Here is a 63,882-nt window from a genome sequence, read left to right on the forward strand (position 1 = left end):
GCCTATATTGAAACAGATGACTAGACACATAAGTTTCAGCTGCAAGTCAAATGGAAAAGCCTCATGAGTGTTATGGTCCATGGCAAAGCAGATGGTAAAGCCTCTTCATTATGATGTTCATTTTTGTTTCTGATGGTTGAACTTTTTGATGGTGCCAAGGACTTTGAGGGAGATAACTTCTCTTCCTGATGTTCAACAGCTATGATTGCTGAGAAGGAAGGGGCTATAGTACCTGAAGAAGCAGTCACCAGGTCACACACTCGAAAGGGCTACTTCCCAAGATCATGGCTACAGTTGGTAGTGGTAGTGGTGGTAGCCCGGTAGTCCTCTTCTCTACAGGAATCATTCCTCTCGGTGGCAGCTAGAATTCTAAGAGTGCTGATGGTCTTAGGGGCACAGCTATTGCCACAGCTCTTGAGTTCAGGGTCCCGGACTGTCTCCAGGCTCCAAGGGCAGGTGGTAGTCAAGATGGTGGAGGGGATTCGACTTGCCAGGCACATGCTGCCTCTTGTCTCTCCCTCAGGCTGACTTGCTGCTTCAGCTAGGCTGGCTTGCCTCTAGATGACAGTTGGTTGGCAGTTGGTGGGGACAGCTGACCTCTTCTCCACAGGAATTGTTTGCCATCATAATGGCTGTGGAGGTTGGGATGGAAACAAGGCTTGAAACAGTCTAGAGGTACTGCCAGTCCCAATGCTCCTGGGCTTACTTGTCTGACAGTAGCAGTTAATATTGGTGGTGATGAGAAAATGTGCTTCTTCTCCACAGTGATTGCTCTTCTCAATGAACCCGGAAGACGTGGGCTCAAGTCTTGCCGACTTCATATCCTGGCTGTGTGACCAGGTTGTGGTTTGTCCTTTGTTCTCAAAGAGCACCACGACATCAGGGAGATAATGACATACATGACTTGCAACTGACTTGGATTTGAGAGAGGGAGGGCCTCACTTTCTCTTTGAGAGCCATCCAGACTCCATTTATCATCACATTTTATACTAAAATCTAGGTGAACTATATCCAATCAGTCAATAAGCATTTATCAATTTACAAGTTTAATAACCTTATCAAAAGTGGCACAGAGGTTAAGAGCTCTGGGCCTGGAATCAGAAAGATCTAAATTCAAATACAGCTTCAGACACTTACAAGCTCTGTGACCTTGGGCAAGTCATCTAACTTCTGTTTGCCTTTCCTCAACTGTGAAATGGGGATAATAAGTCTCCACCTCCAAGGATTAAATGAGATAGTATTTGTAAAGCACTTAGCCTGGCACACAATAGACACTATATAAATGCTTGTTACTATTATTATTATTAAAAGGAAATTTAAATTAAAATTAAAAGTTAGCCTCCCATGATCTGCTGACTCTTGGTCACCTGCTTACGTGCACTCATGCCTGTGCAAGCATGCTGACCTGTTCACAATACATGCACAGGCAAAGACACACACTTATGACCTGGCACATCCTTGTCCCTCTCTGGGACTCACTTTCCTCCTCTGGGAGCCCTTCCAGCTCTCAGTTTTTTGAATCTTATGAGATCCTGTAGATAGGTAAGGACAGGGTAACGAATCAACAAACTTAGGCTGCAGGAATAATGGAAACCAGTGGGGAAAAACTCATAGCCAGCTCCATTACACATCCCGGGGCTTGAGAAGGGAGGGGCAGGAGAGGAATGTTGGGAGCGGGGGGCGTGGTCATGAGCGCTGGGGCGGAGCCTGGAGGGGCGGGTGTGGTCGGGTCTAGCTCTAGGTCACGCCCCAATGGGGGCGTGCCCCGGAGCTTCCGGAAGTCACCTCTGAGAAGAAAAAGGGGACTGGGCCAAACTGGAGTCAGGGACTAGGCTTCCCCGTGCACTATCATCGGATTGGCTCAGACTCCGGCGCTGGCGCAAGCGCAGCATCGCCTCTGGTTTCCACAGCAACGAGTTCAACAGCTGCGCTGAGGAAGGGGAAGAAAAGAGGAGCGGAGGTCCTGACCAGAAGCAAAGGAAACGAGGGAAACGGGGCGTCCTGCGGCCATGAGCTCGGCCGAGGTGGACGAACACGTGTCCCAGCGCTACCTCATCAAGCGGCGGCTCGGCAAGGGGGTGAGAGACCCGGTTCTGAGGGAGCTCCTGCTGTATGAGGAAAGACACAGCCGGACCTGCCCCCGAGGAGACTGCGGTCTGTGGGGGACCCAGGGTGGAGCCCCCTGTCTGAGGAGGAGACACACCCCCTCCTGTCCTTAAGGGACCCCGAGATGTGAAGGGTACCGGGACCCCGCCCTGGGGGGGCCCTGTCTGAGAAGATACCCCCTCTTGTCCTCAAGCCACACCCTGGGGAGCCCCTGTCTGAGGAGAAGACGCATCCGCTCCTGTCCTTAAGGGACCCCGAGATGTGAAGGGTACCGGGACCCCGCCCTGGGGGGGCCTGTCTGAGAAGATACCCCCTCTTGTCCTCAAACCTCACCCTGGGGATCCCCATGTCTGAGGAGGAGACATACCCCCTCTTTTACTTAAGGGGCCCCAATATCTGAGAGGAACTATGTGAGACGCAGCCCTGCCTGTCCTCAAGGAGCCTCATGATCTGAGAAGGACCCAGGGTCCCCCCTCCTCCCCTCCTTAAGAAAATTTCTGATATGAGAGGAAGATATACCCCCTCCTGTCCTCAAGGGGCCCCCTGATCTGAGAGAGACCCAAGACCCTGGCGTCAGGGAGCCCCCTGTCTGAGGAGACACACCCCCTCCTGTCCGCATGATCTGAGGAAGACTCAGAGCCCCAACTGTCATGAAAATCCCTGGTATGAATGGAAGAAACACCCCCTGCCTATCCTCAAGAGCCCCCCCCCATCTGAGGAATACCCCCTTACCTGTCCTCAGTGAGGCCCCTGTCTAAGAGGGAAACACAACCCTGCCTGGCTTCTCTAGGCCTCTGGTCTGTGGGGGACCCAGAGGCCTATTAAGGAGATGCTGGTATAATGGAAAGATACAGCCCTTCTGTATCTTAAGGAGACTCTGATCTGTGAGAGACCCAGGGGCCCCTTTCTTCAAGAAGCAAAGGGTCTGTAGAAAACTCAAGGACTTACACACAGAGAGCTTCTTACTTAAGGGGGTAACAGCCTTAAACTGTCCTGAAGGAGTCCTATGATCTAAAGGACTGTATGGGCTCTACCCTCAGGGAACCCCCAGCTTGAGGAGGATAAACAGCCTGCCTGTACTCAAGGGTCCTCTGATCTATGGAAGACTCAGGGTCTTGCCCTCAAAGAGCCCTCTGTCTGAAGTGGATAGATAGCTCTGCCTTTGGTCATTGAGGACCCAAGGCCCTGCCCTCAGGGAACCCCATGCCTGAGGAAGAAGCAGAGTACTGCTTATCTTCAAGAAGTCCTATGATCTGAAAGGACTCAGGACTCTCCCTTTAGGGAGCCCCTGGGCCTGGGCTGCAGGAAAACATCTGGTTTGTCTCCTGCCTGTCCTCAAAAAGCTTCCGGTTTATGGGACACTCAGGAATGTGCTCTTGGGGATTCACCTGTCTGAGAGGAAAACCTACACTTATTTGTCTTCATGGAGCTTCTGGTCTTTGAGGGCAGGGGAGCTGGGCCCCACTCTCAGGGAGGCCCGAGTCTGAGGGGGAGACCCAGTACAGTTCGGTTCAAAATAGGGGAGACAAAGCATTGAGACAAGAAAAAAAGGCACTGTAGTAGATTATATAGTGTCAAATGAGTATAACTATAGCTCCAAGGCATTTTGCTTCTTACAGTGGGAAAGAGTTATGTGATGTAATATCACAGGCCAATTTTGCCCCACTGGGTGTCTCTACATACCGAGGGTCATGTCTCTCTCAGACATTCCTTGGCTGTGGAGGTCCCTGGCTAAGCCTTGATGCTTACCTGGGCCTCTTGACCTAGGACAAACTAGAGTTGGGTGCTGAAGAACAGGTATGGTAGTGATTGTTAGAAAAGGGGTGAGGAATGGATTTTAAGAAAGCCCATCGCCAGCATCAGGATGTGGAGAGGACAGAGGTTAGGGATGAGACCATCCTAGCTGGGGGGGAGGGGGTTCCTCTGGCCACCCCTGCTTTCCAGATCCTATGGAAAGGAAAAGGTGTGGTTTCTGCTCTCCCAGGCCTATGGCATCGTTTGGAAAGCTGTAGATCAGAGGACAGGAGAAATTGTGGCCATCAAGAAGATCTTTGATGCCTTCAGAAACAAGACAGATGCACAGGTGAAGGGAGTAATGGAGAAATATAAATTTGGAGGGGAGGAAAAGGTGATGGTAGAAGGGATGTACATGTTGGGGAAATGCGATCAGTAACATCATACACCACTAGCAATGTCCTTTGTGTTTTGTTACAGAGAACATTCAGAGAAATCATGTTTCTCCAGGTGAGCAGCTATGATATGACATGACCTAGCCTCATGCTGACAGCACTCCTTAAACACATAAATACTACCCCAGATTCATGTTTACTTGAATGAACTTGTGATCTCATTGATACGGGTACTCTCTCCAATGGTTCAGACTTATCTGTAGCGAATCAAACTCAGCTCTATATTAAAGGCCTCTTAAGGGAAAATCTAGTGTAGCAAGGGAGACATCCCTGCTTCCATGAGAGGCTGGCCTTACAAAATCACAAAATTTCAGACTTAGAAGAGAACTTAGTGGCTATCTAATCCAACAAATGTCCCTCTATGATGTGTACAACTAGCAGTTTTCCAGATTTTACTTGACAACCACTGTGCTTTAGAAGAATCCATTTGGCAGCTGTGTGGAAGAAAATCTGGATATCAGTTCATACGAAGAAGACCTGGGGGGCTTAGTGGATTTCAAACTCACCAGTGAAGTGAAAACCAAATATGCCAGTGAGATCTTAGGTTGTATTAAAAGAATCAAAAATGAGGTGATAAGTCTACTGTACTTCCCCTGGCCAAACAATGTTCAGCACCACATTTTCTGAGGACATGGACAAATTGAAGTGCATCCAAAGAAAAGCAATTAGAGTGATGAAGAGAACAGAGAACCATGCTGTTTCAGGATTGGTTGAAGGAAATGAGAATTTTGCCTGGAAAAGAAAAAGCTGGTGCAAGATCTTTGTCTTTGAGTATTTGAGAGGTCGTCATATGAATGAGGGACTAGTGTCCTTTAACTTAGCTCCAGACAAAAGAGATAAGAGTTAGATAGAAGTCTTTGGAAAGCAGATAGCAGTTTTGTGTAAGGAAAAACACCCTATCTGTTAGAACTGTTCAAAAGTGAAATGAGGTGCCCCAGGAAGGATCCTTCCTCTTCATTCAGACTAGAGAAATGCTTATTGGAGATTTGGTAGAGCAGAAGCAACCAGCAAGCCGTATGTGGACCACAGCACTCCTGTGGCCCAAGCCAGATTAAAATGTAATTGGGAAATACTTAACAAAATAAAAATACAGTACAACGTAGTTATCATTACATTTCAAAACTCAGTGAATATGTAGCCCACAGGGCTCCTTATGTACAGAGTAGTAGTCCCTGCTTCTATTTAACACCCTTGTTGTAGAAGGAATTCTTCCTAGATGAGACTAGATGATGTTTCAGGTTCCCTCCCACTCTGAAATACTTTACATATGCAGTATATAGATTCTCTGCAAATTACGGTAGAGACTACTCTTCTTAAAGGAACCCTTCTACAAGGGACCTGGAGAATGACAAAAACTGGAACCAAGGGAGACTCCTAATTGACTTGTCACCTTGCCCCTGAGCAAGAAAGCCAGGTACACTCTGGACTACCAGGTCAGTGTCAGCCAAGCCTTTATGTAGTTCTTGCCAATTTGTGCTTCCTGACCTTTCACCCTCAGGAGTTTGAGAATCATCCCAACATCATCCGGCTTCTGAATGTCATCAGGGCAGAAAATGACAGGGACATTTACCTAGTATTTGAATCCATGGGTGAGTTCCCTTTACCTCATGCCCTGAATTGTATACATAAGTGAGTGAATCCTTACATTCTAACATTGTCTCATCCCATCCTCCAAACTCCCACTCCCCTGAGCCCGGTATTTCCCCTGCAGACACAGACCTGCATTCTGTCATCCGGAAAGGGAACCTGCTGAAGGATATTCATAAGTGTTACATCCTTTACCAGCTCCTACGTGCAACCAAATTCATTCACTCAGGGAACGTCATCCACAGAGACCAAAAGGTGAAAACCCCAGGTCCTATCCATTCCCTTCCACCCTCTCCCCACTCTTCTTACTGACACCTGCTTCATCAGGCCCCTACATCACTGATTCCCTCAGAATCCTCACTGACTCCCACCCTACCCTAGGGTCCTTACACCCAACAAAAAAAAGGAAGGGGTAAGGTTTCCTGTAACATAAAATTCTAGATTTTTCCTACCACCTCAAAAATAAAACACTCCTCCAAAAGTACACAAACACCCATCTATCTTATTGTTTCTCCTATCCAGTTCCTCACATCATCCTACTAGCCTCACTTTTTCCTAGAATCCTCATCTTTAATCTCAAAGTGCCCACGCTACACCCAGAAGGTGCTAGTTGTTATTCCTCATACCTCCCCCATAACATTACCACAGTTTTCTAAGCCTTCACATATGCACACTTAAACTTCCCACACCCTTAGCCCTCCAATGTTCTTCTGGATGCCGACTGTTGTGTAAAACTGTGTGACTTTGGACTTGCACGTTCCCTGAGTCAACTTCATGAGGAACCAGGGAACCCAGCTCTGACAGAGTATGTGGCCACACGCTGGTACCGAGCCCCGGAAATCCTGTTGTCTTCACACCGGTAATGGGAGACCTGGAGAGTGGTGAAACACCAGGAAAACAGGGATAGGGAGGTGGGCAGCTACTTTCATACTAGGCCCTAAAGATCCTTCTGTCTTCCTACTCTTCATACCTAGAATTTCCTCACCCCTACTTTTGTTCAAGACTTGTCCTCTCTCCCTGCCACCAATTCCAGGCATATTTTTACTTCACCTTCCTGTTGCAGCCTCATCCTTACCTCATCTTCCCTCATCCTAAGCATGTGTTTACCCCCTGACGCTGCAGGTACACACAGGGTGTGGACATGTGGAGCTTGGGCTGTATCCTGGGTGAGATGCTGCTAGGGAGACCTTTGTTCCCAGGAACTTCTACCCTCAACCAGCTTGAGCTAATCCTGGCAGCCATCCCAGCCCCAAGCAAAGAAGGTGAGCACTGACTGAGGAGGTATATTCATCCCAGCCCTGACTACTGGTCCAGCCATGTTACTGTGTAATCACTGAGTAACTCGATATTTGCCTGCCCTTTGCAGCCTAACCAGAGAGGGTGAGATTGAACAGTGACCTATCCATCCTATCCCCAGCTGGAGAGAATGAGGCTGATTGACATTGGGGGAGGGGGGAGTCACCCTGGTCCCTACAGAGTGGGTGAGAGTGACTGGAGGAATGATCATTCTGCTCCTGGCCAGAGGAGGCGATTTCCTCCAGGACCACTTTTGAACCCCTCTTCCTCCTCTGTTTGCCCCATCTGTCCACTTTCATTCCACTACCTTCTGCTCTTTGTATCCAGACCTCCTGGCCATTGGCTCAGATTTCAGTGCTTCTGTCCTCCACCGCATGGGCCCCCGGTAAGTGTGGGTCTGAAGGGAAAGGGTTTACGTAGGACTAATGCTTCTTCTATCTCCTCAATACGCTGGGATCAGTTACCCAGTGCTAGGTGTAGAAAGTAACTGTAAACATTGATCCCAGTGTTATCTGGGTCAAAAGCCAAAATGATCAATGAAATTAGGGCTGCTGGCAAGAGACTGATGTAACATGCATCTTCATGGCATTTCTCAAGCAAGAGGACCCCGGCTGGATTCCTGCCACCCCTTTGGGGTAACTTTTCACTACCCACAATGCAGAGTATCAAAAGAAGTATGATTGATCTCCAAAGACTCTTGACTTGGCCATCATAGCCTTTTTCTCCTCCTCCTGCTCCTCTCTTTTTCCTCTTCCACTCCATCCTCCTCCTTTTCCTATACCCCAGCCTCTTACCTGCCTCCTCTGGTGGCACTGTTTTCCCCTACCACCATTCACATCTGTATTTGACTATAATATTAGTGAATCTTGAAGTATAAATTATATATAGATAGAAATGTTTCAGATATAATTGCATGTTTTTTCAATGCCTCATATATGCAAGGAGCTATATAGACACTAGGGTTAAAAAGATAGGAAATTATTCTGTCCCCATTCTCTAGGAATTTCATCTATTAGAGGGATGACCCACATGTATTACATTTTACCTGTGTACAAGGTGTACTGGGAACTGTGGAGAGATTTAGACAAAATATTTTAAGAAAAATCTGAGGAAAGAGAACTCTTAAAAGCCTGGAGGAGGGTGGCCTTTAAATCAAACCTCAAAGGGAGAGAATTTTTTAACCAGTAGTGAAGAGAAGGGAGAACATTGTCTGTTGGAGAGCCTATGGTGATACACAGAGGCAGGAGACAAGAGGTCAAGATCAGTCTAGTTTGACTGGGATATAGAGTGTGCCAAAGAGAATAAACCAGTTCATTCAATGTTGTGCTTAGTGATTAAACCCATTAGAAACAACATTTATTACTTACGTCAAGCAGCTGCTTAGAAGATGGTTTCCTGATAAAGAAATCTCGCTATCCAACTAAATGTCCCAGTTTAGCACACTGGTCTTTAAACATCCTTCCAAAAGCTTCCAGAGAATTCTAGGTAATTATTTCAGAGTAGAAAGTTTATATTAAAGTTACAAATAAAAAACAGGTAGTTTCTCTAACACGAAGGAAGAACAAGTCAATGGTATATTTTGTGATGTAAGATTATGACTGTAACATACAACTTCATTAACTCTAGGATGAGATGTAGGTATTGTAAATACAAAGATTCAAGAAATAGCCAAGTATGAAAACAAACCTAATTGTATAATAAAAATTGTTAATATCATCTAAAACCTGACAGACAGCAGCAATTCCAAACCTTTTTTGTTCTAAGAACCCCTTCCAACAACAACAATAACAAAATGTGTTGTGAACCCCCAAGACCATTCGATATACTATGCAGAATATTCTGCAATTAATTAATGTTTAAGGCAATATTAAAGAATTTTAGTGCAAACCCCTTGGATGATCATTGCGACCCACTAAAGGATTCATGAACCACTAAATAAGACCCACTGCCTTATAATATCTGCTAGTATTGATATAGAAGCAATTTGTACTTTTAGAGGCCTTTCAAATAAGCATTAGGCTTTTCTTAATTTTTGTTTCATTTGTCCACACATTTGAGAGACCAGTTTCAATAAGTATATTTAGGAAAGGGAAATTATGTGAAATAAAGAGAGCAATATGAAAAAAAGCTCAAAAGATAGGTTGAAGGCAGATTGTAGAAAGCCTTAAAAGCTAGGCTAAAGAGTTTAGATTTTATCTTATCGGTAACAAAAAGCCACTGGAGGCCTTTGAGCAAAGGAGTGATATGGTCAAGACTGTGCCTTAGCAAGATTATTTTAGCATTTTTGTAAAGGATTGGGGTGGAGAAGGAATCTGAGGTAGGGAAACCAGTTAGGAAGCTTTTATGATGTTCTAGGCAAGAGGTCATGAGGAGCAGCACCAGGGTGCCAATTACCTTAGAATTGAGTTGGAAAAAATCCTAGAGATTCTTTACCTCCTAGGAGAATGTCATTGGGTTGATGGGCTTCTGTCAGTCTTTGGAGCATCTCAGCGGCTTTCTGCAAGGCCTTTGTTATAGATCACTGTTTCATGTTTTAAGTATTTATATATGTGTTGAATCTTTGAAGGGTTTGAGAAGAAAAGATATTTAAAAGGAGCATTGTGAGGAATGTGGTAAGGAATCTATAGGAGACAGTGAAAGGTGTTTGTTCAGATACAGCCAAGATGAATTTTTAATGGATATGGTCAGTGAGGTTCCTTGACACTCACTAACTATCAAGCAGAGAAAAGTTTAATGATCCATTTTCCTAGGGTTGGAGATTAGGGCAGTGATTTTGAGGGTAGCCCTGTGATCAAGCTCAGAGCCTCCCCTTGGCAGAGAGGTATGGAAGTTCAAGGAAACCCAGTGGGATGGGTGTGGATGGTGAAGTCACTGAGGCAGCCAGGAGAGTGTCCTAAAGATCTATAGACAATGACAAAAAAAAAAAAGCTAGGAGGACAGGCAGGAATTGTAGTAAAAGAATAGTGAAGAGATGGTAGGAGACAGCACATGATCTGAAGGTGGCTATAGGGGATATGTAGATATATAAAACATGCATATATATATGTATATGTACACATATATGTTAGGGCAGGACTGTCCAAAATGTGGCCCACGGTGCAAGTTATGTGGCCTGCCTACAAGCATAGAAATTTACATAAATGCTTTAGTAAATGAAGCCAAGCTACTGCAGAGCTCTCACTAAAATGGCAAATCAAAATATATTGTATGTTGTTTCAATAAAAACCTAAGGTTGGACAGTCCTGTGTTAGGGAATAGAAAGGTAGGAGAATTCTCACTGCTAGGCACAGCTCATGTACGGGTATGCAAGGTGTCTTTAGTTCTGGACATTCCCATTTGTTATTAGGAAGATAATCTGGCAGCAGTATGTATGCCAGGTGGGTTATAAACCATGAGAGATTCCCATTGATGGGATAGAATATAGGAATCTAATAAGATGAAATTAAAAGAGATATCACTACACTTGGATTCAAATTCAACGAGTATGTATTCTGCACCTACCATATGCATTGTGATAGGTGCTGGGGATACAATGACAAAAATAAAACCTGTCCTTGTGGAATTTTTATTCTATTGGAAGGAGGAAAAAGTCCCATTTACAAGTATAAGATGGGAAATATATGGGGAGACAGCACTTCACCTGAAAAAGATCTGGGAGATGTGGTAGCCTGGAAGCACAGATATGGAGGCTTTCTGAAGCTGCATCAATACAGACATAGTGTCGAAGACTAGGGAGGGGTTGGTTCTTTTGGACTCTGCCCTGGTCAGGCTGCATCTTGTGAGCACAGATTGTGCTCAATTCTGGGATATTGATAAGCTGAAAAAAGTCCAGAACAGGTGGCCAGAATGGTGAAGTCTTGGAACCTTGCCATATGAGGATCTATTGAAAGAACTGGAGGTATTTTGCTTTGCTTGAAAAAAAGAAAACAGGGACATGATAGATAGCTGTCTTCAGGTATTTTAAGACCTATGATGAGGAAGAAGGATTCAGTTTATTTAGTTTGACTCCAGAGAACAGAACTAGCAACAATTGGTGTAAGTTGCAAAGAGGCAAATTTAGGTTTAACACAAGGGAAAACTTCTAACAATGAAAGCTTTTCTTGGGAGGGAGTGGCTCCCCTCACTGGAGACTGTCTTCAGGCCAAGGTGGATAAACCTCATGGTAGGTGTGTTGTAGAGAGGATTTTCATTCAATTAGGGGTTGGACTAGATAGATCTAGCTTCTGAGATTCCTTTCAGTTCAGATTTTGTGATGTGATTCCTGATGCAGATCCTAAATTCACTTGACATCTGTCATATTTAGTACCCCACTAATTCTCCAGGGCTCTTTTCCCTCCCCGCTTCTTCTCTCCCTTTTACCTTCCTTCCTATTCTCCTTCTCTACCCATCTCTCCCTCCTGCCTTACTGCCTTCACCCCTCTCTTTCCCTCACCTCTTTCTCCCCTTTTCTCCTTGCCTTCTTTTTGCTTTTAACCTTACAAGTTCTTCTGCAGGTCATTGTGCCTGAGTTTTTACTTCCTTTTCCAGTCTTCCTTTTTCTCTTCCTACCTTTGCCCTAATGTAGATCTCTCTAGGGCCCAATCCTAACCAAGGACTATAGGCCCTCCTCCCTCGATATCTTTTAGGCCTTATTCTGTTGCATCAAGTAGATTAGACATATTCCATCAGTTGGGATTCCTGGGTTCAAGAGAACCCCAAGATTTATCAGTTAGGAGACTATGAGTCAAGGCCTTCCACCACTCTGAGCTTCAGTTTCTTCGTCTGTCCTTCCACTGCCTACCTCTTGGGTGGTTGTAAGGAAAGCACTTTGTAATTATCAGTGCACAGTAGAACCATAGGTTATTCACCATCCCTGGGGTTAGGCTGCCATTGCTAGAGCATTGGATCCCTCTGGGGTTAGAGGGCACAGTGAGGGACAGTGGAGCTCCCAGATATGGGACTACAACAGAGTGACCAGAGTATGGTGAGATCAGCACTTGCCTCCAGGCAGCTACTGACCCTGGACTCCCGCCTCCCACCAACCACTCCTCCTGAAGCCCTGGACCTGTTGCAACGACTCCTGGTGTTTGACCCTGAGAAGCGGCTGACAGCGGATGAGGCTCTGAGGCACCCTTACGTGAGGAGGTAGGGAGAGAGCAGGGATAGTTAAGGGAGGCCCCAGGGGAGGCTGATTGGAAGGGAAAGCCAGGAAGGAGTATGAGTCCCCAGGGCAGGCTAAGGATAGGGGAGAGTGAGAGAAGACAGAGATGGAGAGCAAGATTTACAAGTTCCCAGGTAAGGCTGATGACCAGAATGGAAGAGAGGCCAGGATTGGCTAGGGAGGGGGAGAGTAATCCAGGCAAGGCTGACAGTGGGCAATGAGGGGAATGGAGGCCAGGACTGGTTGAGGAAGGGGGAGAGATGTGGATCTCTTGGTGTGATGCTGATGATAAAGGAGTCTGGATTTAGAGGATTCCCAGGTGAGACCAGCAACAGCAGCAGATTTAGATGGAGAGATGACCAGATAACCCCTTACCCAATACTGGCCCACTTTGAGAAAGGGTTGAGGCCATAGAACTCCCTGGAAGGAAACTGTCCTAGCTGTACCCCTTCTATGTGTGAATGGAGAAGTGGGGGTATAGAAAGAGCTCCCCAAGTGAGCAATGGGCAACATCCACCTCTAAGTTTCCCTCCAACCTTTGACTCCAGATTCCACTGTCCAGCCAAGGAACCAGCCCTGGAGTATGAAGTGATCCTGCCCGTGGATGATGGTGTGCAACTCTCTGTGGTGGAGTATCGCAACCGGCTATACAAGGTGACCTCCAGGAGCCTCTGCCTTTGCCTCTTTCTGTGTCATATACACAAGCGTACACATGTACACACACACACACCAGAACCTGGATGGCAGCTACTTAGGATTCCCCTGGTCATCTCCTTGCCAAGTGTTCTCAGGAGCTCTCTCCTGAATACTCTTTAATCCAAATACTCCCTCCCCACCTCAGGCCCACAGAGTTTGACTTACCTGAGTGTCAGTCTCTTCCCAAGACATTCTTACTCCCTCCAGGAAATCCTTCATTGCATGTTTTACACACATATGAGTTACCCCCTCAGTCTAGATATTTCCCTCAACCCAGATAACCCCTTACCCAGTACTGGCCCACTTTGAATACTTGCCAGAGGGACTCTGAGATGTCCCTTTCCTATAGGTGATCCTAGAGCGAAGGGAAAACAATCAACTTCAAAGACTGCAGATTCGGAAAGAAGCCCTGGGGGACCTTCCCAGATCAAGCTCTGTGCCCCTACCCTCCCAGAAGGATCCCCTCCTGCAAAACTCCACCTCTGAGTCAGCCCAGGCCCCAGGGGAACCTCGAACCTCTGCCCTAAGGGAATGTCGTTCACAAATCCCAGGTTCCAGGCCACAGAGTGAACCCTCTCCTTGCCATGGTATGTGATCTCTGACCCTGTCTCCTGATATATGACTTCTGATCTTGTTATATGGTGTGACCCTGAATCCCCATCCCACCCCCAGTGGCATGTGACTCTTTGACCTTTTGATGCATGATGCCTGATCTGAATCCATGGTATGTTATCTGTTACTCACCGCCCCCCCACCAGTGTTATAACCCTTGACCTCACCATGGTATTTGATCCCCTGACCCAAACCCACATAGTTATAATTCTAGACCTCACAAAGGTGTATGACCCTGACCCTCACCATGATGTGCTCCTTCCCTTCCTCCCCAAACATAGACACCTCTGGTCCCCGGCAGGGGTCAGCACCCTCCATCTGCCTACAATATCGAGGTTTCTCGGGAAAGAGGGGACAGTCATTTTGGGGTGATGCTCGCACTCTCACTGGCCCCCCTGGGGTAAGTTTATTCATTTCTAATCAACTAACACCTGCTATGTACAGTATCTGGGGTTAGGGAAGCACAGGGGGGAATGAGTTCCCTGCCCTCTGGGACCTCACAGTGTAATCTGACCACACATGTCACTAGAATGGAAAAAAAGAATGTGGTCAGTGAGTGAAGTACAAATTGAGGACAGTGTGAGACCCAAGGGAGGAGAAATCACTTCTATCTGGGCTTAAGTGGTGGTGACAGGGAAGGCTTCATGGAGGAAATGGCAACAGGGCAAGGCCTCTCAGAACCAAGGGGCTGCAGCAGGCAGAGATTGGGGGTGAAATGTGTTCTATTCCAGGAATAGAGAATGTCTTAGGATATGCACAGATGTGGGAGGAGCCTAGTCAGGAATGGTCCGGGTTAGCTGGAATGGAAAGTCTGTACAAGGCAAGAGTGTGAGTGAAGGTGAGAAAGGTGGGTGGGGTCCAAACTGAGCAGGGCCTTCAGTGCAAGGCTGAGAAGGGTGTATTTTCTCCCATAGAGCAGCAGGGAGCCACTAAAGGCGTTTTGGTCAAGGAAGGGACGAGGTCAAACCTGGCATTAGGTCTGATGGAGCAGCTCTCTGAAGGGTGGATGGGAGGAGGAGAAACACTGTTAAGGTGGTCGCAATAGGAGAGGAAGAGATGGATGCAAAAGCTATGGTAGAGGTAGAATCGACAGGATTTGACAACTGATTGGATGTGTGGGGTGAGGGAGAAGGACAAGTAAGTCCAAGATGACTCTGAGAAGTTGGTCCTGAGGAGGAAGAGGAGGACGAGGAGGAGGAAGGAGAAGAAGAGAAGGAAGAGGAGGAGGATAGTGTCACCACAAAATCGGGGAAATTAAGAAGAGACTTTGGGGGGAAGATGATTTTGGTCTTCAACATGTCAAGTTGAAGGATTTCCATGGGGAGATGTCCAGCAGGTATTTGGAAATAGGGCTTGGGGGCTTAGGAGAGAGATTGAAGCTAGGGATGCAAGTCTGGAAGTCATCTGCATAAAAATGAATGGCACTAAAGGGAAAAAGAAGAAAGAACAATCAAGGACAGAACCTTGAGGCATCCGGGACACCGGAGAGTGAATCAACGTGTCCAGACTGTCTCCCTTCCCTTATCGGGCCGGTCAGCCCACCTCCTGGTCTTCCCTTAGCCCCTCTGCCTTTCATTCTCATCGCCATAGCCCTGGTGTGCCCCATCTTAGGATAGGATCCCTCACCCGAGGGCAGTAACCCTATCAGCACCAGTAAGGGATAACCCGTCTCTGTTTTCAGGAGAAGCCCGGCCTCAGGTGGGCTGTGCCCGCCCCCTCCCTCACTGCCCAGGCGGCAGCTGCAGTGACCAACCAGGCCCTAATGCGGAAGAACAGCTCCCTGATGGGTGTGATGACTTCCACAGGCACCAAGCTGGTGAGGGAGACCAGATGCAGACACTGACTCTCCCTCCACAGGCTTTAGCTGCATCTTCCTAGATATTAAGAAGTCAGAGAACCCCGGGTGTGAATCCCAGCTCTGCTATGCAATCTTGACCAAGTCACTCACTCATCCTTTCTGAGTTTTAGTTCCTTATAAAATGAGGTGATTAGACTCCTAAGGTCCCTTCTCCCTCTAAATCTGATTATCCTGATTGTCCTTCCCCCGATGCTGGTCATCTCTCCCTCTGGCACTGACGATCCCCCTTCCCTGACATCACTGTCATTTCCCCAACATTAACTCTCCACTCCTGATATTGATCCCCTCTTCCCCCATGAATTCTTGCGTCCTTCCAGATCCCTCGCCTGCCTGCTGGCCCCGCTCAGGACGCTCGGGCTCTCCTGCGACCTGCAAGGAGAATGTTCCAGTCCTCTGCCTCCCAGGGGAGTATGGGGGCAGCTAAGGCCTCCCTGGGAGGCTATTCCCAGGCCTATGGAACCATTTGCAGGTCAGCCCTGTATGGTCTGCCCCTCTCTTACTCCTCCCTCCATCCCCTCCCTCATGTACCTCCATCCTGAATCCCTTCTAAAGGCATCGTAACTTTTTCCCCAATGTACTTCTTCCAGCCCCTGACTAGTCCCTATTTGCCCCTCCAAGATATCCGCAGTCTGCCTCACCCCATGTACTTCCCTCACCTGATCCCCATAACCCCCGAACCCTCGCTGAGGCTCCCTTACCCATACATTCCCTATAGATAGGAAACTTCCTCTGAGCCATCCTCTCTGACTCACTCCATGGGGTCTCTGGCTTGAGGAATGTTTGGCTTTGGCCATGGGAGTCTGTCCCCTTTCCCCTTCCCATAAACAACAATAAAGTCTCTGATCCCTCCAGCATAGGGAGCTGAGCTCCCCCAAAGCCTGACTTTCCTCTTCTTGCCCTCTACCCAGGACTTGTATGTCTGAGTGAGTCTTTATCTGATCCTGTGTCTTTTGCCAGGACTGTGTGACTACGCGTACAAATGCATCTTTATGACGAGCTTTTTGTTGTTGTTGTCCATATGCAGCGATGTGTGTCTGAGAGCAGGCTCAAAAATTCTGACTCCATGGGGTTACTGAATCTCAGGACTGGGCCTCAGCTCTACAGTGTATCAGTGGGGCATTCATTGTGAGGGAGGGCGTAGTTCACCAGGCACCCAGAGGTCTGGAAACATATCAAAGACCACAATACTTCACTGAATCAGTGGGACATACAGACACCTGTATGATGATGTGAATAGTACAAAGTTGGAGTAAATGGAGGGAATCAGCTGTACCAAGACTGCGCTGTCTTTTCTCTGGTATTTTCACCAGAACTGGCTGACCTCCAGCCCTAGAAACAGCTTTTTCCAAAGCAGGGGCTTTTAGAATGCTTTCATGGCAGGGAGGTGATCAGGCAGCTTTTCAGGCCTGGTCTCAAAAGAAGCAACCTGTCCTCCTCTTCACAGCCTTGCAAAGCCAGCCCACACCTGAGGCTTCCTTATCTCATATTGGGCACATCATGTGTTTGGGCCCCTGGCCCTGTCTAAATGTGTGCTGAGTGGTAGAAGGGAGGGAGCAGTGTGTAAAGGAAGAGCCATAGGAAGGGGATAACTGGACCTCTCTGAAATGGAGTGATCCCCACCCCCTAATAGAAGGCAGAGAAAGGAAAGATGGTAGAGGAAGTCGGAACCTGTTTAAGTCCTGGGAGGGACTCTGTCAGGCTCACTCCCACTCCAACCCCTCCTTCTCTTAACCAAGGTCTCTTTTCTTCCTTGGTCCCCCAAGAAAAAGGCAGATTTCTAGGGTGCAGCCACTCCTTGGTCTTCTACTTCAAAGCAAAGAATTTACTTCTCCTGTTGCCTGCTAAAGAGGCAGCCTGGTCCAGGGAAGAAGCAATAGCCTAAGGGCCAGGAGACCTGGGTCCCAGCCTGGTCAGCGTGGGCAGGCATGGAGCCCACCGGGGGTTCTAAGGAAGGGTTCTTGGCAATTATAAAGAACTAGAGGAACAGGTGGGAAATAAGGTACGTGACCAGAAATCTCCTAAGGCCTGTCATTGTTCTTCTCTGGTTTGAGCTCCCTGGCTTCCTCACGACTCTCTTCTCCTTCGGTCAGGCCCTGCCCACATCCTGCACATACCTTGTAGGACAAGGCACAGGCCCACACAGGTGCTAACATTGGTCTTAGGTGTGATTCATCTCTATGTCATAGGAATCCCAGACTGACTCCATCTCAGTACTTCTGTTTCACACACTCCGCCTAAGAGACATTCCTGACAAGATGATTGTGTGGTTGTAAAGAATCTAAGACTCCAAAGCCAGGTTTAATAAATTCAAGTCTAATTTATTGATGCAGCAAATTAGTCTTCCCTCATCCCTCCCTCTGTCATTGCCTGAAGAGGGCCAAGGACACACAGGCACTGGGTCTGTGCTGTCCCCTCCCCAGGGGGAGCTCTCCCAGCATCTTATGTCCATCATCATGGGTGTCCCTCTTCCACACCCATAGAGGCACACATCCATCTAAGAATAGGAGAGATGCTAGCTCAGAGCCTCTGCCCCCACTTTTCTGGAGACCCAACCAGACCCATAACTCCCCAGGGTCCCTCCCCATCCACCCTGCAAATTAACCAGTTTTATTAAGTGCCCACTGGGTACAAGACACAGTACCTGGTGCTGGGAAGACCACCTTCCTTGTAAATGCTACAAGATAGGGTTCTCTCTGATCCTAAGACCTCTTCCTGCCCTCACATGTTCCCTCCTCCCTCCCCTAAGCAGGGAAGAACTCCCCTGGGAGAACACACACACACACACACACACACACACACACACACACACACACTCTCTCTCTCTCTCTCTCTCTCACACCCCGCAAAGATTTTCCACCCTCTCAGCTGGGAGAGGCAACTTGGTACAGTGGAAAAGAGTACTAGACGAGGAACCAGGACCCTGGTCTCTTGTTCTAGCTTGTTTCCTAGCTGTATAACCTGGAACAAATCACTTCTCCCAGCATCTTTCCTCCTCTGTAAAAATACGTCAGCCATTATGAGGATCCAATGAAACAGTGTGTGAATACTCTTCATAAACTGTAAAGCTCTGTTCAAATGAGGATTTCTTACTTCCAAATTCCTCAGGCTGATAGAGATGCACTAATAGGCTGAGGAGAGAGAGGGATAGACAGACAGTTAAGCAGACCAGTGGCAGAAGGGATAGGCAGATGGTTAAGCAGGCCAGTGTGTAGAGGTAGGGGAGTGGAGCATACACCTTTCCAATTGAAGGTGTATTGAAAGGCTTTGGAATAAAGGAGGATATAAAAATGAAAAGATGGACAGATGGACCAATATAATTGGATGGGCAGATGGGAAGAATCCCCCAAAAAGGTAAAGCCCACATTTCAAAGGCAGTAGCACATCATTGTGGGCACTAGGTCTGCCCAGGTGCAGTGGACTTGTGAGCACAGTGAGGGTGGGGGTGGTCCTCCACCCCGTGGCAATGATATCCCTCATAAGCCCAAGGGGACATTCCGCTCTTCAGGATATATGCACCCACTCCCCAGCATTGCTCAACCCACATTGTTTAGAGATTTGGCATCTGGCTTGGTCACTGGACCCACGATGGAGTTGAGCATGTTAGTGGTAATGTGAGTCAGTGATGGTGACACTCTGGGCAGGAAAGATTGCCAGGGTGCTGGGTCATTTCTTGGTCTTGAAGGTGCCTAAGATCTTGGGCATGAACTTGCCCACCTTGCGGTCCCTAGCATCAGCCTCACCTGCCCCAGCTTCACCTGCCCCAGCCTCACCTGCCCCAGCCTCGTCCTTCTTACAGAAGACCTCAAAGCGACTATAGACACGCTTTTCCTTCCGCATACTCTCCATCTTTCGTAGCAGGGTATCTCGTTCTTCTAGGCTAGCCGGGAGTGTACGGCTGAAGCGACTCTGGCCCCCAAAGCTGTCTGAGCGGAAGATGGCTGAGCACTTGTCCTTGTCAGACATCTCATGGGCCCGGCTGGCATCCAGGGCAGCAGCAGGTGAACGGTATAGCTCTGGGCTGCTGTGGGCTGCACCCCCTGCTCCAGCCCCAGATCCGGCCCCACCACGATGTTTCTGGCTGTGAGCACTGATCTGTTCCAGTATCACCTTGGTGTCATCTCGAAGGTTACTACTGTAGAGGGCATTAGCTGTGGCAGAGCCCAAGCGAGACCTGGAGCCCCGTTCCTCTGCCCCTACCTCTGGGCTATCCCCCCGTGATAGTCGGTGGGGACTCTCAGGTTGCCCATTCTCCTGGGGCCCTAAGGAGCCACCCTCCTCCTCTAGCCTTTTCTCCCCCTTGGGACTCAGCAGCTGTTTCAGGCGAAGTGAGCCCTTACGCAGAAACTCCATGGTACTGGGCTCTGGTCGGCCAGCATCTTCCTCCCCGGAGGGCCCTGTCTTCTGGGGGTCCCCAGCAAATGTGAGACTACTCTTCCGCTCAGGCACAGGGGGTATAGGACTACTCCTCCGCTCAGGCACAGGGGGTATAGGACTACTCTTCCGCTCAGGCACTGCAGGTAAGGGACTGTTCCGCTGGTCAGGATAGGCTGAGGTGGGGCTTCCCTTCCTCTCAGGATAGGCCAAGGTGGGGCTTCCCTTCCTCTCAGGATAGGCCAAGGTAGGACTTCCCTTCCTTTCAGAGACAGGTGGCACAGGGCTCCCCTTCCTTTCTGGAAATGCTGATGTGAGGCTCCCTCTCTTCTCAAGCACAGGACTCCCTTTCCTCTCTGGATAGGCTGGTGTGGGGCTTCCTTTCCTCTCAAGTGGAGGACTTGCCCTGCCCTGGGGCAGGGCAGCCCTACCATCAGAGGCAAGAAATCGAGAGGGCAATCTGTCAGTACCCCGACCCAGGGTGTCAAGCACCTGGGCAGCGCTCAGAGTGGCTGCACCTGGCTGTCTCTCAGCCTCTTCATGCAGCCGACTGGCAAAGGAGTCACGTAGATCTAACAGGCAGCTCTCGAGACTACGTCGCTCCCCCCCGGTCCCCCCACTACCCGTCCCGGTCTCTTCCCGCCATGACTGTGACACTGCTGCTTTGCTAACAGTGACCAAACCACCCGTCCTATCCTGGTCCCGATCCCGGTCTCTGTCCCGGGCCGGGCCCTTGTATTTCTCCAGCAGTTCTGCCACCTTGGAGGAAGAGGCTGTCCTCACTGTCTCACCACCCTCGCCCACTGTCTCACTGACTGTCTGCTCCTTCTGGAAGAGCTGTACTTTCTCACTTGTGGCCCCAGCACCAGCCCCAACTCCAGGTCCTTCCTTTTGGGATGAACTGAAAATAAGGGAAGAGCGAAGCCGGGAGCTTCTCTGGATCAGGGGGTTAAGGCGGGAGCGGAATGAGTCCTGCTTGACCAAAGCTGCCCCTTCAGCCACCTCTCGCTCTGGGCCATCCCCCCCACCTACAGCCTTTGGGGGAAAGGGCCCCCCAGTCCTGAAAGAGGAGGGGAGCAGGTCCCCAGTGGGTAAGGGATAGCGGCCAGGGGGATCACCCAGGACTTCGTCATAGGATTCTGCCTCCATGGGGCCAGGCAGACCCTCATCTCCACCATCAGAGTGGCAGCCACTGAGGTAGGAGGAGATACGCCAGTTGCGTAGCCCTGCCCGGCCCTCAGCCCCACCCTTCCGGCTGGGTTCCATTTCTGGTTCAGCCTCTGGTGGGAACCACCGTTGGTCCAAACTCTGCTTCTGTGTAGGTGATGACTGGCAAAGGAACCTTTGCCCAATGTTAGGACGCTGTGGGGCACCAGGATCCAGTCCACGGGGTTCAGGGTCAGAACCATGTCGGACTTCCCTTGAGGCACTGGATGGCACATAGTCTAGCCTCAGGTGTCCACCAGGGCCCTCAGGGTGAGAGCCAAAGCCTGGCTCTAACTCTGGAAAACGGGGGCTCCCCTCTATCCCATAATCTTCAGAGTCCCCAAAACCTGGACGTCCAGCGCGCAGCTTCTCAAACAAGCCCTGAGGCCGGGTAGCTGTGAACTGGGGTTCAAACTGGTAGTGTTGCTGGTAGAGCTGGTCACGGTGAAAGTGGCTAGTCTGAAAGCGGAAGTCATCACCATGGGTAACAAACATCTGACGGGACACCTGGCGGGATGCAGCAAAGTTCTCCATGGCTCCATCAGCAAAGGTATGTCTCTTGAAGGCATCCATCTCCAGATGTTTGGCTCGGAGAAAGCCACGGGAGCTGGGGTCCCCACTATTGCCAGCCTCCATCTCCAGATGTTTGGCACGGAGGAAGCCCCGATTACCAGAGTCTCCACCATGCCCAGCTTCCATCTCTAGATGCTTGGAACGGAGGAAGCCACGAGTGCTGGGATCCCCACCATGGCCAGCTTCTATCTCCATGCCAGGCCGACGTGAGAACATCCTCAGCCCATGCATGTCTCCTGCACCCCCTGAGTGCCGAAGTAGGTCATCCCTGCGGAAGGCTGACAGGAAGTGACGGTCAGGGTCCAAGAAGGAGGGGAAGCCCAGGCCTTCATCACGTGGTGGGAACAGCAAGTGGGCACGCTTGGGAAAGAAGGACCCTGGTCCTCCTACAGGAGCCCCCATCATGGGCCCTGGTCCCCCATATGGAGTCAGGGCATAAGTGTCCGCATGGGTCAAGGCCAGGGCCAAGGCCCCAGCTGCAGGGATCAATGGCTCAGACTGAGCAAAGAGGATGCGGAATTCCTCATCAAAGCTGGATACCAGCTCTCCCTGGAACACATGAGCGATGCTCCGATGAATCTTCTCAAAGGACCACATGAAGCTAAAAGGAGGGAGGCACAGAGGTCAGGGATGGGGAGGACACTGGAGGAATAACAGGGGAAGGAACCCATGATGAAACTCCTCAAAAGACTACAAGAAATTGGGAGTATAAGGAGGTAGGGGTTAATGGAGAGGACACAGAAGTAAATTTAAGGGGAAAGTGGGAAGGTAGGGGGAGTATTCTTTACCCCACAAAGTCTTTTTTCTTCATATCCACCCCTCTCCTGAAGCAGCTCACCTGTAGCTCCCACTCAGCACCACAGCACAATCCACCAACAGGAACTTCTCCTTCACATGGCCCTTGAAGGACTTTCCTGTGCGGCAGTAATAGGTGGGGCCGGAGACCGTGCGAACCCGAAGGAACTAGATGGGAAGGGGTATGAGTCAGGGGCATAAGAAGCAAGACAATCTCCATACAGATCCCCCCACAAATGAACCCACATGGTACAGATTGAACCACACCTGCTAAGATTACCCTTTGTTACCTCCTCATCTATCCCTCCACCAGTCTCTGATGTCCATGAGACACAGATGTCTGTGTCCCCTCCACTAACCTCCCGTAATTATCCCTGACTCCCTTCCCCAGTCACTCACATCCACATGATGCAGGTTGACCCGGCACTTTTCGGCCATGTCCAGAAAGTGCTGGGCATTCATTTCATCGAGGAGGATATAGACAGGGACACGTCGGGCAGCTGCCTCTAAGACCTCACTCAGCAGGTCTACATCTGTGAACATGTCCATCACAATGGCCACCACCTGGAAGATGCACAAGGGGCAGATGGGGGAGAGGTGTTGCTAATCAAACTAGTGCTACTTCTGGAGTAAGGAGACTTCTCTTCTCCCCATTCACATAGCCTTGAAAGCCTTCTCTCTCATCCGTCCCCATCAACAAAGTATCTCACACTCCTCAGAAGAGCTCAGTGTCATCTGCAAGGCTAGTCCCAGCACCAAACCCTAGGAAACCCACCCAACTGCTCACAAATTCTCCATCCAGAAAAGTACCCATTTATCCCTATCTTCTGTTTCCTATTTCTAAATTTTCCTGGCTCCAACAAATAGGCCTACCAAGGAAGATAACAAAAATAGTAGTGGCATTTACAAAGCAATCTAAAGTTTACTAAACACTATATACATATCATGTCACATGATCCTCAAAGGAACTCTATGAGATAGGTACTACCTGTAATATTATACCCATTTTACAGGTCATAAAACTAAGGCTCAGAACAATGAAGGAACAGTAACACAACAAATAAGTATCTGAGGCAGGATTCCTACACAAGTCCCCTGACTCCACATCAAACTCCTCTCCCATTACACCGTGCTGCCCACTCAACTGAGGTAACAGGAAGAATGCAAAGATGACACAGAAGTGGCATCAGGAACACTAACGGCCAGAAAGAAGCTGGTGATGAACATAAAGGACAACAAAAAAGACTGCCTTTTTGAATTATGACACAGATCAAGGCAGGAAGAGCACTACTTAGCAGGGCAGCTAGAATGACACAACCAATGACTGAACCTCTCCAGTGGTTTTCTCCACCATTTTCAGAAGTGGGAAGTGGGAGAAAAGGGATTGGTTAGCACAGGATCAAACCCCAAGATGGAAGCAAGATCACATCACATGGGTTGAATGCAAAAGCACAGCACTGAGCTTGATAAGATCTCAAAGGCCATCTAGGCCAACCCTCTTGTTTTAGAGAAGGGGAACTGACGCTCAGGGTGGTTTAGAAATTTGCCCAAGGTCACACAGTGAGTTAAGTGTTGTAGGCAGGATTTGAAACCACTTAGTTTAGTTTTCCCATTGTGTTTCCTTGTACATCTGGGGAAAGGCTGAGAGGACAATCTTAGTCTCTATCTAGGGTGGGATCCTCTTGGCTTCCTCATTATGTTCCTTTTGAAAAGAAACATTTCCCACCTGAGTTTGGCTCTGATGTTGGATCTTTGCATAACTGAAATCTCAACCAAACTTGAGATGATTTTATTTAAAGGATAATAGCCCATACTTGCCTACTCTTTTTGTCCTTTGTTTTGGCTAACCTTGTTGCTAGTTCTGTTTCCTTTAGGCTTAAGCACCCTGCACTTTCCGGTGACTGCCTAAGCACGTAGCATTCTTGGAATTCCTGCCAGCTCGTTAAAGAACTGTCCTCTGGAATGGGACTTTTTGGGGCAGGGACATCTCTACATCCAATTTCAGCAAGAAGAAGCTATGGAAAATGAGACCTTCACCCCTTACCCCAAGATTTTGAGCCCCAATCATTCAAGGGGGGTGGGAATGATGATAGTGTTCTGTGTACTTTTTTTGTGTTATCCTTGCTATGTTGTTTTATTGTTATGATATTATTGATCCTATGTAATGGATACAAGGATCTAGGGGTGGACATTTGAATTATTAATAATTATTTTGGGGATGATTGATTGAAGAGATTATCTTGCTGGGACCTGGGGTGGATCACATTTGAATCATAAACCAATATTCAGGAATGTCACCAAATGATATGTTTTGCTTTATTATGAATGATATGTTTTAGTTTCCTTTGTAATTGGATCACAATGTATGTTCTAGGATACATGGCTGATTAGATTATGTATCCTATAACAAGGGGTGGAGTGTGTTGGTAACCAAAACTGGGCTCCTTAGCACTTAGTCAACAAGTGCCCTTGACTAGTTTGGCTTTTTCCCCTGAACTGAATGCTGTTTGTATGTTGGGTTGGAGTAAGCTTGTCGGCCCCTTCACCTTGCTTCCCTTGCTTAAGCTGATGGAAAGAATCTGTGCTTTCCCGGTCAACCCCTTCACCTTGCTTAAGCAGATTGAAAGAACCTGTGCTTTCCCCAGCGTACCTTACACCTCCCCCCGCAGGATGGTTAAAAACAGCTTCCGTTGGAGCCAGAGGCTGCTACAGCCACAGCCACAGCCGAAGCTGAAGCAGGAGCTGCCGGTAGCAGAGCTGACCTACGAGAGGAAGCTGAACAAGGACTTGAGGCCAGTGGGTAATCTTTTTACCATAGAGGGGGAAGCATGATTTTGCTTTACACCATCATGCTTCTCTGTAGCCTCCTGGTTACTCTTGTAAGGCGTACTTATTGGGCCTGGAAGCTTTTGATCAATATGTCAAAATGGGGATGCTGGTTCATGGGTTGGTTACTGTGGAGCCTAAATATATGCTTTGATTCTTCTGCCTCTTATCTTGAGAATTTCTTATATCCAGTGGTTCTGAACCTTTCAGACATATATATGATCCTCTTTGAGATTATAAACTCTGCCCTCCTAATACAGTGTTGTAGGCAGGATTTGAAACCACACTATCCTCACACCAAGTCTAGAACCTTGACCACAACATTTCACTGTCTATTTTGTGGTAACAAAGAAATGAAAATAAAGTCAGTGCACATCAGTTGGGGAATGCCTAAGCAAATTGTGGTATATATGAATGTGATGCCACATTATTGTATCTTAAGAAACAATGAATATGAAAAATTCAGAGAAACTAAGGAAGTTTTTTTATGCACTGATTCAGAAGGAAGTAAGCAGACCTACCCGCAAATGACCACAATAATGTACAAAGAACACTGAAAGGCTATCAGAACTCAGATCAATGTAGTTACCAATCCTGACTTCAGAAGTCTCATGGGGAAGAACCCTTCCCCCTTTGCAGCAGAGATATGTGGCCTACAGCTGCAATATGAGACATTATCACACCTGCTCAATGTCCTCATTTCTTCTGCTTCATTTTGCTTCTTTGTTACAAGGAAGGGCTTGGTTTTTTGGTTTTTTGGTCAGGGAATGGGGAAGGAGTCATTGAAAAGTGATAGTAACATGGGAAAGAAAAAAGTATCAATAAACCATTTGTTTAAAAATAACTAAAGCATGGTATGTTCCTATATGTAAGAAGTGTCAGGAGTAGGCAAAAAAAGATGGCGGCTGGAAAGCAGGGACTAGCGTGAGCTCCCCACCGAGTCCCTCCAAAAACCTATAAAAAATGGCTCTGAACCAATTCTAGAACTGCAGAACCCAGAAAATAGCAGAGGGAAGCAGGGCTCCAGCCCAGGACAGCCTGGATGGTCTCTGGGTAAGGTCTATCCCACACGGAGCTGGGAGCGGAGCAGAGCGGAGTGGAGTAGAGCCTAGTGTGGGCAGCGCAGACCAACCAGACCAGGAGCCAGGCGGAGCAGGCCCTAGCGCCCTGAATCAGTGAGCTGCAGCAGTTACCAGACTTCTAAACCCACAAACACCAAAGACAACAGAGAAGGTTAGTGGGAAAAGCTTCTGTGGACAGAGTGTAAGAAGGAGTTCAGTGGTTCGGCCACCACCCTGGGGGCAGAGGAGGTGGGGCAGCTACAGAACTAGAGCTGCAGTTGCTTCCGGCCCCAGGCCCACCTGGTGGGAGGAATTAAGTGGCAGATCAGAGCAGGAGTGAACAGCCTGCTGAAGATCTAAGTCCAGTCCGGGTTGGGGGTTCTTGGGGAAGGAGGAGTGCTGGTGTGGAAGAGCTGGTGCATCCCCCCAGGCTTGGAACATAGTTCTCTGAACTCTACAAGCAGTCATACCCCGCTGAAAAACTCAAGGGTCAAGTTAGTTGGCTGGAAATATGGCCAGGCAGCGAAAATGCACCTAGATTCAATCTCAGACTCTGGAATCTTTCTTTGGTGACAAAGACCAAAACATACAGCCAGAAGTCAACAAAGTCAAAGAGCCTACAACAAAAGCCTCCAAGAAAAACATGAACTGGTCTCAGGCCATGGAAGAGCTCAAAAAGGGTTTGGAAAAGCAAGTTAGAGAAGTAGAGGAAAAATTGGGAAGAGAAATGAGGATGCGAGAAAACCATGAAAAATAAGTCAATGACTTGCTAAAGGAGACCCAAAAAAATACTGAAAAAAATATTGAAGAAAACAACACGTTAAAAAATAGACTCACTCAAATGGCAAAAGAGCTCCAAAAAGCCAATGAGGAGAAGAATGCCTTGAAAGCCAAATGTAAAAGGAGGTCCAAAAGACCACTGAAGAAAATACTACCTTAAAAATTAGACTGGAGCAAGTGGAAGCTAATGACTTTATGAGAAATCAAGATACTATAAAACAGAACCAAAGGAATGAAAAAATGGAAGACAATGTGAAATATCTCATTGGAAAAACCACTGACCTGGAAAATAGATCCAGGAGAGATAATTTAAAAATTATTGGACTACCTGAAAGCCATGATCAAAAACAGAGTGTAGACATCACCTTTCGAGAAATTATCAAGGAGAACTGCCCTGATATTCTAGAGCCACAGGGCAAAATAGAAATTGAAAGAATCCACTGATCACCTCCTCAAATAGATCCCAAAAAGAAATCTCCTAGGAATATTGTCGCCAATTTCCAGAGCTCCCCGATCAAGGAGAAAATACTACAAGCAGCCAGAAAGAAACAATTTGAGTATTGTGGAAACACAATCAGAATAACCCAAGATCTAGCAGCTTCTATGTTTAGAGATCGAAGGACTTCTGGAGGTCAATGGAGCTAGGATTAAAACCAAGAATCACCTACCCAGCAAAACTGAGTATCATGCTCCAAGGCAAAATATGGATTTTTAATAAAATAGAGGACTTTCAAGCTTTCTCAGTGAAAAGACCAGAGCTGAATAGAAAATTTGACTTTCAAACCCAAGAATCAAGAGAAGCATGAAAAGGTAATCAAGAAAAAGAACAAGAAAAAGAAATTGCAAGGGACTTACTAAAGTTGAACTGTTTTGTTTACATTCCTACATGGAAAGACGATGTGTATGATTCATGAGACCTCAGTATTAGGGTAGCTGAAGGGAATATGCATATATACATACATACATACATACATACATACATACATACATTATATATCTTTATGTATATATATGTATATGTGAGTGTATGTATGTATATATGTATGTGTATATATATATATATATAGAGAGAGAGAGAGAGAGAGAGAGAAAGAGAGAGAGAGAGAGAGCAGGCACAGGGTGAGTTGAAGATAAAGGGAAGATATCTAAAAGAAATAAAATCAAATTAAGGGATGAGAGAGGAATATATTGAGAGAGGGAGATAGGGAGAGATAGAATGGGGTAAATTATCTCGCATAAAAGTGGCAAGAAAAAGCAGTTCTGTAGGAAGAGAAGAGAAGGCAGGTGAGGGGGAATGAGTGAATCTTGCTCTCATCAAATTTGACCTGAGGAGGGAATACCATACATACTCATTTGGGTATCTTACCCCACAGGAAAAAAGGAGGAAGAAGATAAAAAAAGGGGGGATGATAGAAGGGAGGGTAGATGGGTGTGGAGGCAATCAAAAACAAACACTTTTGAAAGGGGACAGGGCCAAGGGAGAAAATTCAATAAAGGAGGATAGGTTAGGAAGGAGCAAAATATAGTTAGTCTTTCACAACATGAGTATTGTGGAAGGGTTATACATGATGATACACATGTGGCCTATGTTGAATTGCTTGACTTCTTAGGGAAGGGAAGAGGAGAGAGAATTTGGAACTCAAAGTTTTAAAAACAGATGTTCAAAAACAAAAAAAAAGTTTTTGCATGCAACTAGAAAATAAGATACACAGGCAATGGGGCGTAGAAATTTATCTTGCCCTGCAAGAAAGGAAGGGAAAAGGGGATGGGAGGGGAGTGGGGTGACAGAAAGAAGGGCTGACTGGGGAACAGGGCAACCAGAATATACGCCATCTTGGAGTGGGGGGAGGGTAGAAATGGGAAGAAAATTTGTAATTCAAATTCTTGTGAAAATCAATGCTGAAAGCTAAATAAAAAAAATGGTTACAATTAAAAAAAAAAGTGTCAGGAGTGCTAAAGCTCAGATGAGCTGAAGCTGATGAGGAAACCGAAGGACAACAAAAACAATTTTTTTAGCTATGTTGGAGGAAGAAGGAGGCCCAAAGACGGGATAGGACTATTGCTAGAGTGGATGAGATAATGATAACTAACAACAGAGAGAAGGCAAAACTGCCTGACTCATGTTTTGCTTATCTTCTCCACCAAGGAAAATGCTCTTTGGACTGGAAAGAACAAAATAAAAATTGTTAATAGTGAGCTAATGCCCAAGAGAGTGATTTGACTTGATAAGAGTACATGACATATTATTCTCTATTTGAATAACACAAGACTACTCTACGCCCACTTGAAACTGCAGGAGAGAACAGAACAACGTGTTCCTTGGAACAAAAGAACTCAAGATACAACACAAGTGACCAAACTTGCAAGTCTGAGCCTAACAATTCATGAGAAAAGATGGATGTTCAATAAAAAGAGGCATTTGAAACTTTTCTGGAAAGAAAATCAGACCTGAAGAAATTATTTGTTCCTCAAACACTCCATACAACAGAAATACAAGAAAGGGAAACAAATATAGCAACCAAGAACAACAACAAAATAACAAAAATGAAATCATTGAGAGATCCTTTTCTAAATGCACACAAGGTAACGAGGGTAGAAGCAGCAACCAAACAGAACTGATAGTAGAAAAGAAGGCCTGAAACATCACATACTAAACCTCACAACATTCCTCCTATGGGCGAATCAATTTTTTTGAAGGACTAAATTAAAGAATGAGAGGGTACATAAAAGGGGACGAGGAGAGGAAGAAGATACAGAGTAATACATAATGTACTCTAATCAAGTCAAAGGCTAATGATGAAGGGAAAATTAACTCCTTTAGTTTCTCGGGAAGAGAGCCTACAGGAGATTGGGCATGGAGGAAAAGGGAGGGATTGAAGTGGGGGGAAGGAAGAAAGACTGAAATCCTGCTTCAGTAGTGAGAAAGGAGTACCTCTCACAGGAGAAAAGAGATATTCTATAAAGGGAGATTGGGACCTAACAATGGGCATGAGCCACAAGTATTCGGTACTGAAAGAGAGAAAGAGAGAGAGAGAGAGAGAGAGAGAGAGCACGCACTCATCCTGCCTCAGGAAAAGGAGAATCAGAGCTTGTGGGAGCAACTAACACACAGAAAGCATGGACCAGGGAAGAGATTTCAAGGAAAAAAGTGATCAAAGGGAAAGGCAAAGGTCAATAATGAACCAAAAGATCAGAGAAATAGGAAAATTCCTGCCTTGGGGCAACATTCTCTCTATTACCTACAGGAATTGATAGAGTGAGGCTCAACAAGAAGAAAGGGGGCAAGAGGTGGGGAAAGATCTATAAGAAAATCGCCTAGAAACTGTTTAGGAGTGGGGAACCTAAGGTCCCGAGGCCACATGTGGCCTCCAGTTTTACAGAACAAATCCATTTATTAAGGGGATTTTTCCTGTGAAGTTTAGATTCAGTCAACGGGCAGCACTTGAAGACCTAGAAAGCCACATGTGGCCTCCAGGCTGCAGGTTCCCCACCCCTGGTTTAGAAGAAAGAACCCAAAGTACTTTAGAAGCTTTAATTCCATGAGGAATTAAATTCTAGAGTAAAGAAGGACTAAATAAGCATAAGGGCAATGAAACAAAGGATAAAAGTCTACAATGGACAGAGAGAGAAGATAAATAATGAAGAGAACATAGGAAAGAAATCCTTTTGAGAAAAAGATACAGAAGATGAAATTTTCAAGTTAATGAACAAACAAGCTGAAGGAAAAGGAGCGGAAGGGGGATTTTACTTGACTACTTAACTGAGAAAGAAAAAAAAAAGAGAATTAAATAACTATATAAAAACAAGTAAGCAAAAGGAACTAATAAGAAAAACTCCAAAACTACGGAAAGGTAACAAACATTTAGAAGTGCTTCAAGGTGAGAAAAAAAGAGCTGGTATGAATAGGGTTGCCTTAAATTAAGCTAAAACAACTTAAGAGATAGCACTGTGTCTTTACAGAGGAACCGAGGGAAAGAATAGGTCATGCTAAATCACAGAATTTGAGATCTGGGAGGTACTTCAGCAGCCATTCAGTCCAACCCATAATTTTGCCTTTACTTGAAGATCTCCCAGGAGGGGGAACCTACCACCTCTCAAGGCAGCCCATTCCACTTTCAGATAGCTCAAATTAACATGTTCTTCCTGACATCAAAACTAATTTGACTTGTTGTGATTTCTATCTCCTACTCTTGGCTCTGCCTTATAGGGCCAGATACAAGTTTAATCTTTTAATCTTTCCTCCGTAAAGTATCCATTCATGTACCTGAACAGAGCTATCATGCTCCCCTTCGCCATTTCTGGTGCCTTTCAACTGACCCTCACATGACATGTTTCGCAACCATTCACCATCCTCCTGCCCTCCTCTGGACACCCTTCTTCTTATACACTTTTTCTTCTTACACTGTGATTCCCAGAAGTGGACACAATACTCCAGATGAGATCTAACAAAGCAGAGTAGAGTTGAACTATAGCCTCCTTATTCCTGGAAACTATGCCGTCCAGGATAGTGAATGATCACATCAGATTTTTTTGGCTGCCACATCACACTGCGGCTGACTCATATTGAGGTACCTCCACTAAAACTCTGAGACATTTTTCAGAACTGCTATCTCATAATTCCCTTCCTTGTCCTTGTGAAGTTGAGGTTTTTTGTATCCAAGTGTAAGCCTTTACATTTGTCTCGACTGGATTTCATCTTATTAAGAGTCAGCACAATGCTGAGAGCCTATCAGGGTCCTCTTGGATCTCAAGTCTATCATCCACTGTATTAGCCGTCCCTCCCAGCTTTGTGTCATCTGCAAATGTGATGAGTATGCATTCCATGACTTTCTCCAACTCACTGATAAAAAATGTTAAGTAACAGGGCCAAACAGAGATTCCCAGACTACTCCATTGAAGACCTCCTTCCAAGTTTCCATTGAATTATTAACTTGCTCTTTGAGCCTAGCCATTTAGTCATTTCCGAATCCATCTGAATCTAATCTACTCTACATCTTTCCATCTTCTTCATAAGAATAATATGAAATCACTTTTTAAAATGTTTTGCCAAAATCTAGGCAAACTACATCTAGAGACTATATCTATAAGACCTGTTCTTGATGAAGCCACATTGGTTTTTGGTAATCCTGATTTTCCTTTCTAGATGTTCAGCAGCTACCTTTTGAATATGATCCATTTTATAATTTTCCTGAGAACCAAAGTGAGTTTCACTGACCTATAGTTTATATACTCTATTATCTTCCCTTTTTTGAATATTAAAAATTTGCCTTTCTACAATCTGATCTTATCCAATCTCTTCTATTTCTCACAATCCTTCAAATATTACCAATATGGCTCAGCAATTCCTTCAGTACCTAAGGATGTTCCTTTTCATTGGAACTGTTTCCTTTTACATCTTCAGAATTTCATATTTAAGCATCTCTTAAACCTCCTGAGCTGACTTCCCCTGAAGAATTTTAGTCCTTGTGATTATACTTATCTTTCCTCTGAACACTCTGAAATCTGCTTTCCTAAAATCTAGGGTACACATCAAACTATGTCCAGGTTTACTCTTTCTCTATCACAGAATACAGGAGAGAGTAGTCACTTCCTCTTATTGTTTCTACCCTAGTAAACAGCTCCTTCCCATTAGTGAGAATCAGTCCAAATGACTATGACTCTTAAATACAAAAATTCACATCATCAAAAATAAAATTAAAGAATACTGATGTAACTGAACAAAAATGCAAGGGTGACATAAGAGTAATGTCAGGGATGCTAAAGCTCAGAAAATGGAAGGAGATAACTTTCACAACTATGGCTGAAGAGGAGAATTGTTAACAGCCAGGTATAGATGAGATCACACACAAAAAAAAAACATGATTTCAATTAGATAAAATATAAAAACTTTTGTACAAATGAAATCAATGCAACTAGAATTAGATAAAACTCAGGTGGGGGGGGGAATCTGAAATCAAATACCTGATAAAAGTCTAATATTCCAGACATATAGGGAACTGACACTAATAAGATCAATGAGCCATTCCTCAATTAAATAAGTAGTCAATGGAGATTAGTAAATGGACTTCAAAAGAGAAATTTCCAGTTATCAATGGCCATGTAGTTAGCACTATAAAAAAAGAAAGAACTAGACTTAAAGTTAGAGGACCCACGTTCAAATCCCACCTCTGATGTTTATAGTCTGTGTGACCTTGGGCAATTCACTTAACCTCTCTGAACTCCAGTTTTGTCCTCTGTAAAATGAAGAGGTTCAATAAAAGGGCTTTTAAGGTCCCCTCTAGTTCTATTTATAATATCTATGATCCTAGATGAAAAAAAAAATGCTCTAAATCACTAAAAAGAATACAAATTAAGGCAACTCTAAGAGCACCACAAACACAGGAAACTGGCAAGATGACTTTTGTGTAAATAAGTTCAATGTGAAGTTATACGTAGAAGATATATCAGATTCCATGCCATCTTGCGGCGGGTGGAAGAAAATCTGGAACTCAAAGTTATGTGGAACTGAGTGTTGTAAACTAAAAATAAAAAACCTTAATTATTAAAAAAAATGGAAAGAACTGATGTTGGAGGAGTTGTGGAAAGGCAGGCACACAGATAAACTTTTGGAGGAGCTGTGAATTGGCACAGCCATTCCGATAACCAATTTGGAATTGTTGGAGAAAAGTAACTAAGCTCATCACACCCTTTGGCACAGAAAATTCTAAGTTGCTTATTGTGTTCCCTGTATATCTACACTGGTCTCTTCAGGCAAAATCCATTTCTTCCTCCTCAATGGAAATGTTTCGCTTTTCAGAATTTCATTTTTAAGCATCTCTGTAACCTCCTAGGCTGAGTTCTGCACGGAGATGACTCACTGGGCCTGGAAAAGGTAGCTGGAAGTCTAGAAGTCAAGTTGGCCAAAGCTGAATCTAACTGAGGTAAGAACATAAATATTCTACTATAAAATGGACCTTGAAAACTATCAAGTTTCTAGGAAGAAAAGAGAGTCCTTCTGTAGGTCTGCAAATAGAATGTGTCTGGTGGATGAAAACAGTTCAGCACTTATGAGAGAAATATTCTTTCAATCACAAAGTTCCCTCCTAAAATTTGTACAGTTACTAAGGAGATACAGTCTAGTTGTTTTCATCAAAGACTGTCCTTTTATACAAGGTTGTAGTTTGGAAAAGTATGCTGGTCAGATAAATGGAGGGGAGGAGAAGGTAGAATGAATGACAATCAGTTGTGGAATAGTGGAACAAGCCATGGCATACGAATGCAAGGGAATATCATGGTGCCATTAAAAATGATTAATAATAGGCATTCAGATGAACACAGCAAGGCTTATATGAAATGATGGAGTAAAAAAAAAACTAAAATAATATGTGCAGTAAACTACAATTTAAATGTTAACACTAAAAATTAGTCGAAAGCTAAGGAATTTTGATGAACAGTATCAGTCTCAGAGTGTAGCTAGGTGGTGCAATGGTTAGAGCTCCTGGCCTGGAGTCATCTTCATGACTTCAAATCTGGCCTCAGACACTTATTAGCTGTGTGACCCTGGGTAAGTCACTTAACCCTGTTTGCCTCATTTTCCTCATGTGTAAAATGAGTTGGAGAAGGAAATGGCAAGCTATTCCTGCATCTTTGCCAAGAAACCCCAAATGGGGTCACAAAGAGTCAGACATGACTGAAAAACAACTAAACAAGTAACTCTTAGAGAACTATAAGGAAACCCACTTTCCTCCCCTCAGTAGAAAGGTCGAGACTATGAGTATGGAGTTTGGCTCCTTCACTGCCCAGATCCCAGTGAACAGAGCTCTGAACTTGGAGTCAGGAAGACCTGAGTGCAAATCTTCCTCAGACACTTTCTAGCTGTGGTACCCTCAGCAAGTCATTTAACCTGTTTGCCTCTGTTTTCTCAACAATAAAATGGGGATAAGAATAGAACCTACCCCAGCCCCAGGCTTTATGAAAACAGTTTTTTTGGTTACAATAAAGGTTCAAAGGGGGATGGGAGTGGGGATGGGGTTTGAAAAGTAAATGACAGTGGTATAAAAACAAAAAGCAACATAAAACTTTTTTTTTTTAAAGAAAATATGCTCATCTCTGATTTATGTGTGGGTCAGAATCAACATCCGCAAAAGAAACTCATCATCATTCCCTAAGCCTGCTCATCTCTTTGGCATCCCACTATTAGTGAGAGAGACCCCTCCTCCATATAAACACACATCCGGCTTCTCTGTCCTCCAGTCATATGGGACTGAAAGTGACTAAGACCAGCAGGTAAGATCCATACCAGAGGTCTATAGCTTACTAAAATTTCAGCAAAGTCCTTCATGCTATTTGTATAGAAAAAAAAAATGGAGCTATGTGGGCTAGATGATAGTATAGTAGGGTGAATTTGGAATTGATTGAAAGGCCAGACCCAGAGAATAATCATGAAAAGTTTGATATGTGAACTTGGAAAATCATCTCCAGAGTAGTGTCCTAGGGGTATCTGCTTGGCCTTAAAAGCCTGAACATTTTCATTGGTGACTTGAATAAAGGCTTAGGAAATATGTTTATCAAATCTGCTGATGACACAAAGCTGGGAGGGAAGGATAGTTAACATGAAGAATGATAGTTAGGATCCCGGCAGATCCTTATAGGCCAAAATGTTGGGCCAAACCTCACAAGATGAAATTTGGTAAGGATAAAGGTAAAACGTTATACTTGGATTCCAAAAATCAATTTCACAAGTATAAGGTGGCAGAGATGTGGCTAGGAAGGAATTTGTCTGAAGAAGACCTGGGGTTCTTAGTGGACTGCAAGCTCAGCAGTGGCAGCCCAAAAAGCTGATGGGATCTTAAGTTACATCATGTTACATATAAGGCCAGAACTCAGGTCCAGAGCTACAGAAATGGCACCACAGACCCTAGACCTGGAGCCAGAAAGCAGATCTCAGGCAAAGGCTTAGTCCTAGGCTGGCTGGAACTCTGAACTGATCTGAACGGACTGAATGCCAGGACCGGAGACTTGGATATCAGGGCTGACACAGAGCCAAGTACATATTCCATGAATGGCATAATGCCTGTGTGTGCCTAATCCTCTGCCACCTTGAGATACAGCTACCAAGCTACTCACTGCTAAGTGTGAGTTTAGTCCAGTTCCTGGGGACCCAGACCTCCTACCTAAATTCCCAGCTACCAGCCCCTAAGTTCTCAATGTTTGGAGAGGTAATACCACACCAACACTGCCTTCCATTATGACAGGACTCCAAAAGATAGAGACTCCAGGCAACTGGTGACTGAATTTGAAAATGTGTACCTCTTGCTCCCAATCCCAGTGACTCAGCACCAATGTCTCCCAAAGCAAAAGCTGACTTCACCTGCTACCTCACCCTGACAGCTAATCCTACCACCCCTCTTCCTCCTTTGCCCTTTCTCTCCAAACCTTTCTTCCTCTATCTCTTTTTTCACATCTTTCTTCTTCGTGGGCTCATGGAAACCAGTTTCTTTAGGACACTTCATCACCAGCTACCTTCTCCAGTGCCAACGGCTCCTTCTTCTATGTCCCCTGATACACTGAGACGAGTGAAGGAGCTGGCGTACTCTTTGCTCCCCTGGGCCATGTCCAGACCTTCCCTGGCCTACCATCATTCAGCAACTTCACCTAATCCATTCATCTATGGTACCTGGTCAGTCACTTGATAATACGATCTACCAGCCTCCAGAGAACTCTCCCTCCTTTCTCAAGTTCATTACCTGGCTCAGTCTTTCCCTCTAACCCTAAGTACTCCCCTCCTACCAGAGGACTTAAATATACATGTTGACATCTTCTCACCTATGCTGGCCTCCCCCGTTCATCCACTTTTTCCACTCCTGTGACTCTTCATCTTCACTAGATGGTGGGTCATACCCTGAATCTCACCATGACTCAGAGTAGTGCCATCTCCTGGACTCTGAACTCACAAATCACCCCTTGCTGACCATATCTTCTGTCCCTCCCTCCCCTCTCCCTCTCTCTTTCCCTTCTCTTCTTTCCCCCCCTCTTCCATTCCCCTCCTTCCCTTTCCTTCTCTCTCTCTCCCTCTTTCTCCTCCTTCCTTTCCCTGTCCTCCATCCCCCTCCCTTTCCCCTCTCCTTCCACCTCTCTTTCTCTCTCCTCCTTTTCTCTCTCCCTCTCCCTTTCTCTTTCTTTCTCTCTCTCTTTGTCTCTCTCTCTCTCCCTCCCTCTCCCTTCCTCCCTCTCTTTCTCTCTCTCTGTCTGTCTGTCTTTCACATTAAGCAAAGGAAAACCACAATCTGTTCCATACATTTTAGCAATGGTTAATACACTATCTTGGATAGTTCTCTGTATCTAATCCCCATGTTCTCGCTTCCTCATCCCATCTCCTCCCCAAGTGCAGGGCCTAGGTCTGCTCATTTTATAATTCCTCCAGACTCGCTAATGTCTTCCCTTCCAAGGTTACCTTCCATCTACTCTGTATATACCTTGTACAGGCTGCCTCCTCTACTTCAATGCAGGCTCCTTGAGGGCAGGGACTATCTTTGCTTTTTCTTTGTATCACCAGGCACAGAGTAAGGACTTAACAAATGCTTGCTGACTGATTGATCATGAGCTCCCTGAGGATGATGCCCTTGTTTGCTCATCCTCCTGTCTACCCAAGACTCTAGGCTTCCTAAGGCCAGACAGGTCCTGAGTCTATTCCTACTTCTTCTCTCCTAGGTTATAAGATCCCCTAAGGGCAGGGCCTGGTTCTGCCCCTCTTGTTCTCCCATAACTTGACTTGGTTCAGAGAAAGAAGTTGCTCAGTACAGACTTGCTGATTGATCTTTACAACTTTGGCTACCTGTTTCTCCCCCTTGTCCCCATATGTCTGGTCCTGACCTGTTGGGCAGCTCTGATCATCCTCCGGGCCTCATCCTTGATGCTGGGGTTGTCAGGTGGCGGTGGCTGCACCAGAGTGGTCACTTCAGTGCCCTGAAAGCCAAAGGTCATAGGCCATCCGAGGTCAAGTTCGGGCACAGCCAAGTCAGAATTCTCAGGCCAGTAGGTACCAGAGGAGCCATCCATGTCCACATCGCCATCTGCTTGGGGAAGGGATCCAGAGGCACTTCCACGGGCAGAGGCATTCTCCCGGGAAGCATGCTGTGGCTGCTGCAAATGGCGGCTCACATGAGCCAGCTCATCAGGACACAGGAAGTCAGGGGCTCCCTCATCAGCCAGGAAGCGTCGGTAGGCCTCAGCTCCCCCCTCAGCAAGGGCATCTAGGGCCAGCCGGTAGTATTCCTTGTAGTGGGGGGGCAGGTAGTCCGGGGCCAGGGGGTTGTCCCCCTGGGAGGAGCTCTGAGATCGGCGAGCCATGGCAGTAGGACCAGGGAGCTGCAACAGAAGGAAAAACAGTATCACACAAGAACAAATTAGGTCCAGAGCTTCTAGCAAGACAGTGACCTATCCTTCAAAATTTGAGAAAGCCCAGGCCATGCCCCCCAGACACATCAGCAGCATACATCCCATTCTGGGACAATTACAACCTCACATCCGTACATACAGTCTGCTTCAGAACACCACACAATTAGCAGAAGCACAGACAACCACATGGCCATATATGGGTACAGACATGGGCTACATTCCTGAGGAGCCCCCCAGAGGTCATGGTTCACTGGGAAAGCCAGACACAACGGTTAGCTAGATGGGCCCTCCCTGAAGGTTCAGGACATGGGACCCACCTTATGGCTGATAGGTCAGACCCACCAGTATCCTTCTGAGTTCTCTCATTATTCCCCAAGGCCAGGGGATCAGGACCCCAAAACCACAGTATTACATGACTTAGAACTATATAGCACCTTAGAAATAATCTAGTCTAAGTTTCTCAATTTTATAAAGAAACTGAGGCTCAAAGAGGTATAGGGAACACCTTTTCCTAAACTACCCTTAGCTCCCTTCATGATCATCTCTAGCCAGGGATTCAACACCCCAAAGCTCATCACCCCTGTCACTTCTGCTGCAAAGGGGATAGGACCTGGAACACACCCCCAACATGAGCCCCAAAGACCAAGCCCCGGATGAGCTCTCAGTAACACAAGAAAGGAAATAACCCAGGTGTCCTGGCCTGAGCTGTCTCCACCCAGCCTGGAGGGGAGCAGGGATTGCATCAGGCGACACCCAGGCCCCGCCCCTGTAGCACATCTCCCGGAGTGGGGCAGGGCCTGAACAGCCCCAGGGGCGGAGACCAGCAGCCCCAGGTTGCCTTTACCTGGGCGGGGAGAGGTAGGGGGAGGGTCCAGTCCCGCCCCTTCAGTAGAGGCAGCTGGAAAACCCGGAGTGGAGAAGTCCAGGACCGTTAAGGGTCATAGCCCTCCCAAACAACCAACTGAAGACTAGTTACTGTCCCATTTACACACACACACGCACGCACACACGTACCACCACCACCATTATCCATCCCACCCCATTTCACATAAACTTGCCATTGTCATCCCCTGAAATTACACACAAAAGACTCAAACACATGCATTTGTTAACTGTCTCAGTAAACCTCCCCACTAAGAGAAATCCTCTCATTCACCAACTGCAATCACACATACACACACACACACACACACACACACACACACACACACCAGTTGTTACCTGCCCCATACTCTACCCTCAGACTCTTGTTCCCTCATACACCTCCTTCCAGAGAACCCAATGCTTGCACCCAGTCACACAAAGGAACCGGCTGTTATCACCTTCTTGAAGTTCTATACACGGTAACCCCTCGCCATTATCACCCCACCGTCCTGACCCCCGGGGCTTACTGTTATCTCCACTCAGAACATACACACGCACTTAAAAATGAAAAGTATTTCTGTTTACACCCAGACTCTGAGATCCTGGGGGTTTGGGAGAGAATGACACATGGGGTCTGAGGACCTGAGTTCAAATTGCGACTCTGCCACTCACTACCCGTGTGACGCAAGTTACTTAACCTGGGGACCTCAGTTTCCTCACCTGTGAAATGAGGGGAGTTGGACTGTGTGACCTCAGGCTGAAGTCTCTTTCAACTCTAAATCTTTGATCCTATGATGTTACACACAGGCTCCTGCTACTCCTCTAAAGACCCCTAATTATACTCCACAAACAGACCCTACTCCCCTAAAGTCCTCAATGTATCTCCTCAAGACCCTAATTACCCTCTCTCTCCCCATCCAACACTGAACAGAAGTGAGTCTTGTTTCCTAGGGAGTTCCAGCTGCACACATTAGCCATACATAAGCAAACGTCCCCTCCAGCCAAGCCATCACCGGTTCAGGAGTTTAGGATGTTAGAAGTCATCTAATCTAGAGGTCAACCCCCTCATTTTATAGATGGGGACTTTTGAGACCCAGCACTTGCCTAGGGTCTCACAGGTACTAAGTGGCAAATTCAATTCAGATGGCACAGGTCCAAGTTCAGTAACCAAAGTCCAAGGCTCTATGCAGGCACCCCACCTCTCAGGTAGATTGACCTTGTGACAGACAACCAGTCATATCATGAGGCAGCTAGGTGGTACAGCAGATACAGTGCTGGTCCTGAAGTCAGTTAGACCTGAGTTCAAATCTAGCCTCAGATGCTTACTAGCCGTGCATCCTTGGACAAGTCACTTAACCTTTGTCTGCCTTAGTTTCCTCAAAAAATGGGGATAACAATAGCACCTACCGGATGGGGTGTTGTGATGATTAAATGAGATAAGAGGCATATATAAGTAGGTACTTAATAAATGTTTATTTCCCTCTTTTTCTTCCTTCCTCCTGGTTACACAAAGTTCCTCACATGCTACATAACAGGCACAAACTAGAAAACCATTTTTCTTTTCCTTTTTTTAAGTCTGTAGGAAAAAAAAGATGAGGATAGGGACTGGGTCCATGATTTCATTGGCATAAGCAGATCTCAAATGAGGAAACTCCCTCTACAACGCAGGTCAACACAGTCTCTGCAATTTCCAGGCTTAAAGAGTTGCCTAGAGCACTGAGAAATTAAGTGACTTGCCCAAAGTCACATGGTCAGTATGTTTCAAAAGGCAGGATATGAACATGGCCTTCCTGTCTCTTAGGCCAGCTCTTTCCACTGCAGGAATAACAAAAACTGAAAAAGCAAAGGAAAAACAAATACATTTTTACCAAATTCCTGAAAACTTAAGTTATCCCACTAAAACCCCAATTTATCCCCTGATTTCATTATTATCCTACCTATACACACTAGCTCCTGCTACCTTTGAAAACTCTGCAGTCACCACCCCCATAGCCTCTGCAGTTAAACCTTTCCCCTCCCCCAAAAAACAATTATTACCGTCTTTCCCCAATGACCAGGAATTTGGGCCTCCCCCTCGTAGGAATCACAGGATGTGTTGGAAAGGGGGCATGGAGCAGGGAATGGGTGAGAATATGTGGCTCAAGAACTGGTACCATCTGGGGTACCTTTACTGGCTTCCCCAGAACTGAAAAAACCAACCACAACTCTACCACCAAGGGGTGAAAAGGCCCTGAGGTGTATAGTAGGCTCCCCACTCCCCATCTAGAAATGGAGAAATGGTACTCAATGGATCTCAAATGTCTACAAGTGTAAGCAGATCTTATTGCCCATGTTTTCTGCCCCTTTGGATTTGGCCTTGATCCTCCTGGAATGTGTCCCCATACACACACCCTCCCTAGACTTGTCATTCTTCCCCAAGCCCTTCAACTCTCCAATTACCCTCATAAACTCATAAAATATTATCATTGGAAGGAACCTTGTCGGATCTTATATGTCTATCCAAGACCTTCATTTGACATATGAAGTAACTGGGATTCAGTTACTGGGAGAGCATCCCCTCTCCCCTGTCATAGGGTATTTGACAGCCAGTGGTAACACACACAAGTGTTATTGCTGGGATTTAAAACCAGACCTAGTGTTCTTTCTAGTACACTGCAACCAGCTTCCTTCTCCTTTGCAAACTCCTTCCTCTCCCATTCCTTTCTCCCTAAAAATCAGGGGAATTCCTAACAATCAGCTCCTTCTCCTTTGCAAACTCCTTCCTCTCCCAGTCCTTTTTCCCTAAAAATCAGGAATTCCTACCAATCAGCTCTGTCCAAAAATAGAATGGGCAACCTTTAGAGGTAGTGAGTCTTCAAGTAAGGATTTGGTAGAGGGGATTCCTGCCCAGGTACAAAGTGGCTCCACAGCTTCCAAGGTCTCTTCCAACTCTGATATTCTGTGATTCCTCAATGACTCATTTCTTCTCAACCCATTTCTTTCCATCTCTATCCCCATTATTCTACTCTACCTTCCTTCAATGCCCCTCATTTCTCCCCCATAATCCATTTTCTCCCTCCCTCCTAATCCTCATTCTCCCTCTATTCCTCCCCCCCACTGTTCTCATTCTCCCCAATTCCCTTCTCTGACCATCTCCCTCCTTTCCCCCCAGCCCCTTTCTCCCTTTAAAAATCCTCTTTTCCTCCCAAATTCTTCTCATCCTACCCCAGTCACTTCTATTTCTCAAGAGCTGAGCCTTCTTTCATTCACTTTTACTCTTTCTTCCCTCCATCCACCTCCTAACTTTTCTTTACTAACAGCCTCTTGGGTGCCTGCCCTCAAACTTAGCTGCCTTAGGGAAAAGAGAGAACTCCTCATTCAGGTAGTTTACCCTAAGCACCAAGGATAAACTTGTCAGGCCTCCCAGGTCTGACAAGCAAAGTTCTTAGTCCTTTATCCTCCCTGGGTCTAGCCCGCCCTTACTGGGGTATGGGCCACAGAACATGATTGAGGCAAAAACTGGAGGGATTCAATTCAGACAAGAAGAAATAGTCCTAAAAGAGGTTCCAAGATTTAAGCCAGGTGCTCTCAAAAAATAGGGGAAGAGATTAACCATCTCCCACCTATGTTGGGGTCTGCTCAAACCTTAAGCCCAGGGGAGCCCCCTAACCCACCAGGAATCACAAAACCCCTAAACTAGGCAGGGTGCTGAGAGGGTTGAGCTGGGGAGGGGCCATAGCTACAACTGACCCCATGAGGTCTGTGAATGAGTCAATCAATAAGCATTTATTAAGCATCTACTGTATGCCAGGCATTTGGTAGGTGCTGGGAGATACAAAACCAAAATGAATTAGTCCCTCTGTTCAAGGAATTTATATTCTACCAGGGCTACATTCTATGTATCCAGTATAACCTCAGAGATAGTCCAATGGTCTCCATATCTCTCTCAAATCCAAATGGAGGAATCCTGGAAATATCATGTCATGGTAGATATAATCTGGCTCTGTTATTTCCTTCTTTAGGACCTTAGGCAACTCACATTCTCTCTCTGATCTTCACCTTTCCTACTTGTAATGAGACAAGTTATGTCCTAGAAGGGATTCTTGCACAGGAAGATGGCCTCCAAGGACTCCAATTCTGAGATTCTCTGAGTAGATAATCTCCAAAGTCCGAGATCTGTAAGTTTATGATCTCACTGACCCCAGACTGGCCCTCAAGACCTTTAATATCAGCTTCAATTTCCACCCCTCCAGTCATCCCCAATAACCCAATGGACTATGACCTTCCAGCCAGCCCCCAAATGTCTGACCTTTGACTCCCAGTCCCAGGCTCCTATCCTCCCTGACCTTTAACCAGCATAATCATGACCCTCTACAACACTTCACAGGCATGGTATCTACAAGAAACACTCCATCAAGACCAGGGGTTCTTAACCTGGAGACTAAAAACTTTTAAAAATTTTATATCAATAACTATGATATAATTGGTTTCCCCTGTAACTCTATGTACTTTATTTTATTCATTTAAAAACATTCTGAGAGAGAGTCCACAAGTGAACCAGACAGCAAAAGGTCCATGACACAAAACAAGTTAAATACTGCTGCTCTAAACTGTACTAACGGCCAGGTGCTGCAGCATAGAAGTCGACTGGGTCAGGAAGCTGGGGTATTTATCTGTCTAGGATATTTGGGGAGGTGATGGCAAAGACAGGAAGCAGGGGTGGTCATAAGGGACACAGACAGGAAGTAGGGGGTTTTATATAAGAAATGGGGAAGCAGACAGGAAGTAAGAGAGTTTAACTAGGATATAGGGGACACAGAAAGTATGGTTGTCTATACAGGAAATGGGGACACAGACAGGAAGTAGGAGTTTTTAGATAGGAAATGGTGGACATAGACAGGAAGTAGGAAAGGTTAGGATATAGGGGACATACAGGAAGTAGGGGTTATTTATATAGGAAATGGGGGCACAGACAGGAAGTAGGGGGGGTTATGTAGGAAATGGGGGCACAGACAGGAAGTAGGGGTGTTTGTATAAGTAATGGGGAACAGACAGGAAACAGGAGTGTTTAACTTGGACATAGAGGACATAGATAGGAAATAGGGGAGTTTAGCTAGGATATTGGAGGCATAGACAAGAAGCAGGATTGACAGGAAGTGCAGCAGCATACTTTCCAGAAGGGCTCACAGAAAAAAAAAATGGGTTCATCGAAGGAAAGTTGAGCCCTAAACAGAAAAGGAGACAGAGTAAAATGGGTTCATATACTGGATGTGGGGACCAGACAGGACCCAATGAGAGCTCAAATAGGAAGTCATTTCATTTCACATTAGTGGGGACCACAGAGAGGAAACAAATTTTTTACCTTGATTGTTGGGGCCATACAAAGTAAGTCCCAGACAAGAAGTAGAGCTGAGAAAGTACATAAGGACCATAGAGAGGAAATGGGGTCACAGACACAAAGGGAACAGAAACAACCAGTTAACTTGAGTTAATTGCAGACAATAACTGCCCCCGGTCCTAACTGTCAGAAGACCCAGGTTCTAGTCTCATTTTGGCAACTGATTGGCAGAATTCCCTAGGGCAAGTATAGTCCCCTGGGTGCTTCCCACCCCTCCCCCACTCTTCCTGGCACTCATGCTACTTCAGGCCTCAGTTTGCTCCCTGGTTCAAAGAGAGAGGGGATTACACTCCCTGACCCCCAAGGCTCCTCCCAGTGCCACAACGCAGGAATTTCTTTCCTGGCCCCAGGAAAGGAGAGCATATAGTCACTAAGTCCTCCTCCCAAAGCTCGCCTCGCCCAAACCTGCCCAGGGCCCGATTCCCAGATCCCAGATCATTCTGACCTCACTCTGATCTTCAGCGCCCCCCCCCCTCCAGGGACACCATTTCCCCCTACCTGGAATCCTGCCTTCTCAGTTCTCTGCTTCCCATAGACCAGGCAGGGCTGAGAGAAGGACAGACCTGCCAAGGAAATGGGTGGGGGGAATGAAGGGAGAAGGGGGCTCTGGGTCCCAAAAGCTGTCCCAAGCTATCTCCCCCCTTTGCCGGCCTCCCCGCAAAAAGTAGGCTAAGGAGGGAAAGGCTGGTAAGATAGGGAGCCAGGCCAAGGTATTCCCCACAACCCCAGCCCCCCATAGCCCTGTCTCTCACACTCACCTTCATAGACACACCCAGAGGGACTCACACATATTGTACTTACAAGGCAAATCTCAGAGCCCTGATTCCTCACCCTGAGCCTACAGCACTTGAGGGCTCTCTCTCTCTCTCTCTCTCTCACACACACACACACACACACACACACACACGCACACACACACACACACACGCACACACACGCACACACAGGACTTTCCAAAGTCTGGATCTAGGTATCTGGCTCACCACCTCTCCTTTCCTCCCACTCCTACCATCTCCTCTCCGCCTAGCTCTCCTTACTAAGGTGCTGGGACTCAAGCCTGACCTAACCCCGCCCCCGCACTGTGAGGAGGGAAGATAGGCAGGGGAAACCTTACCTGGCCAGGTGCGGGCCCAGGGCTCTCCGGAGGTGACCAGTGACCTGGTACCAGCCCAGGCTGTCCCCTCCGCACCCGCACCCCACCCCGCAGCCGCTCCCTGCCTCCCTGCCCCACGGACTGATTCACACGCTCCCTCCCCCGGCCCAGCCCTGCCCAGCCCCCTCGTTGCCTGCCCGGCCTGCCCGGGCAGCACCTCTGGGGGGGCGGGGTGGAAGGCCCCACCCCGGCTAAGAGGGAGACACACAAACCCCGGAGCTCCCTCACTTCGCTCTTCTCCCTGCTCCCTTCCAGGGCCATCCCTCTACCCAGGGACTTCACTTGGGGCAGAAATCAAGGTACAGAGAAGAAGTTCCTCACGGACAGACAAGGCTCGCCTTGGAGCCTTCCCCAAGTCAGGACCTGCCTCTCCAGAACAGGGAGAACTACGCCATACTGTGACCCCCTTAAACCTACAGGCCCCCTAACCTCTCTCCTCATTCAACAGACCTGTCAAAGAGGGCTTATAAATCACTGAGGCCATTGTGGAATATAGGCAGGAAAGCCTTCATCTCCTGTTATCCAATTTAACTGCGCTTCAAAAATATTGTTCCTACTCACCCAGAGGTTACAATTCAACAGGAGGTTGTCAGAACAACTATATTAATACACTGTATTACATCAAAAAAGCCTTGACAGCTGTGATACAAAATGCTCTCTAAGGGGAGGTCTAGGGAAGGCTGTTCTCAACTGGGAGAATCAGGGAAGGCTTTCTAGAGATAACTTTTATTTAAGCTGAGCTTTAAATAGAAGAGCATTCAATAGAAGAGAGGGAGAATGGGCATTCCAGGCAATAGGAACCTTCATGAGCAAAGACCAGGGGGCAGGAAAGTAATCGCCAAGCTCGGGACAGTGTTTTATACACAGTAAAGAATTTAGTAAATGTTTGCAGAATGGAATGGAAAGAAATGAAATTCCATTTCATTAAACACATTTATAAGATACCTACCATGTGCAAGGCACTAAACTAACTTCTGTTAATATAAGACAGTCCCTTCCCCAAGGAGAGATGTAACTCCATCTCAAACTTCAACCTCAACTACCCTTTCCCTGTCTCCTATGAACTACTTTGTATACAAATCAGTGTGATACAAATTAATTTTAAATCGAATTCATCTGAAAAAAAAAAAGAGTACCACAACTGGGAAGAGGATGAGAATCTAAGAAAGCTTCACAGTGCTGAATGTTAAAGAAATACAAGAAATCTGAAAGGCAGAGATGAGGAGGGGGCACATTCTGGGCATGTGAAATAGTAAGGAGACATGAGACAGGCTGACCAGTTCCAGGAGCTATAAGTATCCCCAGTCTGGCAGGAGCTGAGAATTTGTTACATCCTCTCCACCAAGGGGTCTGAACTGTATGCTGGACCGCTTGAGCAGTGAGGAGAAGACTATGCATCTCTTCTTAAAATAATGTTCTTAAATACATAAAGTAAAAGCCATAGGATTATAAAGGAAACCAATTATATTGAAATACAATTATCAACATTTTTAAAAAGCAAATTCCTCTTCCTCATTTCACATCATTCAGACATCTGCCATCACTGTCTCCTCTTTCACTCCTCTCTCAGATTAAGCGGTGGCCTTACTCCTTGTCAACGTCAAACCCTCTACAAGCACAGATACCTACTTCTCCAGCAAATTCCCCCACTCCCCACTGTTATCCCCACTCTCTTTTCTTCTATTTCTCATCTACTGGCTACTACTACTTCCTATAAACATGCCCATATCTTCCATACTTAAAAAGTCTTCACTTGAGCCTATCTATCCCCTCATGGCTATCCTTCCCTTCGTGGATAAACTCCTTAAGAAAGCTATCTATAATAAAAGGTAACTATAATAAAAAAATAATAAAAAAGCCTCCACCTTCTCTCCCCTCACTCCCATCTAAGCCCTTTGCAACTTCCAGACTCACCATTCCACAGAAATTACCCTCTCCAAAGTTACTAACATTCTCTTAATTGCTAAATCAAATGACCTTTTCTCAGTCTTCATCCTCCTTGACCTCTTCTGTCTGGGATACTGTTGATCACCTTTCCCTCCTGGATACTCTCTCCTTTATGGATTTTCATGACATTGTTCTCCCCTGGTTCTTCTATTTGTCCAATTGTTCCCTTTCTGTTTCCTCTGTTAGTTCTTCATACAGGTCATGCCCACTTAACTATAGATGCCATGTCCCCCAAAGATCTGTCTGAGCCTTCTCTTTTTTCTCAATACTATCCTACATGGTGATCTCATAAACACCCATAGGTTCGATTATTATCTTGATGCAGATGATTCCCAGATTTAAATATCCAGCCCTAACTTCTCTCCTGACCTATGCAATCATACATCACAAACTGCCTCTTGGACATCTCGAGCTGAATGTTCTATGGGCATCTCAAACTTAAATGACCATAACTGAATTTATTACATCATTCCCCCTAAACCCTATCTTCTTCCCAACTTTCCTATTACTATCTAGGGTACCTCCATTCTACTTCTGTGTTATCCTCAGCTCCTCACCCTCACATATCCTATGTACCCACAGTCCTTTGCCAAATCTTTTCTTTTCTACCAAAACATTTCTCACATAGGTTCCCTTCTTTCCGCTCATACAGCTGCAATCCTAGATTAGGACCACTTTACCTCTTGCCAGGAACTGCAATAGCCTTCTAACTAACTTCCTTCTCTCAACTTCCTCCCCACCTCATTCAATCCTCCACACAACTGCCAAAACGATTTTCCTAAAGCATAGGTCTGGCTCTGTCATACCCTACTCAATAAACTCCAATGGCTTCTAGTAGCAAATATAAACTCTGTATGACACTTAAAGCTTTTTACAAATATCTTTTGCATGATTTCATATGTATAATGGGTATTATGTTGTTTGTCTTCTCAATGGGTGGGATAGGGGCTGGAGGGAGGGAAAGAATTTGGAACTGAAAATAATTTTTTTAAAAAGGTGAAAAGAAATAAAACTCTTCATAACCTAGTTCCTACCTTTCTAGTCTTTTTTATACTTTACTCCCCTCTAGGCACTCTATGATCCAACTACAAGTGGCCTTTGACTCCCTTCTCAATGCCCTTATCCTGGTTATCCCCCATGGCTGGAATACTCTGCCCAGAAACCTCACCTCTGCTTCCAGATTTCCCTTCCTTCAAGACTCAGCTCAAATCTCACCTTCGACAGGAAGCCTCTCCCATTCCCACCCCCCTGGCTGTTAGTTCCTTTCCTTCTCAGGTTATCTTCCATCTAACTATCTATGTTGTATGTACCTTCTTATTTACATATCAGCTCACCCATTACTCTATGAGCTTCTCTTGGGCAGGGACTGTCTTTTGCCTTTCCTTGCATCCCCAGCTCTTAACACAGTGTTTAGTACGTAGCAAACACTTAATAAATGCTTGTGGTTCACTGACTGAAAAAGGTAGGTTTGGTTCAATTCAATCCAGCAAATATCTTAAGTAGCCACTATATGCTGGACGCTGTGCTAGGCAATGCATCCCAAAGACAAAAAAAAAAAATGAAGGAGTCCTTACCCCCAAGGAAATGCATTCCACTAATGGAAAAAACATGCACACGCAAAATATATTGGGGGGGGGGGCGTGTACTGATAACTGGATCAGAAAAGGGCTGGCGCAGGAGGTGGTACCCAATCCGAACCGTTCTAAAAGGAGTGAGGAGAGCATTCCAGGTATGGGGTTGGGGAGGAGAGGGAGACAGCCTGAGCTAAAGCTCAAAGTTGGTTCGGTGTTGGGAACAGCAGGCACATTGGCGTGGCTGGATGCTAAGTGTGTAAAAGGGAGTAATGTATAATTAGCCGTGAAAGTTAGGCTGGAGCCAGGTTTTTAAAGGCTTTAAATGCCAAACAGGAGTTTTCACTTTATCTTAGAGCCAACAGGGAGCCTGAAGGTCATTGAGCAAGGAAATAACAAAGTGAAACCTATGCTTTAGTAATATCAGTTTGGCGACTGAATGGAAGACAAGAGTTAGAGAGCCAAGAGTGAAAGCTGGGAGACCCAATAGGAGGCAAGAGATGGTGAAAGGTGATGAGGACCTGAGTCAGGGTGGTTGTGATATGAGTCGAGACGCGCAAGGTATGGTGGAGAAGTAGACAGAATTCACACACCTTGGCAACTGACTGCACGGTATGAAAGGAAAAGAAAGGAAAGGGTCAAGGAGGGTACAAAGTAATCTGGATGACTAGAAGGATGGAGATGCCTTCCACAGAAAATGTGGAGATTGATGGGTTTAGGGTAGAACAAATTGATTGGGGTTTGTGATGCCCACAGGACATCCAGGAGGAGATAACCAATTGGCAGTTGGCAACTCAGGATCTGAGCTCAGGAACTGAAGGAAATGCCAGACCTGAAGTAGGGGGGATCAGAGCAAGTAAGAAGCAGGTAACTGGGAGGGTGGTCAGGAAGGAGAGAAGGGGGTGAGACCGTGGTGGGGAGTTCTCAGGACAGGAGGGGTGATCAAGGCAGAAGTGACTGTGAAAGGGTGTGTTAGAGGAAAGAAGAGGTGACTGAAATAGGGGGGAATCAGTAGTGAGGAAGGAGTGACAGAAGAGGGGAGATTCAGAGAAGAGGGAGGGGAGGTCAAGGGGGCAGTCAGGAGTTCTACCCAAGAGCCCACTTGGGGTTTTCTTGGCAAGGATATGAGAGTGGTTTGCCATTTCCTTCTCCAGTTCATTTTATAAATGAGCAAACTGAGGCCATCAGGGTTGTAGAGGGTCACACAGTTGGTGTCTGAGGCTGGATTTGAACTCAGGTCTTCCTAACTCCAGGCCTGGTGTTCTAGCCACTGAGCCATCAAACCTATAAAATATACCCCCTTATAAAATAAAGCCTCTTACTAAGGGTAAGCTAAAACTGTAGCAACTTAAAACCCTGAGTCTGCACAACTGACTGACCCCTAAAATGACTGTCCCACAAAATCAAAGCCCCTAAATGTGCTGTTTCTCCAAACTGCTGGACCCAGACTTATGACCTTCCTGATCTCCACGTTCAAAAAAGCTGAACTCAAAGGGAACCACCCCCCACCTCCCCACCAGAATTGGCAGTCACACCACTAGGCAGGGGGCGCCGCCACGTGGTCATGCGGAACCCTGCAGGACAGCGCGCGGGCATGCGCACTCACTCCACACGCGCCCGGAACCTGAGAGCCCGAGAGCGCGCAGGCGGCCACGAGCCTGGTGTTGCCGGGAAACCAGCCCCAGCCGGCAGCGGGAGGGGCGGGGCGGGCCGCCGCCCAGGTGCGAAATTTGGGGAGGGGAGGAGGAAAAGAGGGGAGGGGCGGGACCGGAACCGGAAACGGGTCCTAGTGACCTGTCTGAAAACCTGTTCTACCTCCTCCCCGCCCTGCCCCGTCTTTCTTTTGCCGTTTCTCAGTCACCCCCTTCTCCTCAGGGACCCCCTCTTCTTCCGACCTCCTCCCACCAGTCACCCCGTCTCCTCCTCCGACCCCCTACCTTGGTCACTCCCCTCATGTCTTCTGATCCCATCCCCTCTGCCTCTGATCCCCCTCGTCAAGTACCCCTTCCTCTCCCCTGACCCCCCCCCACCTCAGTCACCCTCTTCTCTTCCATACCTTGCACCCCAGTCACCCCCTCCTTAACTCTTCTGACCCTCCTACATCACCCCCTTCTCATCTGACATATCCAATTCAGTCTAATCCCCCTCCTCTTTTCTGATTCCCCCTCAAGCACCCACTCCTCCTGACTCCCCCCTTGACCACCCCTCCCCCCCTCTGAATCTCCCCTCTTCCCGTCACTCGTTCCTCACCTCTTCTGATTCTCTGATTCCCCGCTACTTCAGTCACCTCTTCTTTCCTCTAACACTCCCCCTCCTCAGTCACCTCTGCCTTGATCACCCCTCCCCTCCTTCTGAGAACTCCCCACCGCAGTCTCATCCCCTTCTCTCCTTCCTGACCACACTCCCACTTACCCGCTCCTTACCTCCTCCGATCCCCCCTACTTCAGTCACCCCTTCTCTCCCCTGACCCCACCTCAACCACCTCCCCCCTTTTATTCCCAATGGGATCACCCCCTACCATCTTCCTCTGATCACCTGTCTTTCTCTCCTTCCCTGTTAATCATATTCTCCCCTCAGCCGCCCAGTCCGCATCCAGACAGCATTTGTTAAACGCTTCTGCCATGTGCAAAACTTTGAGTTAGGTGTTGGAGATACAAAAGCAAAATGAAAAAGATGGTCCTTGCCCTAGAGTCTAGAATATAACATATAAACAAAAGTATATACACGATAATTGAAGGAGGAGGAAGAGGAGAGAGAGAACATCAACAACTAAGGGAATAGAAAAATCCCTGTGGGGGAAAGCCCATAACCCAAACCTTAAAGAAAGCTAAGGATTCGAAGAGAGAGTTAAAGAGGGAGTGTGTTTATGCACCAAAATTTGCATCGAGATGAGTGCCACTCTTGGGGTGCAACAAGTCTGGCTGAGCATAGTTGGTGAAGAGAAGTAAGATATGATAAGCTTGGAAAGGAAGGCTTGAACTCTATTGTGAAAGGCTTTAAATGCAGCCTGGGTGTTTGTCTTTTAATCTCACAGCAGGGGTTCTTCATCTGGGGTTTCTGAATTTGTGATTTTGATTTTGATAATTGTATTTCAACATAATTGTTTTCCTTGATAATCCTGTATATTTTATGCATTTAAAAACATTTTGAGAAGTTGTCCATGACATAAAAAAGGTTAAGAACCCCTGTCCTAAAGGACAGGGAAACACTGACTTCCATCCACTGCTCTTAGTTCTTCCCTCTTTCTTTTTTTAGTTATATATTTTTCAACCAGCAAAAATATTCCTTTTCACTCTAACCCTCCCCCAAGGAGAACTAAAGAAAAACAAAACCCACTCCAAAACATATAGTTAAGACAAAATTCCACATTGGCCATGTGCAATTAAAAAAAAAAGTCTCATTCTAAACTCCTTCCCCTCTGTCAGGAAGTAGGTAGCTTGTTTCATCATTAGTCCTCTGGAATTTTGGTTGGTCACTGATGAGAGTTCTTAAATCTTTCGAAGTTGTTTGTTTTCCCGTAAATTGTTGTATAAATCGTTCTCCTGGATTTGTTTACTCTGCATCAGTTCATATAGGTCTTCCCAGGTTTCTCTGAAACCATCTCCATCCTTTCTTGCAGCACAATAGTATTCCATCTCATTTATATACCATAATTGTTCATCCATTCTTCAATTTATGGGCACTCCCTTGTATTCCCATTATTTGCCACCTCAAAAAGAGCTATAAATATTAGCCTTTCTTTCATATGACAGTACTTCAAATACTTGAAGACAACTATACTTCCTTCTCTACCTCTTCTTCCCCAGGCTAATGAATCCTAAGTTCAGTCAATCAACAAATACTTCTTAAGAGCTTGCTATGTGCAGGCACTAGACTAAGCTCTGGAGGTAATTAAAAAAAAAAAAGACATTGCCAGTCTTTGCCCTCAAAGATACATTCTCAGGTGCAGAGACAATATGTAAATGAATTGGTGCATACAGGATATACAAAGCAGATGGAAAGTTCCTTCAACTATTACTCATGGGATGAATGGTAGGCCCTTCCCCATCCTGGCTGCCTCCCTCTATTCTCTCTCTTGCTTATCCATGCCCTTCCTAAAGTATGGCACCCAGAAATGAACACAGTACTCCAAATGTCTAACCAGGGCAGAATAAATAGAATCTCAATTTAACCCATCTTACTTGTTTTAAGTGACTTATTTTGCAAGACACTGATTTTGGCATTGAGGATACAGAGACAAAAATACAATAATCCTCAAGACCTTACATTCTGTACAAGAGATACATGAAAAGAAAGATGCCCAGGATAAGGAATGTTAGGGAGGCAGAGGATACTAGCACCTGGGAAGATGAGGGAAGGCTTCCAGAAGAAGGTGACACCTGAGTTGACCCTCAGATAAGATTCAGAGGAGGAGATTCGGAGGGAGTTCATTTCTGGCCTGGGGAATAGTTTGCTTGAATTCATGGAGTGGAGAGATGGAGTATGGAGTCGAATTTTTCAGGGGAATAGAAATGAGGTTGGAGAGATAAGTGGGATCCAGACAATCTAAAGTCTTAAATGCCAGGGTAGGGAGTTTGTATTTTGTCCTATAGGCAACAGGAAACCACAAAGCAGGGGAGTGATTTCAGATGTGTGTCTTAGGAGGATTATTTTAGCAGCTCTGTGAAGGATGGGTTGGAGACAGGAGAAAATGAAGGCAGAAAGAGCAACACAGTTGTTGCAATAGTCTGGGCTAGAAGTGATAAGGATTTGATTTAAGGTGTGGTAGCATTGTGAGTGGAGAGAAGGGGACAGATTCAAGAGATGTTAAGGAGTTAAGATTGATGAAACTTGGCAACTTAACTAGATAAAAGAGAGGGAAGCAATAACTCCAAGGGTGTAGAGGAACCTGGGGAGCTAGAAGGATGGTGGTACCCTGCATAGAAACAAGGAAGTGTAGAGCTGGGGTGGGCTTAGGGGAAAAGATAATGAATTCCATTTTGGGTAGGTTGAGTTTGAGATATCTATGGAACATTCATATCCACAATAATTGATGTGGGACTGGAACTCAGATGAAAAACTGGAACTGGATTCAGTTATCTGTGCCCTCTAGTACCCCTTCCCTGTGTCTTCTCACCTCCCCAGTCATCCCCTCCTTATCCCCTCTGCCTTCCCCCTCAGTCACTCTTTCCCTTGCCTTTCTTTTGCTTCTCCCCATTTCCTCTGATTTCCCTCAGTCCACCCCTTATCTGATTGTCTCCCTCAGGCCTGCCTTGCCTGGCACATAGTAGGCACTTAATAAATGTTTGTTGAATGAATGCATATACTCTGATTCTCCCCTCATTCATCTCCTTTTCATTTATCTATTCCCATTCTTTTCTCAGTCATCTTCATCTCTCTTTCCTCTGATGCTCCCTTCTTCTCTCTCCCTGCCCCCCATCTCTCCTATGAGTTCTTCTCTTTTTCCTTTAGAATCTTCCTCAGTAATCTCCATCCTTAGCACCCTCTTCAGTCATTCCGCTGCCTGCCTTTTCCTTCTGATTCCCCTCTCAGTCAACTCTCCCTGTCACAAGAGGATGAGTAGTAAAAAGCGCAGGGGCAAATCTCCTGCGTTACCTCGGAAGGCAAACAAGCCTGCCCCTAGGCCTAAATCAAGGATACCTGCTGGTGAGTTCATGGGCCTTCCCCCAACCCACTCTGTGGTCCTGCCATCCACAATCCCAGGGCTAATCCTCACACCCCCTCATTCAATGTGCCCTTTGACCTTCTCCACGGACTACTGAGGGTCTTCATACCCCCCTCTAAACCCATATCTGACTCACTGAGTAGTCCTCAGACCCCTGCCAACCCTTTCCTGACCTGTTGAATAACCTTCAGACTTACCCTCTACACTCCCTTTCAAAACCTCCTCCAAATCCACCTCAGACCTAACGGGTATTCCTCAGATTCTACCCTCTCAGTTCACTTCTGACCTACTGAGAGAGCTTTCAAACCCCACTGCATCTCCAACCAGCTACAGAGATTCACTCTTAATTCCTGAATTCGGAGGGGGAAAGTGGTCAAAAAAAGAAGCCTATGTTGCTCCTAGAGTTCAAGATAATGTCACTCTTGTAACCTTGCTGGGAGGGAAGGAGTTGGAGAGGGGAGAAGTGGGGGTTAGATAATGGGCTACTGAAAAGATTTTTGTTGAGATTTTGGCTTGAATTTGGTGACATTTGATGTGGGTCAATCCATGGCTATGTATGGGTTTAGTCTGCTGGAGGCAGGGAGGTAAGAGCAAAAATGGGGTAGAGATTGAGACTAGAGAAGAGACTTAAGAAAGGGGTGGTATTATGTTAGAAAGAGCACTGTACTTGCAGTCAGGATTTGGGTTCAAATCATGACTCTAGTGCTTATTACCCTAAGTTACATCAGTTTCTCTCTCTGAAAAATAAGTGGGTTGGATCGGATGACTCTGAGGTTGCTTCCAGTTTGAAAGCTGTATTCCTGTAACTTAGCACAGCCTCATATACAGGGTGTCCCAAAAGTTAAAACTTCACTCAGACTTTTGGGACTTCCCAAGTCATCTCTTCCCTAGGCTAATCATTCCCAAGTACATTCAGTCAACAAGCACTTAAGAGCTTACTATGTGCATGCACTAGACTAAGCTCTGAAGATACAAAAACAAACAAACGAAAAAAAACATTGCCAGTCCTTGCCCTCAAAGAGTTTACATTCTGAGGGGCAGAGACAGTATGTAAATTAATTGGTACATACAGGATATACAAAGCAGATGGAAGGTTCCTTCAATTATTACTTGTGGGATGAATGGTAGACCCTTCCTCATCCTGGCTGCCTCCCTCTATTCTCTCTCTTGCTTATCCACACCCTTCCTAAAGTATGGCACCCAGAAATGAACACAGTACTCCAAATGTTTAACCAGGGCAGAATAAACAGTCTCAACTCAACCCATCTTACACATTTTAAGTGACCTGTTTTGCAAGACAAAAATACAATAGCTCTGTCCTCAAGACTTTACATTCTGTACAAGAGATACAACATGAAAAGAAAGATGCCTAGGACAAGGAAAGTTAGAGGGAGAGGGTGCTAGCACCTGGGAAGATGAGGGAAGGCTTCCAGGAGAAGGTGACTGACACCTGAGTTGACCCTTGAAGGAAAATAAGATTCAGAGGAGGAGATTAGGAGGGAGTTCATTTCCAACCTGGGAAACCCCTTACAGCAGGACAAAGCAGCATCAGGCTAAATATATTGTCCCCTCTGGTCATCAGAATAAGCAATTCTAGTAGAACCCAGAGTGATCTCAGAGAAAACTCTCCTGAACCCTGAGAGATCCTAACTGAGTCCAGTGTGCCCCCCCAGAGACATTTTTCTCATTTCTGAGAGACCCTGACTGATCCCAGCTCGCCCTAGGATGATGCTCGTAAAATTTTAAAGTAATCCTGAAAAACTTATTCCTCTACATCTCCAAACCTTGGTTACTCCCATAGAGCTGCTTCAATCTTCCCATTTATCAGCACTTACCAATCCATGTCACTATGTCTAATCTATGTAAGCATATAATGGTCTCCTCAAGCTCAGAAATGCACACTGCTCACAACCCTCAACCCTTCTCATTCCATTCCCTCCAATCCTATGTCCCAAGCCTCTAGGTCTTGCAGGATTCTCCATGCTGGATCAAAGAATCCAGGAGAACCCACCACATGGGAGAGTAGAAGGAGAGCTACTGTTTAATACCACTCCCCATCCCCCCACCCCGCCAAGTCTTACACCTGAGTCCCTGAAATAGCCCCAGCTGAGTCTAAGGCTAGGGACAGCCTCCTTAATGAGAGTAATGAGTACAGCCATGGCGTGCTTCCCTGATCCCTAAGCACCTAATAAATGCCAGGGAGGGGGACAAATCAACCAGGAAACCAGCCCTTAAGGGGAGATGGGGGTAGGGCAGAAAAGGATGCTTAGAAACATGAGCTTTCTCTGCTCTCTATCAGTTCTGACTCATCACACTCAGGCCCAGTCTTTCCCATCACACACAAACATGAACATATACCCTGTACTTCAAGTAAACAGATGTTTCCCCATATGCACATGTAGACATGCATGTGCCCTCCTCCTGGGAATGTTCTCCTAATGAGAGCATTGCCCCCAAAACACATACATACACACTGTCTCTAACAGCATCATCTGAACACATAGGTGCATACATATCCTCTCCACAGGAACAACTTCCCCCCTAACGCCTCCCCTCTTATTATCTGCCTACCTCAGGCTGACCTGGGACCCTATAGCAGCTCCTCCTTTCTCTCATACTCAGCCCTGTAAACCCAACTCACAGATCTTTAGTCTCCTGTGTGTCCATTTCACTGTGTTCATTTCACATTCCTCATCTGGCCAGCAAACTCTCTCAAAGCCTTCCTTCATATGTCTACTCAGAGCCCTTGACTTCTTCCCCAAAAAAGATCCATCACTGGTCCTACAGACCCCTGCCCAGAATATAGCCTGTCATACATGCTTATCCCCTCTCCAGATTCCTGCCTACAACACATTTCATTTCATGTGTCATCATACATCCTCCAAATCTCTGTTTACAACACACTCCATCATACGACTACTAACCCCTTTGCCCAGATCATGATCCATCAAATGTTTGCCAGCTCTCCCCACTCCTGCTTAGAACATGCTCCATCATGTCTTTCAGCAGCCCCTTCCCAGAACATGTTCCATCACATATTTGCCAACCCATTGCCCAGAATGTGTTCTATCACATCCCCCAAATTGCTTGCCTCCCTAAGTATCATATGATCTATCCCCCGGCTCCTTCTAAGACAGGCACATCATCAAATGCCCAATATGCCGTTGAAGCCATCTGTCTTTTCTACTGCCTTTTCCAATCAATTTCTCCTATACGTAATAGCTATTCCTTCCCAAAGACTCAATGACCATCCAGTCCCTTCCCCAAGAAGACACAGTTCTCCCTGTCTAGTCCCCCATCAGGGTCAGTGACCAGCTTGTCCACTGACTGAAATGTCAGCGACCAGTGTGTCTGCAGAGTACTATCAGTGCTTCATTCATCCCTCCAAAAGGTCAGTGACTGATTGAATCCACATGCCACCTCCAGCGGTGCCCCTTGGCTGTAGGCCCTGGTTCTTCTCTCAATGACTTACCTGACCGTGCACCTGTTCCTCCTGCTCTTCAAAGCCACCTGTTCTTAGCTGCTCCAGCTCCAGGGCTAACTCAATCCCCTCCATCCGTACCCATGCGTGCTCCTCTTGTAACTGCTCAAGCCATCGCTGTTCCTCCTGCCATAGCTGCTCTTCCCGCCATAGTTGCTCCTCCAGCTGCAATTGCAGCTGGATCTGCCGCCGGCGGTCCTCCAGTAAGAGCTGTTCCCTCTCCAGACACAGCTGGACCTCTTGGAGTCTCAATACTTCCTGTGCCAGGGCTGGGTCAGGGCAGCTGGGCCCATATCCCCCCAGCTCCATGGCTGTGACCAACACTAGTTCTGGGCTTGCTGTTGAAGCCTCTGCCACCTCTACTGCCCCCGAGCAATCTGACCTGACCACTGGCCCAGGGTGCCCCACAGGAACTAACTTGCCCATGTCACCCATCTCCTCCATCACGTGCTCTCCCTGACCCGCCCCATCCTGGGGGCCCCCTGGGGCCAGTGGCCTAGTCTCGACCACAGAGCCTGTCTCACCCCCTCCCTTCCGACCCCGTCCCTGTCTCTTAGTCCGGGGTCTACGGGACCGACCGCGCTTCCCAGACATGGTGTCCAGTCTAGGCTCTTGCCCCTGAAATGACTATCTGCCCTTCCCTACTGGTCACAATCCCCTCTCACTCCCCAATACCCCAGAGGGCCTGGTCATGTTGCCCAAAGTGTTATCTCTGACCAGCCTCCAGCAAAGATAGTGTTTGGGGATGGCACAAACTCTCAGAAGTGAGTGCCAGGATAGGCCAGTCCTCAGGCTCACCCCTGTGGTCCCGTGCTTGCCTGCCTGTCAGCCAGCCGGTATCCTGTCTGGTCCGTCTGCCTCTCCCCCAAGCACCCTCCCGGTCCTCCAGCCGGCACCTCTAGCCTGAGAGCCTTCCGTGTGTCTCTCTCAGCCCAGGAAGGCTGGGGCTAGGCCAGGCTAGGTGGGAGAGTTTATAGGGACTCCGAGCTGCCGCCTCTCAGCCAGGCCTCAGAGGCTGACTAACAGGCTGACACATGGCAGCAGGGACTTTATGGGCCACAGGCCTGGTTAGCCAAACCAAGGTAGAGCTACACAGAGACGGAGCAAGAGAGGCAGCTTTCACAGAGGCAGGATCTGACAATGTGTTTACAGCAACTTGTTGAGTCCTGTATCTGGGCTGGGCGTACACCCACAGCACTGCCTTATATGGAGTCACTTCAACCCCTTGCTGATGGACCGGGAAACTCAAACCCTCACTTAGCCTGCGTGCCCTGGACCCTTAAGGAGCAAGGATGCCTTGAACCCTCACTGACCATTTGGTTTTGTAGTGACAAACCATTGATCATAGAATAGTTAGCTGTCCAAATAGTGTAGCTATTCAAAAAGAGTACTTAACTTAGGGTCTTAATTTTGAAAGGTAACATGGTATAAAGGAAAGAACATTGAATTTGGAAACTGCGGACCTGAATTTGAATTCTAACTTTCCTACTGTGTGACCCTGATGAATCTCATTCCTCTGAACATCCCTTTCTGCTCCAAGAATCCTAGGAATTCAGGAGTCCCAGACCCCCACTGACAGTAGGAAACCCAAAACCCAAGCCCTCTCTAACTCACTGACTAACAACCACTTCAGCCTCCCTGCCTACTGACTGAGCTCTCACTGACCAGGGAAACAAACCTGAAATTCAGCAGTTCTGAAGTCTGTATGGGTAGAACTGTGTCTGCTGCTAGGGGAGCACTGTGGGAATACAGTACAGAGAGTATAATCCCTATGCTCAGAGCTATTTGAGGAGTCTTTAAAAGGTTTGCAAAGTGTTTTACATACATTATCTCATTTGATCCTGGCACCAACAGGTAAAGTAGGAGGCCAAGGCTCAGAATCTAAGTGACTTGCTCAGGGTTATATCCCTAGGAAATCTCAAAGGCTAAATTCAACCCCAGCCCTCTCATGACTCCAAGTCCACAACTTTTTCTCTTATACCCTGCCACCTCATGAGATATACAGGAAAAGATTACTAGCAGTACCATAGCAGTACATAAGCAGTATTAAGTGAGCAATGGGGTTAATGGGGATACACCTTGAGCTCTGCAGGCTCAGAGAGATGTAACAAATAGGAAGGAAGGGATCTTGTCTGTCTGCTGACCACTGAGGGAATCCTGAGCTCATAAACAACCTGTAATGGTTGATAGGTTTTGGGTCAATGGAGGGCACTTAGGTGAGCAAACGTTTAGATGTGTTTGAGAGCTGTGAGTGGCCCAGCTGAGGGGAACATGATGGTAGCCTCCAAATATTAGAAGAGCTTTGAGGCAGAAGAGATTGGCCTGAGAGGGCAGAATGAGAAGCAAAGGGTAGATGCTGAAGGGAGGCAGTTTCAAGGTGAGATGTCAGGCAAAGGTACCTGACAATGAGAGCTGTCCAAAAGTGGACCTGGCTGCCACAGAAGGGCCACAAACAAACGCTGAATGACTGCTTGCTGGGAATATTGCAGAGGGGATTTCCCAGTCAGCTATGGCCTGGACTAGATTAGACTTTGGAGGTCCCTTCTTGATCTGAGAATCTGGGAATGGGGAATCATGCAGTATGCAGAGACTGAACAAAAGGAGATAAAACCAGACCATCCAGATTATGAAGGGCTTTCAATGCCAAATGTATGAGTGTGAGCTTTACCTCACAGTCAGGGAACAAGGGAGAAGGCCCAAGGATAGCCAGAAGTGGCTAAATCCTGTACCAGCTTCAGCACTTCCTCCCTTCTCCCGCTTCCCTCACCACCCCATCACTTATGTGATATTTCACACAGACTCAAGGCTTCCTTGCTTATGTGAGTGGAGAAAAGGGGCTTCTTTAACCAAAATGTAATTGTTAATCTAGTTCCTCTAAAGTACATGGGTATGTAAAGGTCCAGTTGAGGTTGGTCTTCAGGAGAGAGAAAAATAGGAGAGAGGGGGAGAAGTGGTGCAATTGGGTGGGGCCCAGATGAGACAAACAGTACTAAAGAAGGGGTATGGGTGGGGGTTCCCTAACAGCAATATCTCAATCCCTCCCCTTCCTCACTTCTTCCCACCACAGTCTGCTTCGGGTGAGTCATACCAACGCCCAGAGCTCAATAAACTCCTCAACCTACCGGCCCTTCAGGTTTGGCCTCCCAGACCCCTCCCCCACCTCCCTGATTCCCCACCCTCCCCTCCCTTTCTTTCCTCTCCCCATTGGTCCTCAGAAGTGGCAAGAAGAGGAACCCTGGGGAGAAGGGGTATGTTGGGCAAGACAAAGCAGAGTGTTGGAGAAAGTAGTTGTGAATGTAGTGTAGAGTCATTGGTGAGCATGGAAGGAGAGGGGAGCCATAGGTGCTGCCTCACCTCCAATTTTAGTGCTAGTGGGCACTGAAGCTAATTCTATCGTGAGTCCCCAAACCCAACCCCCTTCCCATAACCCTGGTTTAATGGGTTGCCTGGTGAGTCACTGATCTTTTTTGGGCTTCAATTTCTCCTTTATGCTTTATGGGAGCTGAGGCTACCTTAGAGGGAAATGGGCTAGCCCTTGGAAGTCTAGGGCTTAGTTTGGGCTCTTGGCCAGTGGACAGACATGTTCAAATTTCCCCCAGACAGGCATCCCAACACAGCTCAGGACTGGAGTGTGGTTGGTATACAGGGTACTAGAGTTGGAGTCTAGCTGAAGTCCTGGCTCTCTCACTTATTACCTGTGTGACCCTGGGCAAATCACTTAACCTCTCTGGGTCTCAGTTTCCTCATCTGTTAAATGAGGGGGTTGGACTAAACCCTTCAAGTTTCTCCCAGCTCTAAATCTATGATCATATGAGCCTTTGCATTTCCTTACCCTCCATATGCACTCAGTGGTCAGTTTTTGTTAACTATATCGCTAAAACATCTCTTAAACCTATCCCCCTTTGGAACTCAAAAGTTTTAAAAACAAACGTTAAAATTTGTTTTTTACATGTAACTAAGGAAAAATAAAATGCTAAATTAAAAAAAGAAAAATCTATCCCCTTTTCCCCATTCAAATTCTCACTTACTTAGTTCAGGCCCTCATCAACTCTTAATAACAACAGTAATAGTAACTGACACTAAGGTTTTAGCATTAAATAACCCTCAGAGGTAATTGCCTCACTTTCCCCCAGTCTCATACAGATGAGTAAACTGAGGCCAGAAAAGCTGAGTGATTTGCACAGGATCATAGGGCTAATAAGTGGGACAAGGTTTGAATCAGGATCTCTTAGTCCCTCAGGTTCTCAACCTAGGAGTCATCTTGGATTCTCCACTCTCTGTCACCCCCCCATTTCCAAGCTGTTGCCAAGGCCTATTGATTTCACCTTTACAACATCTCTCGAATACACCCCCTTCTGTCTTCTGACACTGCCCCCACCTTGGTGCAGGCTTCACACCTTGATCATTGCAATAGCTGCTGGTAGGTCAGCCTGCCTCAGATCTCTCCTCGCCACAGTCCATCCTCTCTATTCGGACACTAAAGTGGTTTTCCTAAAGCACAGACCCAAACTTGTCACCCCCATATTCCTTAAACTCCAGTGGCTTATTCCCTCCAGTAACAAATAGAAAATCAGCTTGGCCTCCTGGCTGTTCCATGAGTAAGACAGTCTATATCTGAGCTTTAGGCATTTTTTCCTGGCTGTCCCCTGTGCCTGGAATGTTCTCCCTCCTCCACTCTAACCACTGGCTTCTTTAAGTCTCCACTAAAGTCCCACCTTCTATAGGATGCCTTCCCAAATTCATCTGAATTTCAGTTCCTCTTCTCTTTTAATTATTCTCTATTCATCCTGAAACTAGCTTGCTTTGTATACATTTGCATTTGTTTGCATGTTGCCTCCCCCATTAGATTCTAAGCTTATGGAGGGCAGAGACTGTCTTTTGTCTCTTTTTCTATCCTCTGTTCTTAGAGTTGTGCCTGGTACTTAGCATGGAGATAATAAATATTGATTGATTGTGGAAAGCCTTTAAACCAGAGAACAAAATTTATTCAATAACAGATACTTCATATGGAAAAATATCTTATTAATATACTATATGAAGCATTTAAGCCAGACTTATCACAGTCAGTCACCTGAGTTCGAATTTGACCTCAGACCCTTACTAGCTATGCAACCTTGGTCAAGTCATTTAATCCTGTTTGCCTCAGTTTCCTCATCTGTAAAATGAGCTGGAGAAGGAAATGGGAAACCACTCCACTGTCTTTGCCAAGAAAACCCCAAATGAGGTCAGACACACCTGAAATGACTAAACAAGAGCAAAATCTCCTTGAAGTTTACCTTTTACCTGGACAATCCTACTGGTCTCCTGAACCGTTGCTGGGCCTCCAGGTTCTTCCCTTTTAGCTTATACTTC

The 63,882-nt window shown here is 46.4% G+C and overlaps 2 protein-coding genes across 4 annotated transcripts; one reads left to right on the plus strand and one right to left on the minus strand.

Annotated features, from left to right (window-relative positions):
• Window positions 1–2,009: 2,009 nt before the first annotated feature.
• MAPK15 (mitogen-activated protein kinase 15) lies at window positions 2,010–16,023 on the plus strand. Its single transcript, XM_036741818.1, has 14 exons — window positions 2,010–2,078; window positions 4,091–4,189; window positions 4,321–4,350; window positions 5,794–5,884; window positions 6,007–6,137; window positions 6,578–6,741; window positions 7,005–7,144; window positions 7,506–7,563; window positions 12,165–12,302; window positions 12,867–12,972; window positions 13,364–13,601; window positions 13,908–14,026; window positions 15,308–15,442; window positions 15,802–16,023. The coding sequence occupies exons 1-14, from the start codon at window positions 2,010–2,012 to the stop codon at window positions 16,021–16,023; spliced, it is 1,740 nt and encodes a 579-aa protein (XP_036597713.1).
• Window positions 16,024–19,147: 3,124 nt separating this feature from the next.
• Window positions 19,148–45,889, minus strand: FAM83H (family with sequence similarity 83 member H). Of its 3 annotated transcripts, XM_036741478.1 has the most exons (6): window positions 45,828–45,883; window positions 45,212–45,276; window positions 37,948–38,442; window positions 22,829–22,993; window positions 22,473–22,597; window positions 19,148–22,235 (listed from the first exon to the last, which is right to left on the minus strand). In XM_036741478.1, the coding sequence occupies exons 3-6, from the start codon at window positions 38,422–38,424 to the stop codon at window positions 19,148–19,150; spliced, it is 3,855 nt and encodes a 1,284-aa protein (XP_036597373.1). In that variant the 5' UTR covers window positions 38,425–38,442; window positions 45,212–45,276; window positions 45,828–45,883. The 3 variants fall into 3 exon arrangements, with proteins under 3 accessions (XP_036597373.1, XP_036597372.1, XP_036597374.1); XM_036741477.1 differs by lacking the exon at window positions 45,212–45,276 and having other exon boundaries at window positions 45,828–45,889; XM_036741479.1 differs by lacking the exons at window positions 45,212–45,276; window positions 45,828–45,883 and adding an exon at window positions 39,317–39,375.
• Between the last annotated feature and the right edge of the window lie 17,993 nt (window positions 45,890–63,882).

Source organism: Trichosurus vulpecula, chromosome 1 (assembly GCF_011100635.1).
Source record: "Trichosurus vulpecula isolate mTriVul1 chromosome 1, mTriVul1.pri, whole genome shotgun sequence".
NCBI lineage: Eukaryota > Metazoa > Chordata > Mammalia > Diprotodontia > Phalangeridae > Trichosurus > Trichosurus vulpecula.

Excerpts from the sequence above, each read along its gene's own strand:
- FAM83H (XM_036741477.1), bottom strand. The coding sequence starts at position 38,424 with ATGGCTCGCCGATCTCAGAGCTCCTCCCAGGGGGACAACCCCCTGGCC. Across the intron at positions 22,994-37,947 it reads TGATCAGAGCTGCCCAACAG|GTGGTGGCCATTGTGATGGA; the intron begins GTCAGGACCAGA and ends TGCATCTTCCAG. Across the intron at positions 22,236-22,472 it reads GTGCTGAGTGGGAGCTACAG|CTTCATGTGGTCCTTTGAGA; the intron begins GTGAGCTGCTTC and ends CCCTCCTTTTAG.
- MAPK15 (XM_036741818.1), top strand. The coding sequence starts at position 2,010 with ATGAGCTCGGCCGAGGTGGACGAACACGTGTCCCAGCGCTACCTCATC. Across the intron at positions 5,885-6,006 it reads CCTAGTATTTGAATCCATGG|ACACAGACCTGCATTCTGTC; the intron begins GTGAGTTCCCTT and ends TTTCCCCTGCAG. Across the intron at positions 6,138-6,577 it reads TCATCCACAGAGACCAAAAG|CCCTCCAATGTTCTTCTGGA; the intron begins GTGAAAACCCCA and ends CCACACCCTTAG.